The 72,089-nt window shown below is 46.4% G+C and overlaps 1 protein-coding gene and 1 long non-coding RNA gene across 2 annotated transcripts; one reads left to right on the forward strand and one right to left on the reverse strand.

Moving 5' to 3' along the window:
- The first annotated feature begins 22,434 nt into the window (after positions 1 to 22,434).
- LOC126516943 (replication protein A 14 kDa subunit-like) lies at positions 22,435 to 58,416 on the forward strand. Its single transcript, XM_050167023.2, has 4 exons — positions 22,435 to 22,592; positions 32,184 to 32,258; positions 41,100 to 41,211; positions 58,042 to 58,416. Exons 1-4 carry the CDS (start codon positions 22,521 to 22,523, stop codon positions 58,110 to 58,112), a joined length of 330 nt encoding a protein of 109 aa, XP_050022980.1. The 5' UTR covers positions 22,435 to 22,520; the 3' UTR covers positions 58,113 to 58,416.
- LOC129381317 (uncharacterized) lies at positions 26,009 to 29,213 on the reverse strand. The gene is made up of 3 exons (XR_008609521.2): positions 28,683 to 29,213; positions 27,757 to 27,868; positions 26,009 to 27,545 (listed from the first exon to the last, which is right to left on the reverse strand). It is a non-coding gene; the product is annotated as an uncharacterized lncRNA (long non-coding RNA).
- Positions 58,417 to 72,089: the final 13,673 nt, after the last annotated feature.

Genomic DNA, 72,089 nt, shown 5'->3' on the forward strand with positions numbered 1-72,089 from the left:
AATGCGCGGTACACGGGCAGCAGGAGAAACGACAAAACAAATGCGTAAAAGCAGGAAAATAATAACAAAAGTGTTAGAGATAACGAAGTGTTTCCTTGAACCCGTTGCCTGTTGAGAGGGCTAGAGAGATACTTTAGCACCTAAAGTATACTCAAAAGTATCTCTAACGTTGCTTCGCTACATCCTCCTTTACAGGCAGGACGTCATGGCCACATTCTGGTACTTCGACGGACGTGCGTGTACGACATGGGACTACCCGCGCGGCAACTGCCCGCAGAGTCATCGTGGCGTCTACGAGACCTTCCGCGAATGCTCCAGGCAGTGCGAAGGAAGAAAGGGGGAGGTCCAGGCGGACTCGGCCCGCTGCGGAGTTCCAGAGCCCGGCGCATGTGGCCTAAAACACTTGAAATACCCCTTCTTCGCCGACATGCACGCCGAAGGTAGCGCGCGGTGTGCGAACGTGTCGCGCGCGTCTCTGTTGGCCCGGCGGTGCCTGGTGGGATCCAATCAGTTCCACTCGCTCGAGGCTTGTCAGGGCACGTGCTTGGACTGAGCCGTGTTGACCCACCCTGATTCGAGCTCATTGGGCGATGCAGGTTTGGGCTGTTCAATAAAGCAGCGAGAAAGCACAACAGAAGGGCGGAATCCTTCGGTTCCGATGTCGTGCCTTTCAGTTTGCATGAGCACTGTTGCGTACTCCAGGGTAGCGTATCGTACTGCTGCCGAGTAGTAGCGGCGCCTGCCTAAAGAAGCTCGACTGACGTTACTTATTGGGTAGCGTGGCGTTGTCGGCGGGCTGCAGGCATCCAGTAGACCATGGCGACCAAGCAAGGGCGAGACGATTTCTAGTGCGAAACTTCCACGGTTTATTCAAAGGTAGATGAAAGAAAATGAGAAGAGCATGAAGTGATGAAAAGTACATTTCGGAGCCCCTTAAATAGGCTCTCTACAATCGTGGGCGGTATCTTGCTTCCGTCGACGTCACGTGACCGGAACAGAAAGAGGGCCCCTCCTCCTCTGATTATACCGAGCCTGCTGCAAGGAGGTCGTCACGCCTCCTGGAATTGTAGACGCCTGTCCGTCTCTTCTGCGCGTTGCGGGTTCGTGGAAGTTCTCCTGTAGTTTGTTCGAGAAAAGGGTCTCTCTAAACTCGTACACACACACACAAAAGAGGCCTGTACACTGCGGGGCTTCCACCAGACCGGCAGACACTCGAAATGGTCATGGCGAATTAGGAAGTCACGCTTTCTTAGGAAGTTCTTTCTGCACGTGGTGCGGGACGCCAACCATCGCAGGAGAAGTCACCCCTCATTTCGACGAAGATGGTCGCATGAAATTCCTTTCTGCACGTGGTGCCAGACGCCAACCCTAACAGCACGCGATACTGCGTATCGTCTTTTTTTGTTTTTGTTTTTTTACGGCTGCTTACGCAGAGGCCAATTTTCACGCGAGCTTATGCGTCGTTTCCGTTCGGGCGGAAAGCGATATAATATCCATTAGTATTTCCAGTGTGTATCATAGCCAGATATGGAGGCTTGATCTAGGCGGCCAATACCAAAGGGAATCCTAGTCGTATACTTCAAGGGCGCATAGACACACAATCATGTAATTACTTGTCTGTTGACCATTGTCCTTGTCGAGCATTTCGCATATGCCATTTTTACGCCATCTGCTATTACACTACCCCCGTTCATGTACCGGAATACAGAAAAGAGAATGTCATGAGAGACACGATCGGATGCTTCTGCCAGGTCTAACTGAATCATTGCTATGTGATCTCCAAGTACATCAGAACACTCCTAAAGACTTTGCGCAACACGTACGTTTGTTGTAATGGTGCGGCCTTTATTGGCTCAACTTTGGTGTTGCACAGCGAGAATTGTAATTGCACTTTGGAATCTTTTGGCCCACAGACAACCACAGCACCGCGCGGGGGTGCTGCAGCGTCAATCGCAGACGCCACCCACAGCAATGATTTTGAAACTATCCGGTGCGTAGCGGCGGTCCTGCTCCGTTTCGTTACACTGGGCTAACACGATTTAAACTTTACGGAGACATGTGCTTCGTTTCGAAAGACATGTACACCGTCTAATCCAACGCGAACGATTAATTTCGTCGTTCAAACTTCCCGAAAGCACAGCTCGATCATTTTCCATCACGCCGACCGCGAGGATCACGTCACTCAAAAAAAAAAAAGAAGGAAGAAATGCTCGCGCGAAGCCAGAGTTTTACAAAATATACCGACGCACTCTGAGACGACGCGACCATAGCATTTAGCAGGGTGTGGTGCCGCGACAGGGCAGCGACGCAGGCGTTCGCTGTACGACTGACACCAGCAACCGTTATCTCTTGCGCTGCGATAACGGTTGCCCTGGCGCCTTTTAAGCGGCAGCACACCCGGCTAAATGCTACGTCTGTTTGTACGCGGAACATTCGGCAGAACTGCAATCGCGGCGCGCAAGCGGGCATGTCACGTGTTTCTTCTTTTTTTTTTTTGCGTGCACCTGCAGTAAGTCGGGAAAACATTTATAATTAAATTATGGCGTTTTACGTGCCGAAACCACTTTCTGATTGAGGCACGCCGTAGCGGAGGACTCCGGAAATTTCGACCACCTGGGTTTCTTTAACGTGCCTCTAAATCTAAGTACACGGGTGTTTTCGCGATTCGCTCCCATCGAAATGCGGCCGCCGTGGCCGGGATTCCATCCAGCGACCTCCTGCTTAGCAGCGGAACACCATAGGCCTTGAGCAACCATGGCTGGTGGCTTCAGATACGGAGGCCCACTTCATGAAGGAGCGTATTAAACGTGAGTTCACATTAGGACACGTCAGTCCCACCTCACTGCACCAAAAGTCTCCGAATTTGACACCATTGTCGTCCCTAAGTGACTAGACCCATCATGCGCCTCTTTCTTCCCTCTTTCTTTCCCCTTTCCCCTTACCCCAACGCAGAGTAGCTGGCTAGAGGAATATACCTCAGACCGACCTCTCTGCATTTGGTACCATTAAACCTCTCTCTCTCTCTCTCTCTCTCTCTAGACTAGGGAATCTGATGACTGTATAGCGGCCAGTCACAATTGACGAATCGGTCGCAATGTCCCGCCCATGATATCGCACCATTCGGCCGAACTGCGCCTCCGATGTTGTACCTTCACTCCCGCATATTCAGCAACCTTGGCATCTGAGGTCGAAGCCGTTCCCACGGTAGCATCCGACGTTGGCCTTTTTCATCAATTAGTTCAGGTTTCCAGGTTCAGGTAGAGGTGTCTTTTCTTGACCCGTCAACAGTCGGCGTCAACGCTTCGTTCACTTCTGGATATGCGCTGATGAATGAGTGGGTTTGCCTCATGGTAAACGTCAAATTATTGCCCTCGGCCGTGTTGAGGCGTGTTGAGGGGTGGCCTTTAGCTTGTCCATCCCAATAGGCTATTCGAGCGGAGGTACAATGCAGCGAGGCTTTGTTGTTGAACGTAGACAACCAGATAGAGAAAACCGGCTGGCCTCGGAGAATACTTCGCATTAAAAGAACATCGCGAGCGCGCAACGGCGGTGCCACAGTGCGCGAAGCAGCTAGCAAAGTACACTGACTCTGTGGCTAGCAGACATGCTAGCAGACCTTTTCGCGGAGCAGTTTGTTCGAGATAAACGAAATGGCGCTTTCCGCGGTGCTGTTATTAGACATTGCAGGAGCGTATGACAACGTAGACCGCAACATTGTGTGGGATATTCTGGAAGGGGAAGGCTTAGGTGACGATTGTCTACAGCTTTTGAGAGAGATTTACCTAGAAAATACCGTTTGCGTTGAATGAGAAGCGATGTGAAGCGAGGAGAAAGTTGATATCAGCAAGGGACTGAGGCAGAGGTGCCCTTTATCCCCACTGCTGTTTATGATGTACATGGTGAAGATGGAGAGGGCACTGGAAGGAAGTAATATCGGGTTTAATTTCTCGTACAAACAGGCGGGTACATTAGTAGAGCAGCAGCTTCCAGGTTTATTTTATGCGGACGACATCTTGTTGCTAGCTAGCAAGCAAAGTGATTTGCAATGCCTGGCTAATAACTGTGGACAGGAAGGCAAGAATTTAGGTTTGAAATTGAGTGCTAGAAAATCAGGTGTTATGTTATTCAATGAAAACAGTCAACAGACAGGGGCAATACAGGGCCAGGAAATACCTCGGGTAAGAGAGTATAAATAACTTGGTATATGGATAAACGAAGGCAATAGATATATCGAAACACAGTAAAAAACAAGCTATAAAGGGGAAGAGAAATGCAGCCATAATGAAGCACAGAGCGCTATGGGGATACAATAGGTACGAGGTGGTCCGGGGTATGGGAAAGGTGTAATAGTTCCAGGAGTAACTTTCGGAAATGCGGTTGTTTGCTTTAAATCAGGGGTACAGTCAAGACTCGATGGGAACCAAAGGTCAGTGGGACGTCTCGCATTGGGCGCTCACGGGAAGACTACAACTGAAGCTGTGCAGGGTGATATGGGTGATATTTGCTGGACTAGTTTTGAAGTGAGGGAAGCTTACAGTAAAATTGATTATGAAGAACGACTGAGGAATATGGAAGAATTTAAATGGGCTGGGAGAGTGTTGAGGTATCTGTACAGGAAAAACATTGATTCACAGTGGAGTAAAAGAACTAGAAAGCTCACCAGCAAGTATGCGGCCTGTAGGGTGGGCAACACAGCAACAAAGAACGTCAAGCGGAAAGTCAGAGAGGCTGAAATAATCTGATCGGTGGCGGCAATGGAAAAGAAACCGGCCATGAGTAACTACTTAAGAGGAAAAAACTAAATCAGGAAAGAAACAATTTATAACTCAAAGGGAAGCTCAGTACTTTTCGAAGCGAGATCGGCATGCCTTAGAACACGCACCTATAAAGCTAGATATAAGAAGGAAGAAGCATGTGCTTGCTGTGGTGAAGCTAGGCAAACGCTGGAGCATGTTTTATTAGAATGTGAAAACATCAGCCCAGCGGTCGATTTAGGCACCACTGGCCTCCTTGAAACCCTTGGGTTCAGCGAGAGCAGGGAAAAAGTAAATGTGTCCGCAATAGAGATTAGTAAGAGGCGATTGGAAGAGTGGTGAAATAAAAGTAGGGAAACGACAGAAAACGGAGACGTACAAAAGCAACGTTTGCAATAGGTGGTCAGAAAATTTGGTTGTGGGAGTTCATATTGATTTTATTCTTTTTTTTTCTTGTTTTACCTAGGTAGGACATTAGGCAGTATAATAGCAAGAGCTTGGTGGCGCAACCCACCATCCCGTTCCAAAGGGGACGCTCATAACATCCATCCATTGGCTCCCGACCGACACTTGTGGCGGATGGACGGGTTCTTCCAGGGGTCAGTGACGGCGACAAATCATGTGTTTTTGTGCATGCTTTGAGATTGCTTATGTTTTTAGCCTTTAAATAATAATGGGGCAGTTTCCTTTCTTATCTCTTTCTTTTTGCGTGCACGCGGGGTGTTTCGTGAATATTTGGTTTTGCAGGATAGTCTTAGCGTCCTTCCGCTCCACGTGCTTCAACATATGCAACCGGGTGGGACGTTAAGCCTTTATAGCCTTTAAATAGTAGCTTGGAAGTGGCAAGACTAACAGCTATTAGTGGTTTTACTGGGCGTTCTTTTGTACCGGGAATATCGCTTTGGTAGGAAAGTGAGAGCGTGGCCGCGTGGTTGAACACATGCGAGAACCTGACATACCTTAAGTCTGTGCGGCATTGATTGCCTTTATTACATTGGTGAGAGTTACTTTGCGGCATTTTAGGTATTTAGATACTGTGCGTATCGGTTTTTGCTAGAAGGCACGTGCTCTACATTATTATAATATTATAGCATTATAGCATTTGCATTAGAAAAAGCCGTGCAATACATGGCAGAAAAGCGGGGGTCCCTCAAGGCAGAGTGTGCGGGGGGTCCCTCAAGGCAGATGAGAGGATGAATGAGAATGGAGAGGGAATCGAGTCAATCGGCACCCACTGTGATGTCGATGCTAGGCTGAAGAAAGTGGAGGCTTTCATGGATGAGCTGGTCAAACAGGTCGAAGAGCTCAAAATGAGCTAAATATGGAGCATGATGCACGGAAGGTAGTGGAAAAAAGACTTCAAGCAGCCGAAGATACGCTGAACAGGGCCGCCATTGTGAACAAGAATGGTCGTGACAATGGAACGCAGTCCCCCGGCGTACAATAGAGGGGGTGCCAACAAAACACGTAGAATACGTGCAACATGGTGAGGGGTAGCTGGAAAGAGTTGCTCCTACCTTGAGGCCGCTATGCAAAAGAAACAGGAGCGCAGGGTCAGTGCCCCTTGTCAAGTCCGAATCATGCGGTAAAGGACAAAGGGAAGCAGGGAGAGCAAGGAGAAAGTGAAATGATGATTATCGCCGACGACTCAAACCTGGCTAGGAGCTCCGAAGCAATTCTGGAGAGGGTGAAAGGCGATAAAAGAATGGAGGTAGGGACATTTCCAGGGCGGACACTGGGTTCTGTCATGGAGCGAGCAAAAGCAAAGCTCGCGGAAAATACCCACGTGCGCAATTTTGTCAGAGTAGCAGGTGAGATAAGTGACGTCCTAAACAGGAAAGAGACAGGACTAACCCAGCGCTTGGCGAAGGGTGTAAACGACTTGCGCGAGCTGTCCCCTCAGGTACAGATCGTGGTGTGCACGGTGCCGAAGGTGCCCTTACGTGACAGTCACGTACAAAGAGCCGTAGTGGCTGCTAATCAGGCGATATGGAAAATGAGCCAATACAAATGTTTCGAGGTTGTCGAAGTAAACAGGGAAGTGAGAAAGTGTGGTGGTTTTGAACGAGACAGGATCCCCTTCAATCACAGGCTTGGACGAGAAGTGGGCTGGCTTCTTACTGGTCGCTCTGTTGCTTTTTTAGAGGGCCCATGGGTGCTCCGGAGGCCAGAACAGGGGGTAATGAAGAAGGACCCCTAGGGGAGCCTAAGAATAGCATCGCCATCAATAACAGAAAAAGGAGGAAAACAAGAAAGAGAGCTCGCCATGCAATAAGCTACATCAACATGCAGGCCGGCAGAAGAAAGGAAAAGTGGACAGATATTGAGGAGCAGTTAAATAGAGAACAAATAGGGGTGTATGCGGTTACAGAAACGCACCTTAGAGACTCGGAAGAGCCGCCAGTGATTGTGCATTATGTTTGGGAAGGCCGCAACAGAACTAAGTCGGAAAGGAAGGGAGGGGGAGTCGGAATGCTTATCCATCAGGGAGCCAAATACAATAACTTAAGCCATTCGTACGTAAATATAGACACAATGAAGCGTATAACGGGCCATTCAGTTTTGCCGAGTTGAGAGCTGCCTTGATCTCATGCAAGAGCACTGCACCGGGGCCTGACCGAGTCATGTATGACATTATCAAAAACTTACACACTGACACACAAGTTACCTTACTCGCACTTTTCAACACTATCTGAGCTGCCGGATACCTTCGACACACATGGAAAGAAGCGATTGTGGTCCCTGTTGTCCCTTCCATGACGGCAAGTTATCGCCCGATAGCTCTCACAAGCTGCCTGTGTAAGCTTTTTGAAACAATGATTAATCGCAGACCCATACATTTCCTTTAACTCGACAATATACTTTATCCCTATCAATGTGGCTTCAGAGAAGGGCGATCGACAAATGATCATCTTGTGCGCATTGAAAGATATATCCACGATGCATTTGTACATAATCAGTTTTCTTATAGATATTCCTCGGTATGGAGAAGGCATATGACACAACATGGCGTTACAGGATCTTGCGAGACTTGTCGGGAATGGCCATCTGTGGAAATATGCTGAACATAATTGAAAGCTATTTGTTGAATCGTATCTTCCGCATGAAAATCGGCAGCGTATTGCCGCGACCTTTTACACACGACACTGGTGTACTCCAGGGAGGCGTGCTTAGTTGCAAGCTCTTTGTCGTGAAGATGAAAACGCTTCGTGCTTCATTACCGCCTGTCATTTTTTATTCCCGTCTACGTGCACGACATTCGAATCGGATTCAAATCCTGTAACCTCTCCGTATGCGAGAGACGGGTACAGCGGGGCTTGAACAAGGTGTCTATGTGGGCAGACAAAAAAGGGTTTAAAATCAACCCCCACAAAAGTTCTTGTGTTCTTTTTACAGGAACGAGAGGCCTGGTTCCAGATCCTTGTGTGGAACTGTGTGGACAACAAATACGTATTAACAAAGAACATAAATTTCTAGGTATTATACTTGACTCTAGGCTTACTTTCACTCCACTCATTAAATACCTTAAAGAAAAATGTATAAGGACAATGAACTTACTTAAAATTCTATCCCACACAACATGGAGTAGCGACAGGAAGTGCCTGATGAATGTTTATAAGAGCCTAATTCGATCACGATTGGATTATGGTGCCGTCGTATATAACTCTGCCGCTCCGAGCGCACTAAAGTTGCTAGATTGTGTCCACCATCTAGGTATCCGCGTATACCCACATCCAAAACTGAACAGGGCTCAAGCAGTCTCACTGCGCTTATTGCAAACGGGTACATATCCCACACCGTACACCAATAATAAGATATATCCAGAGAGGGAGATTAAGATGGACTGCAATGATTGTAATGGCATCATTGGAATCAGACATATGCTGGCGGGGTGTCCCGCGGCTCTCCCCAACCTCGTTGAAGAATGGACACAGTGGGAGAAAAGGATTCAAAGCCCATTGTTTCAGGACCAACTAAGGGCAGTCCAGAGGGCCCATGATGTCGCTGAAAGGCTTGGCCTGACAGTGCCAACGTGGGAGCGGCCCGCCTTGGCTTGAGAAGTCGAGCCTCCGGACCTCATCACAATAAATGTTTTCACACACACACACACACACACACACACTGGCGCTTTCAGGACAAGCGCTATTGAAAGCTTATATGCAGAATCACATGAATGGTCACTCCATCTGCAGAGAACTTACATCAGCCTCACATATTTTCTAAAAATACACTCTAACCACGAATATCCATGTTTTAATACCATTAACGATATGACGTGTGCTAGACGTTTCCACAATCGTCCCTTTGTAAGGCAGCCTTTCTCGCTGCGTGTGAAGGAGCTTAGCGATAAAATTTATGTCCCACTCCTCGAGCTTCGCTTAATGCATCCGACCAAGCTGTTACCACCTTGGGAGTGGCAGGTGGTAGAGTGTGACATATCCTTGCTAGAAGTTACAAAGCACGCACCAGAGATCGAAATCCGAATGCATTTCCTAGAACTCCAGCACAAGCACTCCTGTACAGATTTCTACACAGACGCTTCGAAGTCGAATGCAGGGGTGTCCTATGCAGCCATCGGCTCATCCTTCTCAAAATCCGATGTACTACATCCGGAAACAAGTATCTTTACGGCCGAGGCCTACGCAATATTGTCGGCTGTGAAGCATATAAGAAAATCGAAACTTCAAAAAGCAGCGATATATACAAACTCCCTAAGCGTCGTGAAGGCCTTCATGTGACTATATACGCGCTAAAATGCAGTATGTAATTAACTCTATTCCGTATTGTGTAAAGCGTAAATATCTAACCAGCATATCATTATATGCTGGGTGCCTAGCCTTAGGGGCATCGAGGGTAACGTACTGGTGGACGAAATGGCCAGGTCAATCGCATCGCAAGCTGTTAACCCTACCGCTGATGTGCCTGTCAGAGATCTTTCTTACGAATCACAGATCTTTCTTAAGATCTTTCTTTCTTACAGGCCTTTCTTACGAAAGCAACTGCTAAACCATTGGCAACGCATGTGGGACGCGGACACAAATAATAAGCTCCATGTGATAAAGCCACAGTTAGGATTCTGGCCCTCTGCAACAAAATCACGTCGAACAGATATCCTATTCTGTCGTCTCAGAATAGGACACGCATTTCGTACCCATAATTTTCTACTCACCGGAGATAACCCTCCAACCTGTGGTAGATGCGGGGAGAGGCTGACCGTCCTCCACGTCCTCCTGGGGTGTCGGGAAGCCGAAGCATACCGACAGCACATTCCTCTTCATCCTGTAATGTTGCTCGGTCCAGAACCGCTTTTTAATACAAACACAGTCCTAGGTTTCCTCAGAGATGTTGTCTTACATGTTACTAGTCCCATACATTCGTAGCGCTTCCTCTCTTCAGAGGATGCCGCTGTGATAGTCGTGCTAGTCGTGATAGTCGTGTGATGCCGCTGTGATAGTCGTCATAGACATGCCTCCAGGCCCTTGTGTTTCAAGGGCTCTGGTGAGGCAGTTGTGCTGTAGGTAATATTTGCGTCTCACATGTTATCTATATCATATCATTTTCCGCCATGCAGTGTAAGGCTCATAGTACTCGTCATTAGTCATCGCCATAATCTTATTGCACGTAGCTTCTACGCAGTTTACAGCGACTATTTTTAGGCCCCTTGACAGCCACGTCGCATCACCTTCACAGAACTCATCATTCCACCGCAAAATCATTAACACTGTCATGGCGCTCTTTGGCCATACCTGGCCCTTGCGCCACTAAACCACACATATTCATTCAAAAGAGTAAATTAAAAATGTCAAGAGCATCTTTGGTTATCAGGTACAATGAGTGGGAAAAAAAACTTAGCTGGGCGTTACGTATTTGTGGACCGGAAATAATTGCACAGAGAAGAACCAAGAGTTAGTGGAATGCATAAGGGCTGATATTGAGGGTTTCGGAAATGATGTCGAAATTATCCTATTAGGTGACATGAATGCCCATATACAGGATCTAGATGACTATACTGACAACAACGGGAAGTCAATACTAGATCTTTGTGAAGAACATAACCTTGTTATCGTGAATACAGGACTTACAAGTGTGCAGGGCAGATCACGTGGGAAGTGGGAAACCGGCAGTCGACCATTTACTACTGTCTGATGACAGAAGGAATTCATGATAAGTTGAGAGAAATGGTCATGATGGTTGAGAGAAATCTCGGCACGCAGTTGCTGCTTGCGCATGGCTTCGCGAGCCTGTTCTTGTGCCCGGGCTGCGGCATCGGTACGGAGTCTACGAGCTCATCCCCTGTTCTGCTCGCGGCCTTGCTGACCGAAAGCTGCCTGCTCATCAGGAGTACGTATGACGCGTGACCTACCCATTTCGGAGCCGGAGAGAAACTGTTGCGCGCGCGCTAGCCTGCGATGGAGAGCAACGACGTCACTACTGGCGCAGCCAATTGCGTACCTCTCTTTCTCTTTTTCTTCGCGCGTGTCCATGTGGTTGCGCCAGATGAGTTTTCGGCGTGCAGGCGACAGATGGACGGATGGACGGACGGGCGGACGGACTGACGGAGGAATCGGCTTGCATATGCACCTTGGCTGTAAAAAAATAATAACAGCAAAGGGGAAAAGAAATGCGGCCATAATGAAACACAGAGCGTTATGAGGATACAATAGGTACGAGATGCTCCGGGGTATGCGAAAAGAATGGTTCCAGAACTTATATTTCGAAATGCAGTTGTTTCCTTGAAGTTACAGGTACAATCAGGACTCGATGGCAAGCAAAGGTCAGTGGAACGCCTTGCATTGGGCACTCATGCGAAGACTACAAATGAATCTGTGCAGGGTGGTATGGGCTGGGCAAGAAGAAGAAGAAGTATTTTAATGATTGGAAAATGTAAAGAGGTCGGCAGAGGGCTGGGCAAGTTTTGAAGTGAGGGAAGCTCAGAGTAAAATTGATTTGAAAGAGCGATCAAGGAATATGAAAGAAAGTAAATTGGTTACGAGAGTGTTAAGATATTTGTACAGTATAAACATTGACTCACAGTGGAGGAAAAGAACTAGGAAGCTTACCAGCAAGTATGTGACCGGTATGGTAAGCAACATGGCAACAAAGAATGTCAAGCACAAAGTCAAAGAGGCAAGACAATCTCTTGGATGGCGGCAATGGAAAAGAAACCTGCTATGAGTAACTAACCTAAGACTAAAAAAAAACGAAATCATGAAAGAAACAATTTATGATAACTCAAAGGGAAGCTCCTTACTTTTCAAAGGGAGATCATGATGCCTTTGAACGCGTAGTTATAAAGTGAGTTACACCAAGGAAGAAGAACCGTGTGCTTGCTGCGCTAAAGCTAGAGAAACGATGGAACATGTTTTATTAGAATTGAAGATATATGCCCAGCAGTCGATTGAGGCACCTCTGTCCTCCTTGGAGCCCTTGGGTTCAGGGTAGCAGGTGGAAAGTAAACATGTCCGCAGTAAAGATTAGTAGGAGTCGATTGTAAGATTGGCTGAAGTAAAGGAGGCAAACGACAAACAACAGAGGCTTAAAGAAACAAAGTTCCCAGTAGGGGTTCAGAAAGTTTGGGGATGGGAATTCTTCGTGTTTATTTTTTCTTTTTTTTAACATAGGTAGGACATTAGGCAATATAATGGCAAGAGCTTGGTGGCGCAACCAATCGCCCCGTTCCAAAGGGGGCGTTCGTAGCATCAATCCATCCATCCGCACGTGGCCTCAGCGAGAGCGCACGAATACGAAACCATTACCGCTGCTATCTTGCTTCTGTACAATCAGCTGTCAGAAATGCAACTGAGTTTTTGCTAACACACTGTGCTCCGATCGCGCTGCAATTTGTGGAGCGATGGATTGAAGACGTGTGCAGTAGTTGGCTGCGAAAATAGTGACTGGCATGTTAAGGAATGGAATTAATCTGCGTAACCAAGCTCACGGACCGCTGCTACTCAAGGACAACCTGTGTTGCCGGCCCATCGCGTTGGACGACTTTCCCCGAGAATAAAAGACTTCACTCATCGACCAGTGTTGTATCGCTAACCTCCCAAGAAAGAACTTCAACCCCGGAACGTCGGCAAGAGTGAATGTGTACCGCTCGTTAGATAAATGACAAAGGAAGTAGCGCCGCTTCCTGTCATAGCACGTTACGCGCAGAGTATCTAAACACATCCACCCGAACTGGCACGCAAACTTACGCCCACTCTGTCGCCAACGTATCCCGAGTAAAGCAATGAGTACACATTTGAATATATGCGGACTTTATACGCACAATAAATGATGGACTACACCGACAACCCACTAATGATCGAAGCTGAATGTTTCGTGACGGTCCACATGAGTAAGCGAGTTACTAGTGATAATACATCTTTGCTATAAGGTATTACAATGCACAGAACAGCTACAATTTGCCTTGTGCGCAGTAAGGACAAATCTATCGTAACTGAGCACACCCGGGAGCGATTAGGTAGAAAATAATCATGTAGTGCCCGCACCGAGGGACTTTACCGAGTCACAAATGTGACAAGCCACTGCTTCAAATTATTTGCCAAATAAAGAACGAAGAGCAAAAGGCGCTGATCCTGATTCAATGTATCAGCGGAAAGGTTGGATGGCTTGGAACACATATTTAGCCCCGCTTTTAGATGAAGTACCATATACGCTACTCGCGCCGTTTGGCCATAGCTTAATCAGCTCCGAAAGCGCTTTTACATGTTCTCTGAAGCTGTGGCCAAAGCTGCGTGTCGTCCACCCAGTCACCATCTACGATATCCATCGAAACAGACGTTTGATAAACCGCACCGGCGTCATACACATCCATTGTAAAAGCGGAGGCAACGGAGGCAGCTGAGGCAAGCAATGAACGCGTCACCACGTGCTCAAACATGGCAACGCCCACGGGATCGCCGCGAAAAGCTAGTAGACCTGTGCGTCGCCGCCGCTGCCGCCGTTTTTTTTTTTTTTATTTGAACGAGTAATCTGAAGAACGACATAATCTGAACGTAAAAACGTCACTCCACCGGAAGTTGTCGTTTCTCCTTCTCCACGAAAAGCCTCACTCTTTCTCTCTCAGTGGCGCTGTTCGTCACAAATATGCTCCACCACTTACTGGCAAATTCGTTATTCGGAAGACCCCATGTTGGACATCAACGTGTAATTGATTCGTCTAATATTTTTAAGGAGCGAATTAGCTTATTCAGGATATCATCCAAACGGAAAGCCGTCAGGATCAGGGATGTCTAGAAACACTTTGGAGACCTCGTCTGCGTGAGGGACGGTAAACAAAGAACGATTGGACACCAGCAGTTCTACGCCCTATGTCTGGAGGCTGCGCTAGGCACAAGAAGGAGGAGACACCATTCCGGAAGTAAGTACCATGTTTCCCACTTTGCCCGTTTCAATGCTTCGCAACGTGCAGATTGGTGGCGTGCCATTGTGCATGCTAGAGAAGGTCCGGTCTCTTCTAGATTGTTTGCATCCGTACCGCACACTGCTGCTGGGGAGTGACGGATAAGTAAATTCTATTACGCTATAGTGGTTTTGGTAAAAATAGTTTACATGTGAGCAAAACAACAACGCCGATCGATTGTTTATGCTAAACCTTGGGGCGCTGGTGGTTTACGAAATCCCCCTGTCTTGTGGAAAGTCCTATGTAGTACAAACAGGCCGCTGCATCAATGACCAAATGAGGGAGCACGCTAATAACCTGAAGAAGGACTTCACTCAGCCTCTTTCAGCGCACTGTAAAGCCTGCTCTTGCAAGCCGGTATTTTATGACGTGGAGATCCTGGACAGAAGTAAAGATAAAACGGCATGTGAGCTATTAGAAGCGTCTTACATAAAATAAAAATGTAGTGCCTGCGTAAGCCAGACCTCTGTTCTGTACAACGCGGAGCTTACTTTCTTTGGATCTATACGCACCAAGTGATCTTGCCAGTCCTGATAATCGCCCTCGGTAGTGGTAGGTGCGCCTGTGTGTTGGGAACGGTATATACACTCTTCTCGCTGTCTTTCAAATAAAGTTGTTAGTAGCGCCTGTGACGTGTTCTGTGTCTCTTCTTTGTAATTCTGTCTTCGCGTTACGTTATGTCAATAGTGTGCTTTGTTCAGCCTTTATAACAAGACAACGAAACGACCGCTATCGTCACAGTCAATTCTACGCCAACTCCTAGACGGCAAGCATCTATTATATCCTTCGAAATTAGCACGCCGCTTTCCCAAGTCACATCAAAATTTCCTGCACAATTTTGGGACTCACAGCTTGACTGATCTGGTTTCGAAGATCTCTCTAGCACCACCTTGTACAGCTTTGACGTCTTCTTCTTCTTTTTTTCTTGGTGGCTTTGAAAGATACGACGGTAGGGTGGGGAAAACGTTGGACACACTCACTTCCACAGGACTCCACTAATTACTGCTAGCGATTTCTACTTCTTGGCAGCTGACAATGCGGGTGTACGACTTCAAGGTGTCCTCGGCATGAAAATGCACAACGCGCACTTGCGATTTCTCTGACAGGCTTTTGTCCACAGGGAATGGCGCGAACCCACGCAGAGCAGAGAGCCGTATCACATGGAGCCCAGAGAGGTACACAATGCGCTTTTTTTTTTTTTTTTCACGGCGCGACGGCGCATGCGCCCTGCCCTAGCGGATTAGTCGCAAAACGTTTTGGAAGGGACGCGCGCGTGGCTGCGCGGCCAGATATCGGGGGAAAGTACCCCGAAAAAAAAGAAAAGCGCCTGGACGCGAGCTGTTGCAAACGCTCGTGCCATGCAGCGCGTTGAAACTCTACTGGTAGCTCAACGTCGGTGCGGTGCCGAAAACGTGCGTACGACTGCAACTCCACTTTGAAACAGAAAAGGGCCAGCGCTTGGTCCGGTCTGCACCGTGAACCACGTAGTTGCCGCCTTGCAGTGACGGCTGTGAAATTTATCGATAAACCCCTGCGTTACACTTGGGCGACACTTCAAAAACACGTTGCTGACGCAGCCTTCTTGCAGCGTCGGCCTACTGTTGCTAGTGGTGGCAGCGCGTGCCTGACTTCATGTACTGTTCTAAGGGGTGGTACCATTGGGTCGATACGAGCCGACAAGACGCTGACGCCGACAATTGGCCGACTATTCAGCACTGTGTCACTGAGACCATTTGATCGTAATAGGCCGACAACGACGCAACCGACGGGTGCGAGTTGTGATATAGCGCGACAGGCTTTCGTCTGGACGGCATCGACAAAATCAGCGTGCCGACTGTGATAGCTTGACCGAACCCTACGTGATCAGCCGTCGAACCGACAGCGCGACAGCTGCAGCTCATTCACTTGTAGATATAATTATTCGCGCTCAAAATGTGTCGACATGCCTTCGAAGTTGACATGCACGAGCTTCAGTCATCTCAAGCCGTGCACGTGAAGTATGAGTCAAGGTTGATCCTGTTTAGCGAAGTTTGGGTTAGGCCTGACCCCGTCGAGTTCGTGCACCCGCTACGGATGGAGCTGGACTTAAAAAATAAGCAGTCAGGACGAAGGAAACCACGCTTATATTTAGGTTACGGATCTATAGCAATTTGATAACTACTACTCATTTCGCACGGCACGTACACAATAAGCGGAAAGCGGCGACACAGCGCTGTGCCAACACCTTGTACATTGGTCACCGTTCCCGAACGCTGCCGGTCGCATTCCCGTAGATGGTGGGTCTGTGTGTGTTGACATTTCTTAATTCCAAAGAAGCATTGTTTACCTCTGCGTCAAACAGGAAAGAAGAGACAGTGTATTCGATACAGCAGCATAAACTCGCTCATTTGCCAATGGTGTCAGTGATGGCATCCGCCTTTTCGCGAGAGAACTACATGGCCTATAAGTGGCGACTTATGCCGAGCACAGTTGTCTCTAATAATACTTTATAGCACGCGCAAACTGTAAGTATGATGAAGTTAAACAAAAGCGAGAATCAGTATAGTAACAGCCCATAATATTTATGTGTCTGGATCACAGTTGCAGTTGTTTAAGGGACTCGGCCGCTTATACTGACTCGTCTGTATGTTTCGCTACGTTTTGAGATTATTTCACATCAGCGATGCGCCGTTTCTACGACAACGGAAGCTAACAGCGATCTGAAGCTGTAGAGGTAAACAAATGCAACGACTTGGCAAATCTCACGTGGAAGGCTACGCTCGAAGGCTTCTTGAATATGCGAAGTGTTTATTGAATGTGTATTTGCAACCGCAGACATCAGCGACAGCAAACTCAAGGCAGCTGCATCGGCAGACGGAACTCAGCGTGCCTTTATCGGCCGCGCTGTTACCACAACAGCGCACTCGGGCCTGTTCACCCACTATACTCGACGGGTGAACGACATGCTGCCCCGGAGAAACCATTAATAATTATTCGCGATCCAGGAACCGCACAACCGACGCACACTCAACATGGGCGCAGGTACACAAATCAACCGGCGAAATCCCCGACACCCTTCCAAAACGTTTCCAGCGGCGTGCGTCAGAGGGCAGCACAGGAACATGAAAGAGGCGGATTAAAAACGTCGGCATTGCCGACATCCAAACATCTAGGCTCGATCAAAAATAGCAAGCAGCGCGCGTACGTCTTTTGCCTGTGGACTGCGAAAATCCACGCCACACAACGCACTATCGCTCTCGTTTGAGCACGCCTGATGAAATTTGCTGGAGCCTGGTGCGTCAACAACGCTGCGCAAAACCGCCGACTTTGAAATCTGAAGCAGGTTCTATAAGCGATGGCCGTAGCCACGGGTTGTGTTTATAAATTCACGCTCCAGCGAGTGTCGGCTCTCTCTTGGTAACAACGACGCATCTCGAACGGTGTGCATTTGGTTAGTGTCGCTGACTGAAAGTACGCTCTACCGAAAGCAACGAACGAGAGCGCCGAAAGCTATTTGAGAGTCGGTAACATCTCTTGAACAGTACCTATTTTGCCTAGGTTGCCATAGGTACGATAAGTGATGATATACACCTGGGCGCAAAAGTTTACGGACCACGGGATCTCAGAAAATATTCAATACTCGAGCAGCATATAGCAGTAGCCAGTAAACTTGCTGTAATAATGTTGTTAGCATATTCTAGTCGAGGCCCGAAATGCAAATACTCGGCGGCATTGTGACGTTGCAGAGATATTCAGCTTTTTCTCATATTTCATGGTCCGTAATATTTCGTGGCCGGGGGTACAAGTCCACGTTCCAGGTTTCTGAAAGGCCAATCTTGAAGGCTATGCTTTTGCTGGTTGCGTGCAGTAGAACACGTCGGGTTTCGCATACTATCCATTGTCTTGTTTTTAAAACATTTAATAAAATGCTTTCAGTTATCAAAAATAATCATTCATGTTACAATCTAAGTGTCGTACCGTTATCACGACATGCATACTATGGTGTACTGGAATAGGGTAGTGTGTCGTCCGGTGGCGAAAACGTGGCTCTTTTTTCGATGACTGCCGGGAGTGCTGGAGCCCGCCGGTCTACTGCAGCGCCATCTGTCGCTGCAGCCTGAAGTGATTGTGGCAAGAGTAAAAACAATGGTGCAACACAGGGCCTCCAGGATTATCAGTTATGGTGGTCGCGGAGGTCATGGTACGTGCAGATTTACGTACGGAGCTCGCTGACTGCTTGTTGTGGTTTTTCCTGCCGCGTTTACACATTCTTTATGTGCACAGGAAGCGCTGCATTTCTAAATATTTGTGTATGTGCGTGCGCATTTGTTTGTTTGTTTTCTTCAATGAAACATGCAACCGCCTTTCTGGCTGATGCAGCATGAAAGGAATCCCATGCAACCCACCAGGCACAGTGCAGGTGCTCCTTCCGGACTTCTTATCGTCGTATGTATCGAAATACTAAAAACATATGCGTGCTTACTGAACGGAACGAGTAGACTTTATATAGTGTTTGTTTGTGTTTTCTCCAACCAAAACGCTGAGCCATTGGCGTCTTGCGCTGTAGTTTAAGGTATAGTAGCGGCGCCTGGTGGCGGCGCGCGAAACGTTATCTGGGTAGTACCGGCTTGGGTAGTATTCAGCCCTGGCTGTGGCAAAGCACGTGTCTAGCCCGAGTTTTGCGTCGACTCGCGCGTTTTTCTGCCCTGTTGCGAGTGCGAAAAGGCTCGTCACTTCTCATAGACGACGCCGACCACGCTGCGACCTAGCCGCAGCCTATAGTTTAACGAAAACGGACTCTCCGTGAGACGTAATGCTGGAAGCAGAAGGAATCGGCGACGCCGATCCGGAGAGGCCTAGCTCAGCCTAGAAAAAATGTAACCATCGTTACTTCTGCGTCGTGGGCTGCCATGAACAAGAAGGCCTGAATCCCAACATCAGATTCTACCGTTTTCCTTCAAGGTCTCACGAAGCGTAGCGTCGGGCGCTCTGGATAGCTGCAGTTGGTCGCGCTGGGTAAGCGAAACTTCGCGCCATGCTGACTGCTTCACCTGTCTTGAAGCTTGCTTGATTATCTGCGTTCTAAAATTGGGTCTTCTGCGCCTACAGTCCCGACGGCAAACCGACATGGCAGCAGGCATGGCTGGTGATTCACGATTCGAGACCCGGCCACAACAACAATTAACAATTCGACTGGTGTGAAGTGGTGAAGTGACCAGGTGTGTGCAAATGACCACGAATGATTGGGCTGATTCGGTGACAATTCACTACCCCACTACTAGCAGCACAGGTTAGAGAGTTAAATGGGCTCATCCTTGACCTCAAGCCAGCACGTTGAGGCAGCGCAGCAAGGTAGTATTAATTGCAGCACATCAATGTATGAGCGCTGTCATTAAAAGCTACATCAAACGAGCAGCGCACGAGCTCGCGCTGCAGCGCGATTCGCACGTAAGTGACTGCGAGCTCACATGCATTACATCAGTTATTTATCAGTTGCTAAAGGAACAGATGGCCGCTACAACAGTGCAGGCATAACTACTTGTCTAGCTACATGCAGTCAAGAAAGATTGCAGGAGGCCCGCCGTTTCGCGGCATGTCGAAAGACCGCTGCCGCCGCAAAGACCGCTGCCGTCGCGGCGCGTACGGTCGTGCGCTCGAGCAGTTCCGTACACATGGGTGTCTGCTTATCGCTGCTGTCAATTCATTTATAGCAAGCATTTCCTCGCGTTTGTGCGCCTGAGTCTAGCAGCACGCAAACCTTACCTGAAGTTCAACTTCGTACGCGACTCGCTTCACTTGCGATTGACACCGCGCTAAAATTTCGCCGCTTATTTCTTGAACGGCGTACACGTATTCGGCGTTTCATAATTTATTGCCTTTACGCTGCGTGCCACCCCTGAAAAAATCTTCGGCTCCCGATATTCGCTGCAAGCCGTGGTACAACAAAACCGAAAGTGGCGGGTCCATATTGTAAACGTGCTTTCCGAAGCAGACGACCGAGCTTAGTACTACCCAGTTCAGGACAGAAGGCGCTTTTTAGCACAATTTTCGCAGCGCCCCCTGGGCAGTGCAAGAGCCCCATTTTCTGAGCAGACGATGCAGACTGCATGATCTGTGGTCGGAAACGTGCAAGCAAATGCGGCGTTATTGATATCTCTCAACAGTTTGTATTATTTATTTTTTGCAAATTATAAGAATTTCAGTTGTGTTTTGAGACAGTTTTAGTTCATAAACGCAGAACGTTTTGCACAATGTGTTTAAATTCCGCGCGCTAAGCACGCTGGTCGACCGCAGCGCCCTGCTGGTGGCGTCATCGCATAAGTGTCCCCCAGTTCTCCCATTGTTTTTGCGTACAGACGGCACACTCCTCCATTCCATACACCATATGCATACTCAAAAGTGACGCACACCGGTTGAAAGAGCGTTGAGCCATAGAGTTTCTCACTACATTACCTAGAGGGAAATCTGGCGCTGCTGCGCTGTGGCACGGCTGCTGGATAAAAAAAGAAAGGTGCGGCCTTTCTTTTTATCGCGTGCATCGAAAACGCTGTCATCCGCCGCGGCGCTACCAGTCAGTGTCTGTTGTCCGGGATCGTCATAGAAAATGCGTCAGGAACGCGCTTCGAACGCCGTCGCCCGTGGAAACCGACGCGTCCCGTCCCCGAGAGCTAGCGCCGTTCGGCCCAGCCATACGGCCGAGAATGCAACTACGGCTGAGACATTCGCTCCCATTGCAGCCCGCCTGACGTGACCGGCCGCACGTTTTTTTTTTTTTTTTTTTTTTTTTTTTATTTAGCGGCCGTGGCTGTGGTATGCATGGGAATGCCGGCATATTGTGACTTCGGATTGGCATCGTTCTCGGAGAGATAGGACACCTTGAACATACAGTTTCTTACAAAAATTACTAGAGGGAACTCTGGCGCTTCAGTCGTTGTCCTACCATGGGAATGATGGGAAGTACATGGATTTGTCTGATCTTAGTGCCTGTAGATTCAGACGTTCTTGTGGCTTTGTATATTACGCTATATAAATCTTATTGTCGTATATTTCAGCGCATTCTATATTCTTCGAAGTGCAGAAGACGCCAGGAACGCGTACAATTGCTATTAATTGCAGCGATTGAGCTTGTCCAGGTGGCCAAATCGAAACGCGCCAAGTGTCTCGAGGCACTGGTATGCCCGCGATAAATTCATAAGGGCGTTCATTCGCGTGTCGATACATCTTTCCGTGGCTTAATGGCTTCAATATCAGGCTTCCGTGCTGGAGTCCCTGTGTTCGAATCCTGCCGTCGGGCAATTTTAATGATGTTTATTTAATTAGTTATTACGCAATACACTGTTGAAAATGACGAGTTTACAAAAGTCACAAAACCGTTTGAAGCCAAAAGGACAAAGTTTAGGCAAATCCATGTACTTCCAATAATTTTCATGCTGGGACAACCGTTCTCGTTGCAGCTCCCGTAGACACTAGCGCCAGAGTTCCCTCCAGTAATTATTGTAGGAACCTCTATGACCTTAAAGACGCACTTGGCAAGCACCATTCTGTCTGTCACAATGATTGATTTTCTACTAAAACAGCACGTGAGAAGCTGTTTTGGCTTTATTATTACGCCAAAACATGTTTTGTTTGACTATGAGAACTTGTTATTGCGTGTACGAATACATGTTACGTAAAAAGTATCAGCGGGCCGCTAAAGTTGGAGGACAGACGGCAAGGTTCGCGCTCGCTTTGAAACAGTTTGTCGTCAGTTCTTGTTTTTGTTCGCTTGGTTATGCATTGTAGGTGAGTAAAGATGTAATATGTGTGAATGGAGACGTTTTATGAAGATTTTACTTTGAGAACGCGTTATTTGTGTAGTCATATCCACGTTTTAGACGAAGCCTCTTACAACACGAGCGTCGCAGACACATATACCGTCATTCCCATGACGGCACGGTGCCCCCTTAAGAAACTGCCATAGACGGTGGCACCAGATTACCCTCCAGGTGTTATAGTGAGAAACACTATGGGTTGAGCTAATGGTCAACGTCACATTTAGAAAACGCGGGAGTGTGCGGCCGTTACGTTATTGGTCCATCACAAATTTCATTTCCTTACGTTAACTTATTTTATCAAAATTCTTAATATTTTCAATACACTATTAAATTACAGTTCTATCGTCCCACACTCCACTATTCAAATCTAGTTTCGCTTTTCTTCTAAGCATACGGAAAACCGCCTACTTCTTGGCCAATCCCCCGTAGTGGGTATGCGCCACTCTTGAGGATACAAGACAAGACAAGACAAGACAAGACCTGCATCTGCAACATCGACTCGCACCCCTCCGGCAGCTGTGCACGCTTGAATTCCGTCGAAACTTGACAGTTACAAAGTGCGACATGCGCGTTAACGCCAAGCACCTCGCTGATTACCAGAACGAGATGGTATGCCTTGTCGGCAGGTTCCTCCAGGTACCGTCTTTCTTTTCGTCGTTTTGAAGTAAGCCGATTGTTTGGAACGATTGGTGCATGACACCGCTAGTCACCAAGACATATAAAATGCTACGATTACTAGAGTGCGTTTGGTTGAGCGTGTTTAGCGAACGTGTTTAGCGTGTTTAGCTTCCGCTCAGCGAAGCGGAAGCGTGAATGCGCTTGCGCCGTCTGCTTAGCCGTAAGCGAGCCAGCGGAGCAAGGAACACGGTCCGCTGCCTGAAGCTGCCTGAGCCATTGAGCAAGGAAACTGAGGAGAGGCCCTACCCCCTAACGTTACTAGACTAGCTTCAGTTGTAAAACTCCCCGCCCGCGCGCTTACAGCCGCTGTCGCCACTTCTGTGACAGCCGCCAGAGGGCAACGCTGTTCCATCGGGCTCCACTGCAGACGCCTCGTCACAGCCTTGAGCTCGTGCAGACGGACAGTTTGCGCGTGTTTCACGCTCGCTAGCGTTCTCCCTTGTCCGAATTAGTGATACTACGAGAAAGCGGTATCCACCTACAGCAATAAGATTTATCGTGCCAGTTCGTTAATACTGAAAGAAGGGTAAACTGCACGAAAGGAAGAAACGCATACAGCGAAGCGCAGAAGCTGCGTTTCTAAATGTCGTGTATTTCTTCCTGTCGTCTTCACGTTTCGCGCAGTTTAGGCTCACGAGCCTGAATATCTGGCGAATGTGCGTGATTGTAGGATGATCTTCATCCCCACCGAAGCATCTCACCACGCCAAAGAAGCGCTACAAAAAGAATGATGAGGTCGGTCTTTGTACACACAAGCCACAAAAAAAAAAAAGAGAGAGAGAAAGAGAAAGAAAGAAAGAAGTCGGATTTTTCGTTCCGCGAAGATGCTTAATAAGCGAAGCTGAAACGTGCGGCCCCTGTGTTTATCACTGGGTTAATCCCTAGTTTTCATAAAAATATTTCTCAGTCATGAGGTTAAACACACAATCGGCTGCGACGGAGAGAACGACGTCTGACGGTATGCCCGCAGTCCGCAGTTGTCGCTTGCGTTCGATGTCTCGAGTTTGCTCGGCGGCGTGGTTAGCAGCCTTCGCCTGCGATTTGCCGCTTGTGATTCTTCGAAATTAAATTTCTTCAAAATTAAATCTTTCCGTTACGTAAGACCGTGAGTGCCTCATACTCCCGTAAGCAATGGCTCATACCCCCGTAAACGCGTCCTCCTCCTTTACGACGACAGAAGTGAAGTGAAATTCTACGCTGGAAAGATGAACGGCCACGCAGCCAGCTGTGGAAGACGACGACGAACGCGGGAGCAGTGGCACGAGCGCGATCCGTTGATTTCGCAGAAAGTTCCCGGTCGGCACGAGGAATCGCTCTGTTTCACGCCGAGCGAAGCGTCGCATTGCTGGGAGCACAGAAAAAGTGGTGTGCCGAACTGTTGATATCGTTCCGATAGCGGCCTATGCAGCCAGGTACGCAGCACGTCGGCTGCGTCTGCTGATATCCTTAAGAAACTCGGCGAAGGCTACAGTTCCACGGATGAAATTCTTTGCTGAAATTCGCTGTCAACAACGAAGCACAGAATACACCAATGCTGCACCGCGTGCTTTGTCGGGCCCGCCCGCGTAGCCGGCTAGTGAGGAAGTGAACATAGAATAAAGAACAACTTTAGAGAAGGGAAACTGTACCTTCTACAGTGGTTCGAAAATAAGAAGCGGCAGCGCATGGAACTTAGCGGGGGGCCCGACAGATGGCGATACTTAATCAGGAAGCGGAAATATTTTTTATTAGTATAATATTCAATATGGCCGCTTTATACAGGTGCCGTACGCTGGGTACGCGCCGTGCTCGCCTCGCTGGCTTTGCGGCATGCCTCAGCTGCCGCGTTTTAATGGCCAGGAGACTAAGAGCCTCTACTGACGCCCATACAAACAAGCCACAAGTGAGTGAACAGGACGTGCGACTTTATTGGCAGAAGAAAAAGCAGTGCACCTTCTCATACAAGATCAGAAATAAAATTTGCATGTCGAGATGCGCTGAAACAATCAACGCGAGCTCGTAAACTGCTCACTTTCGTCGCCGCACATGGCGATCTGGTAACGAGCGACAATCAGTAGCGCAAGCAAATTGGGCAGTGCACCACCTGTTTTCATTAACAGTCGCCGTAACTTACATTGCGAAGCAATCGGGTGACGCAAGGCATCTGCTGCCGCAACCAACACAGCGACATGGACTAAACGGCATTTTAGCGTTCCCGCCTTTCCAACCTGCACGTTTCTTTTTGTTCTTTCGGGGGCCGCTAATGTGTAACTCATAGTTGGTGCCCCACATTCTTAATGTGGGCATCACCATTTTGCAGCCACTTTTGCAGGCCTTTCCACCTATGTGGCTATCAACTTTGGACCATGTAATAACGTGTGCTGTCTCCGCTCACGCCACATCACGGCCGATGAAGGCCCACAAGCATAATTTGCCGGCGGCTGCAGCAAGAAATGTCGTTGGGGAGAGCACCAATTACGGTGCATGTAAATTGGGAGTCTTTGTCGCTGTGTGGAGTGCAGGAGCAGATGGTTACCTCGGGAGGCTGTTGCCCATGCAGCTAACCAGGTCGCCACATCGAAGAAACATAACACGGCGACCATTATCAAATTAGACTCTGCATTCAATCGCCGCATAAGGTTCAGACAATACACTGTACATTGGCTAAGATCCATATGACAACAGTGGGCATTCACGCACTACAAATTGCATACAGCTTATTCAGCTATCCGACTTCAGCACAGTGCTTGCCTACGTCGCACATGGTGGTCTACTAACGAGTGACAACCAGCAGCACAAGCAGATTGGTCAGTGCCCCACCTGTTTACACTGACAGTCACCGTAACTTGTACTGCGAATCAATCGGGTGACGCAGGCACCTGCTGCCATAGCCAACACAGCAACATGAACTACCCGGCATCCTAGTGTTACCTCCTTTCCTACATGCGCGTTTCTTTTTGTTCTTTCGGTGGCCACTAATGTGTTGCTCACACTTGGTGCCCCACCTGCTCTCAATATGGATGTGGTCTGTTTTGTGGGAATCGCCATTTCGCAGCCACTTTTACAGGCCTTTCCACCCATGTGGATATCAACTTCATACACTTCAAACCATGTAATCATGTATGATAGTCTCTGTTTACGCCAAATCATGGCCAAAGAAGGCCACAAGCACGCTTTACCCACGGCTGCAGCAGGAAAGGACAAACAGGGAGCGCCAATCACACTACATGTAAACAGGGAGTTTGTGTCACTGTGTGGACTGCAGGAGCAGGTGCTTTACCTTGAGAGGCCATTGGCCAATACAACTGAACAGGCTGCCACATCCCAGAAATGTAACACGGCAACCATGACCAAGTGGGACAACATTGAAACAAGATTATGCAATCAATCACTTCAGCATACTCTAACATAACGCTCAATCTATACATTGGCACTATGCATTGGCTACGATCTACATGACAACAGTGAGCATACACGCACACGGGTTGCTTGCGGCACATTCAACCGCCCGACTGTAGGCATAGTGCTTGCCTTCGTCGCACACTGCAGTCTGGTAACAAGCAACAACCAGCAGCGCAAGCAGATTGGACAGTGTGTCCCATTGCACCGACAGTTGGCGTTGAATATGAGCAGCTTGCATTGCGAAGCAATCGGGTGACGCAAGCATCTGCTACCACAGCCAACAGCGACATGGAGTGCCCGGCATTTTAGCGTTACCGCCTTTCCAACCTGCATGTTTCTTTTTGTTCTTTTGCATGCCACTAATGTGTAACTCACACTTGGTACCCCACATTCTCTATATATGGGCATGGTTGGTTTTGTGAACATCACTATTCTGCAGTCACTTTTGCAGGCCTTTCCACACATGTGGATATCAACTTCATACACTTAGAACCATGTAATTATGTATGAGAGTCTCCGTTGACGCCAAATCATGGCCGAGGAAGACCACAAGCAAAATTTGCACACGGCAGCAGCAGGAAAGGACGGAACGGGGAGCACCAACCACGGTGTGCGTGTAAATTCGCAGTCTATGTCACTGTGAGGACTGTAGGAGCAGGTGCTTGCCTCGAGAGACTGTTTCCCAATGCAACTGACCAGGCTCCCACATATGAGAAACGTAAAACGGTGACAAGTACCAAGTCGGACAGCGCCGAAACCAGATTCTGCAATCAATCACTTCAATGTAGCTTGCACAAAAACACAGGCTGTCGAGCAAGAATAGCAATCCTGAATGAGACTAGGAATTCAATATGGGAATGAGAAAGCTTGCATTCAAGAAAGAAGCCACTCTACTTTGCAAGCATTGAAAGCCAAAAACATTAACAAAAGTTAAATGCTACATAGCACACAGTGTAAAGGTTAATGCAAGACACACGCCAATGCTGCATCAGCTATTTCAGGAGAGGAATTGCACATGGCAACATACACTAGAAAGAACTGCTACACATATGTTATGCTACTAGACAGTGACTGGCATTAAGTATGAGCAAAGAATCGGTTGACCTTTATTGTTTGTATGAGGAATAGGAATGATCTCTAACAAAAGTGTGGAATGAAAAAGCTTGCATTCATTGAAACAAAATTATACTTGGCAAGAACTGGCAAGGCCAGGAAGCTCACTAAGGAAGGGCAAGCTGACAGAACACTCTTAGCCAGCGTCATCTGTGCTTGTTCAGAGGTTGCAGGTACATCTGAAGACAAATAATTTTTGTTGTTGAGGTACCTGGATGACTCGGCCAATATCCGTGCTGGTGGAATGATGGCGTAGGCTCTTTTCACTCTTGAAACAGTCGTCCGTAGACTTGATATCTCATCCAAATAATTCTGGAATGGCTTCTTTGTTTGTGGTCTTGCGAATTCAGCTCCAGGCCCTTCCTGTTGGTGTAGATGGGGGCTCCCGTGATGACCAAGATGTACTTGGCACAGACTCTGTTGGGGCAGAACAATGGCACATGAGATACAGCAGAGATTATCCAAACTCATGTAGTGTTTTCTTTTATGTTTGAACTAATTATGCTGAACTGTAAACATGAACAAATGTTCATATCATCTGCTACAAATAACTGACATGTATCTCAAGACTAGCAAGCCAATACAGCATATATCAAGCATATTTATTTCTGAAACAGGTGTTGTTTACCTTGTAGTAGCAGCCAAAGTCCACACAATGACCTTGTTGTAGCAGGCAGCAGCTTCTGTTTAGTGCATGGAGTGTGTTGCTTTATACTGGTGCCATCCTCATTACTGCATGTCTGGAACAGAAATTTTGACTGCATCAGAAATTGAATAAGCACAATTTTGCAATATAAAATGCGTAAAGGTGCGACATATACATTGCAATGGTTTGTGACTACAGAACACATGCAAATGTACTGTTTGTTGTAGGGTGCTTAAGCAGCATGGTAAATAAATATGGTTACTCTCCGTAAAATTGATGTCTGCGTAACTACAATGCATGTCAACAGCTTAAGTATTATTAAGATCGCAAATAAGTACATTTGTGCGCTCGTTTATACACTAGAAGAGATCACACTGCTGATTTCACAAGCAAATAGATGAAAGACATGAAGCTATTAGAAATGATGCATTCTTTTTGTGCATGAACGTGATGCACCGCTTCACTACTGCAAAAATAGATGTCCTGAGGTAAGCCAAACTGAACAGCAAGAACATTTGGAACCAACAGGTACGAAATATGGGTGAATTATCATGTGTGCAACTGTTTAATACATTAAATTCAGTACTTTAGCTTCAGTTTATCAAAAGGTTATTCGGTTCTGTGAACGAAAGATGTTGCCGGCGGACTCGAAAAAAAAATATATATTGATAAGGCAACTCAGTCACTTATGGCTACGGCTACAACGAGATGAAAAATGTGACGCGCGTTCCGATATCGTTTCTCTTTCGTGAATGTGTGTATAATGATGGCCTCGCAACTGAAAGTTTATTTCAGAAACAGCAACGGAGGGTCCTGACTGCCCTTATGTAATGCAGCATCTAGTTCGTTAAGTTAACGAGACGAATAAATTACATAGCGATTGAAGCAGTGATGTTAAACGACTCAACCGGTATTGCTGTCCCCAGTTGCAGCAGGACCCGGCTCCCATTTCGATGCAGACGTGTTCCACATGGCTCACGACTGAAACCTAGCTTTCAGGCTTACACCCCAAATTAAATAACGCGAGACATCGAAGCGCAGTAAACTGGTGTTAGCACAAAATAACCAACCAATGTACGAACCAAGGAATCCGTACCTGCCGCGCACGCGAACATACCGGTAAAAATTTTAAATCCAGGCCAGAGGTCACGTGGGAGGTCGATGATGCTGAACGCTATTTTGCGTTTAAAATGACAAAAAAACAACAAAGTTGGTAATGAAAAGTACAATGTAAAATTAGGAATTATAATTTTGTAGTCTTTATCATGCAATAACAACGCTTCGTTTACTGTTGAAGAAAGTTTGTAGGTTAAAATTGCGCTTACTACGGCGCCTCTAGCGGGAGATAATGTGCTCAACGGGGAACCTTTTTAATTGGTGTACTATGCCTGTTTCTTTAGCAGCGCCGCGCGGTCGATTTTTTCGCCCTCTGTGGCCATTTGTTGAACCTGAGAGTGTGCGGGCCCTGAGCCGGGCGCGACTGCAGCGCCACGAAGGCGCGGGCGGGTGGCGGTTCCGCGCAACGGCGCCTAGTTTTAAAACTGAAGCTAGTCTAGTAACGTTGCTACCCCCTCCGCACGCTAGGAGAAAAGTGTGGAGGAAGTGACGTAGTACGTTCTCCTCTTTTTTGCTGATTTTTTATTTCTTTGCCGTAGCGGCCACGCCTGTCAGGCCACAATGGCGGCTCTGTTTTGGTTCTGGGCGCTCACACGTGTTGCTCCGTAGGTTTCGTACCGTGGCAAAGGCGCCGTGCGGGCAGGTTTGCGTTGGTCTCCGTGTTTTGTTGCGCTGCGTTATCTGGACCGTGCTCTCCCGGATGTTGCTGTGGCCAGGTGGGACAGGAGGAACTAAAGTTCGTGAAATGAACGCGCATGCAACGCTGTACGCAATGTACCGGGCCACGGCAATGGCTACGGACGAAGGAATATCTGCGGGAAATTTTGCCCTCTTTCGCGGAATCATGCTAACGTGCTAACGATTGCTTAGTATTGCTGCGGAGCGCGCGCGTCCGCGCACCACGGTTGCGCGCAGCGCGGCGTGGTTTCGCGAGAAATGTAAACAAGAGAGGAGAGCTGGCCCGACAGGCGGAGCGACGCCATGAGCAACGCGAACTTCCGGCTTCACTTTAGCTTCACCAAGAGTGACGTCAGGGCCTCTCCTTAGTTTCCTTCCTCCGTGGCCTGAGCGGAGCGTGCTGCGCGGCGCTTTGGCTAGCGTTGGTGTCAGAAAGGATTGGATGGGATGCAGAAAGCAAGCTCGCAGGCGGTCGCCTGGCGTTCCCCAAAATGGCGCTTTATTTACCATTGGATAAAATTACAAGTGCACGTCTAGATACGTCATGGACAAATAAGTACATATATATATATATATATATATATATATATATATATATATACACGTTTTGTTGTATAAAAGTGATCAATAGGTGTTTTATTTTCGTTAGTTACCATGAATTTGGCCAGAGGGCGCTGCAACTACAAAAGGCCCGCTCCGCTTCACTAAGCGTATAACTAGAGTGTTTTAGTTGAGCGTCTTTACGGTACGCTCCGCTCCGAGCTGCCCCGCTAAGCCACAGCGGAGCGGCGAGCGATTTTCACGTTTTAGTTATACGTTTGGCGTAGCGGAGCGGACGATGGATGGATGGATGTTATGAGTGTCCCCTTTGGAACGGGGCGGTAGGTTGCGCCACCAAGCTCTTGCTACTATGCTGCCTAATATCCTACCTGGGTATCTTCTTTCGTAGTTGCAGCGCCCCCTGGCTAAATTCAGGGTAACGAAAGAAAATAAAAACACTTTATGATCACTCTTATACCGTAAAACGTATATATGTATATATATATAACTTATTTCTCCATGAAGTATCTAGACGTGCGCTTGTAATGCGTTACCGGCCCATTTTATCCAATGGAAAATAAAGCGCCGTCTTGGGGAACACCACGTGTTAGCCAGCGCGCTTGCTTTCTGCATCCAATCCAATCCGTTCTGACGCCAACGCTAGCCAAAGTGCTGCGCGGCACGCTCCGCTCAGGCAGCTCCTCAGCGGACCGTGTTCCTCGCTCCGCTAACCCGCTTACGGCTAAGCGGACGGTGCATGCGCATTCGCGCTTCCGCTCCGCTTAACTGCTTAGCGGAGCGTAAACACGCTCAACTAAAACACTCTATTAAAACGCGAAAATCGCCCGCCGCTCCACTTTGGCTTAGCGGGGCCACTCAGAGCGCCTATCATTGTACCGTAAAGACGCTCAACTAAAACACTCTACTACGGGTGTCACACGCTGCACTTTGGATGGCGATCTATCACGATCCACATCAAATTTCTCCAACGTGATCGGTTCCTTTGCAGAAGCTGAGGAAGTGAGTCAATTGTGATCAAGAAATTCGATCCGGTTCGGGCTCGATCGCAATTATTGACAGATGTTAATGCAGCGAAAAACAGAGATAGAGATGTGGCATGGCATGCCGGCAGCATCTAACAGAAAAAAAAACGAAGAGGGAAGTGCACAAGGAGAACTAGCAATGAAATGCTGTAAAGCAGTGATGTGGGCTTGTTGGTAAGACATAGTGAGGCTTATAGCGCGTGAAAAAGACAAGGGCGAAAGTGAGACGTGACACACACAGGCGCTAACTTGCAACAATCTTTATTTCGAGCAAGGGACCCATACATATATACAACTTTTTCGCGTACATCATGCGTGCGCTGTTTGCAAAAATTACTTACAGATCATTCCGAAGCTACGATAACTCTTTGCGGGAAAGGGCAATCGATGGTTTTGACACATAGTTATCCCCAAACCTATCAATCATTTCTGCTTCTATAATTTCGCGAGTTATCCTACCTCGGGCTCTTCCCACAATGGAGCAGTCTCTGTATGCTGGAGCACACGTCGAGTGGTCACCATCCACCCCGGCAACAGTGCACCTGCAATGCCTGCAGTGAGCGTCAAGGAACCCACCCCGCTTTTCTGCTACATTATACCGGTGTTCCTTTGAACGCAGTTCTTCCCACACTTAAAGGAAAGTTGTAAACAACTGCTTCCACACATTCAACAAACGGTTCCTGGTATTTCTTTTTGCACGTGCGCTTGTGCACGTGCACGTGCGCTTTGCAAACAGCGCATGTATGATGTACGCGAAAAAGTTGTATATATATATGGGTCCCTTGCTCGAAATAAAGATTGTTGCAAGTTAGCGCCTGTGTGTGTCACGTCTCACTTTCGTCCTTGTCTTTTTCACGCGCTATAAGCCTCACGAGAACTAGCAGCTGCCTTGCTCTGTAACGCGCATCTTTATCGCCACTTTCTGTATTGCACGATCTCGCTATTACCACAAGCTAACGCATGACACACTGAGAAATGTTGCGCTCCAAAATACTGCTCATCATTTTATGTCTGCCTTGTTCTATACCGCAGTGCAAACCCAACGGCATGTCATTCAAGATGGAATCCCCAGACAAGAAGGTTGTTCAAATAAACCTCAAGGAGCCAGTGAGTTGGAATTGTTAACCTCTCTTGACAAACGTCATTTGGCTTCTATCGGCTCTAGTTGGCGCTATCAGTGAATCAAAACAGCTGCACCGGCCAGCCGCGGTAGCTCAGTGGCTATGACGTTGCACTGCCGAGCTGGATGTCGCGGGTTGGAATCCCAGGCGCATTCCGTTGAGGGCTAAATTCAAATACGCTCGTGTGCCGGTGCATGAGTGCACGTTAAAGAACCCGAGGTGGTCAAAATTAATCCGGAGTCTCCTGCTTCGGCGTTACTCTAAGTCATATCGTCGCTGTGGCACTTAAAGCTTCCGAATTATTATTTTTTTGATATCTTTATTAAGTTGCGCATAATTGTACTGCTGGAAGTCTCGGAGCATGAGGCTGCATGAGGACTTTATCGGGATCGAGGTTGTGTGAAGTGTTACAAAAGCATACCATTTAGGAAATACAAAAATCTCCAATTATGATATTAATAATCCACAAAAATTATCTTTACAATACAAAACAGCTACACGATGAGCCCTCAATGTATTAAAAACTGATAATGAAGCATAGCAATTCACTGTGAATTGAAAGTAGCACGACAAACAAGAAAGAATCCACACCCCAAGTGCTTACTCTCAACTAGACATTTAATCAGGCAAAACAAGTATTTAGACGCAAGAAGCACTGAATATGCAGATGCCAATAATGCACAAAAACCGCTCCACACGGGTTAAATTCAGCAAAAAAATGAAAAACAGAGTGCGTGAATAAAATAAATATGAGATGCAGCGCTGACACGTAAATTCAGAAAGGGACATTGCTCAGGCTGCCCCAGTTCATCACCGCCTACTGACAGCACCGTAATGCGAGATTTATGAGCTTTCTGTACAAAAATTGTTTGTTATTTCTCGTGCCAAAAGTGGTGCGTAGTATGCAATGTTTTTAAACAATGACAAACAGTTGCAGGACTTGCTTTAGGCAGCTAGATGTGATCTATAATCTGTACCTAAATGGTTCTTGTGCTCCCTTACTGCCGTATTTAAGCATCCCGTTGTCTGACCTATGTACACGTGCCTGCAATGCGTGGGAATTTGGTACGCGACGTTACTTGCAAATATAATTAATTTTCTGAGACTCCTTTTGACGCAGTCCTTATTTCACGGAGCCCGTAGCTTTTTCTTTAGTTTTTTGTGAATCGCAGCACAGACACAGGATTGCAAACACCTTTAGTTTAGCAAAAATCTTAATTGCATGTAAGCATTTGTGGCATCTTTCTTTTTTTTTGTCATGCAGCCCTCATGCCACCATAGAGCTGTACTAGTTCACCCAAATGTCAACCTTGCTGAATAGCTGTTTCTTTTTAAAGTGTTGCTATATATTGAAGCATATATAACACCGACCAAAATACTGATAGTTTTCCTTTCAAATTGTACACTGGTTGCCAGTTCTGAGATCTTTCAACGTTTATGTTTGTGTGTAATGGCAGGTCACAGCCTGGCCTTCGCTTTCCGTGTTAGATATACCGCTGTCATTACTTCACACAGCATGTAGTATCATGCGTTTTAATTGGGACGTATAAGTGCAACTGACTGCTTCCTGCCTCTTACCTTGGCTAGCCTTGTGTAAAGCTGAAATATACAGCAATCAACAGCCATGTGCAGTGCATCACTGCTGGTTGTTAGTACTATATGGTGCATTAATGAAATGTGGTATATTGAAAAAAATGTGTGTGCGTGCATGTGTGCACATTTTTCCTAGTTTGTAGATTCATTGATGCGATTGTCATCACATGGAGCATGTCTGTTTTCAAAGTAAATATATGGGCCTGTACAGCATCAACTTATGTGTCAAGTAGCCAAGTGAGAAATACGATCTCGCAGTTCAGTATGACCAACAACTAGGAAAGGACCAGCACTAAGACAAATTCAATAGCTTTTAAGGGAGCTGGTTACTGCAGTTATAATCCTGCCTATCGAACACGTCATGTGGTGCTTTTGGAGCAAGCTGTCATAAGCAGATTAGTCAAGCCATATTCAACAGACATCACGAGATCATTTGCCTGATTATTAGAAGGAAATTTCCAGAATAATAAAAATGGGTTTGAGCTCATAATGCAGACATTACCAAATCCTGACTGGGAGCTTAACACAAAAAAAGGGTAGAATCATTGCATTCTACTGCTGCTGAAATATGGGGTAGGAAGTTAGAGGTTAACAAAGAAGCTCGTGAACAAGTTAAGGACCCCACAAAGGGTGATGGAATGACAAATGTTAGGTGTAATGTAAATAGACAGGAAAAGAGCAGTGTGGATCAAAGAGCAAACAGGGATAGCCGATAGTCTGGTTGACAATACGAAAAAAAAAACGAGCTGGGCAGGTCATGTAATGTGTAGGGCAGGTAACCTGTTACAGAGTAGGTGCAAAGGGAAGGAAAGCGCAGTCAAGGAGAGCAGAAAATTAGGGGGTGTGATGAAATTATGAAATTTGCAGGTGCAAGTTGGAATCGGCTAGTGCAAGACAGGGATGATTATATACCATTGGGAGAGGCCTTTGTCCTTGCAGTGGGCATAAAAATAAGCTGATGGTGATGATGATGGTGACTCCACAGAGTGCAAAAATGTATAGTGATAGACACCTATGACACCTGTAGTGCGGTACTTTAACTAATTCCAAACTGACTATGGTGTTTGGTGTGCTGCATATTGTGCCAAGCTGTCAGTTGTCTGTGCCATGGTCAATGCTTTACGAGTCTGTAAATGCTTCACTTGGAACATGTGCTTGAGGCCTCAAAGCCAGAAGCATAACTGAAAACCTTCTGTCCACTTGACCTTTCGTTGGGCCTGGCCTGCTTAAGATGTTCAGGGATTAAGAACAGTGGCTAAGTGGGAACTTCTGCTAGAACCACGAAGGAGATTTTTTTCCCGGTGAGTGGATGCCATGTAAGGGTTGCATTGTTGCCATTAAAATCACCCTGACATGCTCTATTTATTACTGGTGCAACAACGTGTGGCACATGGGCGTGATAAGATCTTATCTGACTTGGACTTTATATGAAACACCACAGAGCGATGATGGTGGCAAAAGTTCACCTGGAACGTCCATAGAATGGCTATAAAAATAAAAGCATGATTTGTGGCACGTCTGCAGTTTGCAAAACTTTAAGCTTTGTTTACTGTCACGCTATTATAATAGTGGCAGTACTAAAAATAAATAATTCTGCAAAAGTGCTTTGTCATGTAACAAACACAGTAGGAAGGGAAACACAGTCCCACACTTGAGAAAATTGCACTTTTGCCATGTGTTCCATAAATAACACATTGGTGTGTCCATCTAAAAATACCAATGATAGTTTGTTAGACTGGTGGACTTGCACTAACTTTTTAAGGGGTTATGATGAAAGAATGGTCCCTGCTGCACCCATTGTCTTTCATCTGCACTACTTCTTCACTGTAATGCATGCCTTGGTCTGGAGGGCAATTGGTGCTCTGACATCATTCGTGCCAGATACTGTTCTTATCGACTTTCTGTGCCAATTTAAAATTTTAATTCCTACTTAAATCACGAACAGCATGCTTGATTTCATCACTGTAAATCATGGTCCTTTTATTTCTACCAACGCCTTTGGATAACTTGCTTCGGATAATCTCTGGTAAGCCAGCAGCTTTCACCTACAATGCTTACCATTTTCTATGACCTAAGAAATGGAGTACCAAATATAGGCCGCCAGCTCATGAGCCATGTCATGGGTTCAGTGCTGCTAAGAAAAAAAAGAAATGGAAGTACTGCTGCTGGGTGTTGCAAGGCAAGATCCTAGTACGGAAGAACGACAACTCCCATGTTATCCACATAATGAAAGAATAGGATATAACGCAAATATCCTAATCGAGATCTAATTGAAATGCAAATTGAAGTGCTAAAAGATGTACCTAAATACAGTTGAGAAAATCAACAACTCTTATGAATGCGATAAATTTTCATTCTTGCAGTGCAACATTCTTAGCATTAGCAGAAATATTGACAACCTACGCTTATTTCTAGCTGAACATAAATTTCACTTTGACATAATCGTTCTGATGGAGACTTGGCTTAAACCTGACAAACATGTACACGTCTCCGGTTATAACGTAGTCACTAATTCATCACATAACAAAACAAGGGGAGGAGGGGTTCTACTGTTCATCAAAGCCGACCATGAGTTTAAAGTCTGTTCTAATCAAACTACACAGGCATCGCTGGAATATGAGATGTTATTTATTGAACTTACTTTGGAATCACAATCGCCATCGTTTATCACTCACCAAGTACTTATGTCCCTTGTTTCCTTCAGTCATTAAAAAATATGGTAGATGTGATATGCAAGAAAAATAAGACAGTTGTATGTGGTGAGATTAACTTAGGTCACAATAATAATCTATATTGGACTCTAGATGAATCATATGGGTTCGTGAATCTCATTAGAGCGCCTACACATGTAACAATCACTTCTACAATGCTTATTTATCATATTCTGTACAATCTTAAATCTACAGATATTACCTCCGGTGTAGTAGAAGCAGATTTCTCGGACCATTTTCCAGTGATTTTACTTGTAACTACAAAGCGTCAACAGCCTAAACCGTGCTGTCAAACAGCTACCTTTGTGGATAGAACTTTATTTCGATAAAAGTTATCTGCGGTACATGAACACATCATGGAAGGCCTAGATGCAAACAAAATGTATGAACGTTTGAATAACACACACACATACAGTGCATAGCGCTAAGTCGAGGCCAGATAAAAAAATTCTACAAACAACCAATAAACCCTTAGATGCCTTAGAGCTATCCCGTATCAAGGATTATTGGTACAGAAAGAAAAAAGGAAATAAAGAAAACGTTTACTACAGAACTCAATACAAGTACTTCAAAAACAAATTACCACACTTACAATATTGTAGAAAGCATTACTATAATCGTGCTATCATAGCAAATCAAACGTGCCCTAAAGAACTATGGGAAATGATTTATTCGGTCATTAAATAGACCACTCGGCAATCCAGGCTTCCCACCCGCCGTGGTTGCTCAGTGGCTATGGTGTTGGGTTGCTGAGCACGAGGTCGCGGGATCGAATCCCGGCCACGGCGGCCGCATTTCGATGGGGGCGAAATGCGAAAACACCCGTGTACTTAGATTTAGGTGCACGTTAAAGAACCCCAGGTGGTCGAAATTTCCGGAGTCCTCCACTACGGCGTGCCTCATAATCAGAAAGTGGTTTTGGCACGTAAAACCCCATAATTAAAAAAAAAATCCAGGCTTCCTGACATTAACATATACGGTGACTCAAAAGAACAATTAGCAAATGAATTTAATTATTTTATATGAATATTGGTTTTAGCGTATTGTTGCTATGTACCCTATTCCTCACCTGCCTCCTGCCTTCAAGTACAGCAAACTCATTTGTTTTTTGGATATTACTCCTGAATAGGTAATGTCTACAATTCTTTCTATGCCGACCTACAAAGCCTCAGGATGTGACAGTATATCATTAAGCATAGTAAAGTCTAATCTAGATTTGTCGTGCCCTTATCTGACACCTGACACAAACTTTTAATTGTGCTTTTTACACTGAGACATATCCCAATCTTCTAAAGAGAGCTAGGGTCTCTCCCATTTTTAAGAGTGGTGATCACAACATGGTAGAAAACTGCCATCCTATTTCAATGCTGTCTACCATTAACACTGTTCGAGAAGCTTATATTCAAGTGAATAACTAAGTTCTTGCTAAAATACAATATATTTTACACCGCATCAACACGGGCTTCACCCAAACAAGTCGACCAGCACCGCACTTACTTTTGTTGTAAACTTTATTAACACTTGCCTGAATAACAGCAAAATAGTAATTGCCATATTCTTGGACATTAAAAAAAGCATTTGACACCGTCGATCATGAGGTCCCCGTAAAAAAGTTGCATTGTTATGGATTTCGAGGTAACTGTATATTTCTTTCAGTTTTGCCTAGAAGAAAAATACTAGTGTACACTTCGACAGTGTCTCGTCTGACTTCCTACCTATTACACACAGCGTTCCGCAGAGGTCCCCAGTTTTGGGTCCGATACTATTTTCTTCGTACATCAGTGACCTACCCCAAAGGTTTGGTAAAGGTGAGGCAGTAATGTATGCTGAGGATACCATAGTTTTAATCTGAGGAAAGGATATCAGTCTCTTGGAAACACTGCTAATAGAGAACTAGAAGAATTAAGAAACTGGTTTATGGACAACAAATTAACATTAAATACATCTTAAACAAAGTACTGTATATTGCCATCCACTAGAGTTAAAATACCACTAATAATTTCGACGATTGCATTGACAACATTTACAGAAGCTCAATAATATGAATATATCTGTATAAGGTTTGATTCATCCCTTCATTACAGGGCACACATACCAAATGTTTGCAGCCGGCTCAGTCATGCATGTTTTTTATGTCAGGTGCGTCAGCATTTTCCCGCATGTACACTTCGAGTGATTTGCTTTAGTGTTTTTCATAGTCATTTAACCTAGTGTTTGAGACATGGGGGCTTACCTATTCATTTTACCTAGATCCAGTGATCGAGCTGCTGAAAAGAGAGCTCCGAATTATGTCCTTCTCTGGTTATACGGAACACACAGAACCGCTATTAAAAAAAGAACTAACATTATACAATTCCTCATTGTCAGGGACTTCAAAACAGCATGATCAGTTCATGCCATACTTTCGGACAATGACCCCCTTCCAAGTACCATTTTCATCACATTACGCAGACACACGAGGACACAATTGAACAGAAATTTAACATACCCCCTGTTAGCAACTTGCACAGTAAGCACAGGTTAGCCCACATTGAAACGAATATATGGAATAACGGTCTTAAGACGATAAAAGAGAGTCCAAGATTTTCATGGTTCTTAAGCAAGCTATAATTCAAAATGAATATGTTTCAATAGCGTAATATTAACGGATTTTGCTCTTGTTGGTTTTCCTCTTGTGCTACAACAAATTTATTAATAATGTGTGAGCAACAATGTTAGCGCATTGTGTACTTACAAATCACATTACCTGTTAACCTGAGTTAAAATGGTATTCATTTGCATGGGCCCAGAACTAACAGTATTGCTAAAGGCCCAGGTGATTTTCAGCAACATTTGTAACCATATATAGAAATTGATGATGATGATCATAAAGTCTGAAGTGTGTGGGATAATTGTGGCTCTTGCAGTAAATTGTTTATATAAGAGCTTCAAAGTGTTGTACGCGTTTTACAAGCCACATAACGTGTTTACCAGCAGCTTTGGGAGAACAGAGGGTGGCACTGAGTTAACATCGTGTAGTGGTTTGTGCTGAGATACGAATACATTAGGCGCAGAAGATAGTGAAGTAATGCCACCATCGATTTCACGCTTCAACTGATACTAGCCATGGCTACGGTCTTACAGTGGTACGCATTCTCGCTGTAAATATATCTTGTGGATATCCGGCCCCATAACGCTATGGGTAGTGCTATGTAGGCACATCAGGAGAATGTCAAGGAGCAGTGATACTACATACTGACCATTGTGAAGAAATGACAAAGGTGAAAATATTGATTTAAAATAAGGGCTATGTTAAGGCTGATGTGTGTGCAATGTTTAAGTTTGTGGGTTAATGATGGCTTTTGCAATAAATTACTGATTGCACTACTCGAAAGTGATATGCAAGCATTATATATGCATGTTTTGATGATGTCTGGGAAGAACAAAATGTTACACTTGAGTTTAAATGTGGAGGAAACAGGGGCCATGTTGTTGGTCATATGTGGTCAAAGTTTGAAGACCAGATCAACTCTTTACTTGAGCTGCACATATACACACATGATATCGATGACACAACCAAAAAGCCATTAATTGACTTCATGGGGACTTTGCCCCTTTACAATGCAACAGTTACAGCATGCAAACGTAGAAACACATACAACACATTTATTAAGGCTAAGTAGTGTTATGCATTGATAAATGTGGCATACAGACATTCGTATACATTCGAACAAATCATTAAACAAACATGATAAGGCTGTACAAAAGACAAGCCAGAAAACGCTAGTTGATTTCTTCTAATCACTAGGATATTAGTGCAACTAAGGATGATTTTGTAACTTTCGAAGGTGTGGAATCTGGAAGCCAGGCTTTCAGATTTCAGATTCCTGGCATCTATAATTTGCCCTGGCATGCAGGATGTACTAAGTAGTATTAGTAAGGGTTGGATAAGGCCCATAATGACCAGTCAAACTGCCTAATATATTAAAAAACATAATTCTTTCTATAGCAGCTGGGTAATGTTGAGGCATATAGTTCTGTTACAGGTGTTAACTTTAATGAGCTAAACAGAGGCGTCATATGTAAATATGAATGTAAATGAGTGTGAAATGAATGTAAATGTGAATCTAAATAGTTTCATACGGTTAATTTGCAATAATACATACTACTTTCTTATGCAACTTCTACAGCCAAGGTATGTTTAAATATGTCATGGTACCCCATACTAAATTTCTATACATTACGTGCTAAAGAAATGAGGAACTGTCTCTAAATTAACTGCCTTTAAGCGGCTGCAAATAATGTAATTGAGTTAATATTCTGTTGGTCCTGGACAATTTACTGATAAGATTATTTGCCTGTAGATTCCATTGCATATTTTTAGCGGTGTGTAATTACGGTTATTAGAAATAATTCCACTGTTTGAAAGAATGGGCTTTGCTGGAACTTGGTCTGTGATTCTGCAAGGCTGTACAAGTCTGCTGTGCTTTTTTCACGCAACTTGTGATTGCTCTGTAGTGATGCATTGTGCTTTGTTCATGCAGATCCAAGAACCACTGGAGGGCATCATCGAAGTAATTGGTAAAGTGACTGCTAAGTTGACAATTTTCTGTGAAAGTTACGTGGTCTTTCCACCTGAATTAGCTGAAAACTTCGGTAAGTACACGCTGCTGTGAAACCTTTGTAGTCTTGCAGGGTGTAAATTGTGTGTTTTGCATACGTGTTCTGTGTTGTGACTACTCCAGAAAATTACTATGGGTCTTTGATAGCTTTCCAATATTCAAGCAAGGCTGCATATATACAGGGATTCATAATGCAGTGTCAGAACTTAGTGTGCACCCCAAGGAGCTTCAGGTTCTGTGCCTTATCACTGTACAGTCTCAGAAAAAAAGTGTGTTTGTTCAGGGTATGATAATCCCTTTTTTATGTTTTCAAATAAAAGGAATGTGTATTGTGCCCTCAAGCACAAAGTTTATCATTTTCTGTGCAATACATGGCAAAATTGACTTGTAAATTCGTGATGAGCTGCAGAAAAAAGCTGTTGAAAATCTGTGAACTTCTCTTTTGCCACACTTCTGCCACTCATCACATTTCTTCCTGCCCACTCTGAAGAAAAGTAGAAGCTTGCCAGGGTATCTGTAAACTGAAGAATGGTCTAGAGTCATCTGACTCACGTGGCACCCTCCCCTGCTCTGCTGATTTTTGCTGTGTGCCGGAGCGATTGCCTACTGTCTAAGGGTAGGCCAAGTTCATGCCAGCAAGGAAAGATGTGTTTGCCATTATGCCTGTTTATAAAGGATACATCATAACTGCACTACCGCTATCTCTTCCCCCAGAGTACAAACACTGAACATGAGTAGTAACAATCTGGGGAACCTAGAGTATCAACATTTAGTGACAACCATAGGAAGACAAACAATGGAAAGCGCACGAGAAATTATTTTAGTAAACTGGGCTGTTGAATGTAACACTGAATATTTCTCACAACTTCATGGGGCATATTTAACTCTGTGGCACTGGACAGCAGGCTACTTGATATGACTGCCTTCACTGGTAAATTGTGCCTAGCAAAAGATAAATAAGAGTGCTAGAGGGTGGAGAACTATCCTTCAAATAAGAAGCAGCTGTTATACCCAAAGTTCTGGTCACTTCTTCATTACAGTAGGCTCATAATAATTCAATCTCAGATATTTTGTACTTTTGGTTTACCCAAACAAAATTTGAATTATTGTCCGGCATGTTTCAGTGTTGCTTGTTCTCGAAAGCTGCTTAATTTAAGCAACACAATTTGGTTAACTATTGCTTTTTGCTTCTCCTTACCGGGAAATATCTGCTGCCTTTGCCATAACTAGCTGAACGTTGGCAAATCAGCTCCTAGGAAGGCTGCAAGGTTGAGAAAGGTTCATGAAAGGACAAATTGTCATCCACCTGACTCTAACACAAAGCTATAAACGAAACCCAGTATGGATTTCTCAAAAGCAAAAGCTTCAAAGTTGAAACGAAATTTGTCCTGGTCTGGGGATAGAACCAGTGACCAATGCCTTTGCAGGCCAGTTGTTCTACCGTCCAAGCTCACCAGGAGGCTAGCAGATTGCAGAGCGAGACCAAATTAATGAACAACTTGAAGCACAAAGACACTGAAAATGGCAAATCAGTTCTGTGGAAGCTTACAAGGTGGAGAAACGTTTACAGAGGGGAACGTTTTCATCTACACGACTGTATCGCAAAACCCTACACGGGTTTCCGAGAAACCCATAAGATTCTTTTTTTTTTTCTTTAGCTTTGAGCTACACTAGGGTGTATGACTATTTCCCTTTCAATGCTAGACATTTCCATTCTCATATCACTCAAACAGTCAAAACTAAAGCCGATTACTTGCTCGCACTTGTAAAAGTAGTCAAAAGCACATGCATCACCACAAGGGGGGAGGGGGAGAAGGCGCCTTGGGCGCAGCCCGCTGAGAGGCAGCTGTGCTGCAGTCACCACTCGAGCCTTTGTTTTCTCTGTGGCACTTGGCCAAATACGCTAAACGTCTGTGCATGGGGCAGCTGAATGGGCCGATGAAGAGTATGAGATGAACCAGAGAAGCGCAGACAAAGCAAGGTGCGGGGTGTAATTGTCCAGGCGCTTGCATACATGGCGCGAGATTGTAATGACGCCAGCAGCATCATATGAGAAGCGACATGCATGCGTGACTTTGAGTTGCTCTTCTTTATGTTATCGTTTTAAAAACACCGCTGATTTGGCTATGATAAACAAATGCATCGGGTGGAACAGAGATTACCAATCCAACACTCGCTTGTCATCATCATCATTATCATCATCATCATCATCATCATCATCCTGGTTACGCCCACTGCAGGGCAAAAACCTCTCCCATACTTCTCCAACTACCCCGGTCGTGTACTAATTGTGGCCATGTCGTGCCTGCAAACTTCTTAACATCATCCGCCCACCTAACTTTCTGCCGCCCCCTGCTACGCTTCTCTTCCCGTGGAATCCAGTCCGTAACCATTAATGACCATCGGTTATCTTCCCTTCTCATTACATGTCCTGCCCATGCCCATTTCTTTTCTTGATTTCAACTAAGATGTCATTAACTCGCGTTTGTTCCCTCACCCAATCTCCTTTTTTTCTTATCCCTTAACGTCACACCCATCATTCTTCTTTCCATAGCTCGTTGCGTCGTCCTCTATTTAAGTAGAACCCTTTTCGTAAGCCTCCAGGTTTCTGCCCCGTAGGTGAGTACTGGTAAGATACAGCTATTATACACTTTTCTCTTGAGGGATAATGGCAACCTGCTGTTGATGATCTGAGAATGCCTGCCAAACGCACCCCAGGCCATTCTTATTCTTCTGATTATTTCCGTCTCATGATCCGGATCCGCCGTCACTACCTGCCCTAAGTAGATGTATTCCCTTACCACTTCCAGTGCCTCGCTACCTATTGTAAATTGCTGTTCTCTTCCGAGACTGTTAAACATTACTTTAGTTTTCTGCAGATTAATTTTTAGACCCACTCTTCTGCTTTGCCTCTCCAGGTCAATTAACATGCATTGCAATTGGTCCCCTGAGTTACTAAGCAAGGCAATATCATCAGCGAATCGCAAGTTACTCAGGTATTCCCCATTAAATTTTATCCCCAATTCTTCCCAATCCAGGTCTCTGAATGCCTCCTGTCAACACGCTTTGAGTAGCAATGGAGAGATCGTATCTCCCTACCTGACGCCTTTCTTTATTGGGATTTTGTTGCTTTCTTTATGGAGGACTACGGATGCGCAGCCTTCGTAGTCCTCCCCCTCATTATGGAGGCTGCGCCAAATATCAAATATTAAGCCGAGACTGATCAACTGTTTATTTTCATTTCCAGCTCTTCCTTGTTCTCTTCTCCCTCCACTTCTTTTGTTGCATGGGACACTACAGAACTAAGAGCACAAACCTTTTTTCTGCTACCAGTGTATAGCTCTGTATATATACAGTGGCGGTGTGCACAGATGTCATAACTGCTTCTTTTTCAACACTTGGCAAGACCTGCACCCATGGACTTTTCTATGCTCTCTTAGCTTTTCAGTGAGTGAATAGAGATTAACATATCTGCCAACTCTTCCAAATTTTTCGTTATGCCAGCGAATTTGGGCTCATTTTACAATTTCATAAATCTTGCGTCATACTTTAGGAAAAGGTTTGTGAAAAAGCATCAGTGGTGTTGAGACATAGGGCATCATAAGAATTTAAAAAAGCTCAATCAAGAAAATTTGAGATGGTACTTAGGTCGCCCTATTGTGACAACACAAAGCATGCCATATTCTAGAAGGGTTCATCCTTCTAATAAGTTTATTCAGTTAAGTTCCTGAAGCAGACCAAATAGGCAAGAGAGAGAGTAAACTTTATAGAAAAGAGCATACGAGCGTAGGTAGCTCTTCCGCTGTGCAGTAGGTCCCCTCAGTCCAGGAGTCCAGCGGCCTTAGCTACCCGTCTCACTCTTTTGACCAGGTTGACCTGGTCTGTCGAGTTGGAGCTGGACAGCGCTGCCTCCCATTGCAGTGTGGCGGGGTGTGTTATGGGTGTGAGCTGTAGCGTACTTGTGCAAGCCTATACCTTGTGGTAACTTGTTGCGCATTGATCGCAGTAGGGGCATTTATAGGAATACAGTGAAAGTGTATGGCGTGGTAGAGGCTTAAATGTGGATATGTGTTTCTTTTGAGCTTTCGCCGTATTACGACTTCCTCTTGCATCAGAGTATTATGAGGCGGCAGTATATTGTTCTTCGTGAAAGACGATAGTGTTGTAGGATGTGCGTGTAGGTTAATGGTATGGGTTCGGGGTGGAACTGCTCAGCGTGGTCCTCTCGCAGCTCCCAGTGAGCATGTGCTCGGGCGTAGGCGTGTGCCCGCCGATTGCCACGTAAGGACTCATTCCCCAGAGTCCACACAATCTGTATGTATGGCGGGAGCTGGTGCGCTCCACTTAGAATGCAATGTGCGGCTCTGGACATTTTGGCCCTGGAAAAATTTCTGCATGCCGCCTGAGAGTCCGTCAGAGCTATGACATACTCCCAGTGCAGTCTCGTTGTAATGGCTAATGCTATCCTTAGTTCTTCCGCCTCTGCATCGCTCGCTCTGGAAACCGACAATGCATTTATTTCGGTCCCGTGATTGTCGAGTACGCTGGTGATGAATGCGGTGATGAATGCGGTGCTTCTTGTGGCGCTGGCTGTGTCTACGTAGAAGGCATTTGGGGAGTTCTCGTACTTCCTCGTAAGCGCCTGCTCTCGGGCATGTCACCGTCTGATGGGCAAGTTCGGCTGCACGTTCCTGGAAATCGGTGAGACGTTCATAGTTTCCTGTATTCGTGTTGGGATTTTTGTCAGTGCGCTGGACTTCCGTATGGAATATTTAAGACATTTCAAGATGCAGTGTCCCACTGTGATGCTTGTAGCCTGTCCTCCTGACTTACCAGGTGGGCCTCTTTGATTTTCCATGCATTGTTGTACACCCCTGTCCCCTCGAGGCAAAAAGTAACCGTTTTGGGTGGGAGTCCGAGCACTTGCTTATACGCATTGCTGAAATTTAAACATGGTGCCGATAACGTAATGTGGCTCACAATCGGAGCCTGCACCAGTCAGATCAGGTCCTATTCCTTAAGTCACCTCTTCCTGCTGGCAGTTTGTTGCGTCATGCACAAGATCTGCATGGTTGTGTATTGTAGCTTCTGCATAGTGTATCCACCACCCCCATCTTTTTCTAAGTGTAAGCCGAGGGTACGAAGTCTGTCCACCTTGGAGATTTCTCTAGGACCTATTCGCAGGTGGTTTTTTGGTGCCTGGGTTGTTATCGTCCTTTTGACTGTTTCTTGACTATGAGGAGCCCTGACTCCGTTGGCACGCATTGCAGTCTGCATGTCTCTGTGTATATTATTGCATCTACTACCTCCTGTAATACCTCTTGTTGTTCTCCTATGGGCCCTCTGACCGTCCATATTGTGATGTCGTCTGAATACAAGGCATGTCTAATCCCCGGTATTTTCTCGAGTTGTGCTTGGAGTTTCATCATGGCCGCACGTTGAAAAGTTTCAGGCGACAGCACTGCTCTTGTGGCATTCCTCTATTAGGTGTGTCTACTTGCTTTGACATTACATTTCCCAGCCCTATTGTGGTTGTACGATCTGTGAGGAAAGACCACATTGGCAATGGCAAAGCCACTGAAAAGTCACTGTGATCTCAAAACATTGTGTCTCTTGCCAGTCTCTCGTGCTCAAAGTTTACTGCTGCTTGTGTGCTGAATCTAAAGGTAAATAATCATTACAAATGTGCATACATATTCTACAAAATGTGTGCATTCATGGCAAACTTTGCAAAAATCTGTTCTACTGAAACCGCGCCTTCTTATGTCTGCAGGATGTTAACAAATTTTAAAGATCACAGGTTGGCAGGTATGCAATAATAAATGCCCCACCTGTATGCTTACACTAATGTGTCAAACTGCACTTAATGTTTCAGTACAAACCAAAGTGCAAATACCAACCTCTTCTCCAAAGCATTTTCTTTTTTTTAAAAGAATTTACTCAAATGTGCCCAGAATCAATCCGCTACATGTGTCTTTATTCCACTGGCAAAATAGATTCTCTTTAGCCATGAAAGTAGATCTCTCACCTTTGTCTAATGATGAGGAAAAAGAGTGGCTGAAACTGCATTCTTCTACTGAAGAGTAACAATTAGGAACTTTACACTAAACTGAGATTTTTCTAACAATTTTTTTCTACTATAACTAGCATTGCCCTTGAATGGAAATTTGAGTGAAGCTGACATGGTGAAAAATAGTTCACGAACAAAATTGGGGGAACATTACACATGTCACAGTGAACAACTTGACACAAGCGATCGAGATCAGAAATGCTAATTTCGCATGTCAACAACTCCACCTACTATACAATGTTGACTGCGTGGGTCACTGTTTCGCATGCTGATTTGATATTTATCCGCTCACTTTGTTGTGCCAGTTGCCAAGGCACACAGTTTTAAATTGTTGCCGGCACTTCAACGAGTCATTTTCTTCACTGATAGCAGGCACAGCAGTGGGACAGCACTGATCAAAAGTGAATGAAGCAGCTATGCCTTTAGCTACGCTGTCCAGCGTGAAGTTTATAGAGCACGGAAAGTGCTATAAGGTGTAATAGTACAAGTGGACCCTCGTACTATTACAAGTACGACCTGGAATCTAGACCAAGCGGAACCCGGCCCTTAATGCAAAGCAGCTTCTGAAGAGGCCTCCTCCCTACATCGACCCACTGTTGCACTGTGATCCATGTTGGTTTAATAGAGCTGTGTTTGTTGGCGATTTGACTACGGTGCCTTTTCTGCGCCGTGTCGGAGAGTTGATGGATGCCGCTGTAGCTGCTTTGCACGCTCCAGAGTAGAGGAGCGTCGTGCCCTTTACTGATTCTCGCTCAAAGTGAGCCTCGTGCAAAGCCATCTCCACAAACTTGTGGGTGTGCGAACAGTAATTTTTGAGACCGAATCGAATAGTGCCAGAAGCTAATTAAGTCGAATGTTTAATAACGTTGGGAAAAAAATGAACAGCCTTTTTTCGCAATTAATATAAAACAATGTTGACGTCCTTGTATTTGCTACATTAGCAGGTGTCATTATACTGCCCATTATGAAGTACGCTTTATCGAAAGGTCGAATGGAACATTATGCAGGCGTAACCAGGATTCTACGGAGCATATGTGGTCATGAGTTAGCAGAACGCAGGTCTAAAAGGCAGCCTTGCGAGCCCGTTAGTAACTGTAGAATAAAACGGACGTTAGGGTTGACTGCAGTGATGGCAGAGCAAAGAAAGCATTATTTCTCTATTTGTGCAAATGGTTCTACTGTAATGTAAAATAATGTTGTAATCAAGCGAATTCAGATTTTTTTTTAATTGAATTTAATTTCTGGGGTTTTACGTCACGGAACCACTATCTGATTATGAGGCACTTCATATCGGGGGACTCCGCATTAATTTTGACCAAATCTTTAGCATGCCCCCAGTGCGCTGCACACGAGCGTTTTTTTTTTTTCTTTTGCATTTCGCTCTCAGTGAAATTCGGCTGCCGAGATTCCATCACGCGATCTCGTGCTTATCAGCGTAACACCATAGACGCTAAGCCACCACGGCGGGTTCAGATTTGATCCCAAAAGAACACAGTTGTAACGTCGATAAATAGTACCAAGCAGTACCCATTGTCGGATGTCAAGTCTGAGCGAAATCTGAGTGGAAATGATTGCGATTTGATGTTGAAAAGTCTTGCTCCAAGCTTGAGCGGCATAGTGCGCTTTGCGTAACATCCTATTTCTTATATCCAGTGTAGCAGGGGTGAAATTCCCTTTATTTCTGCTTGTTTCATGTTTGATCATGCTCACTTGGCAATATGAACTATTCGAAAACTTCGCGAAATATATTCGCATCTGCGAGTAGTGACTATTCGATTCGTTATTCGAAAGGTTTTAATATTCGCGCACCCCTACACAAACTTTGTAAAGCAACATGTGACAGCTGCGGCTCTTCATCTAGGAACTTGTGTTTTAGTGAAGCCACAGTATGTGCGTACGCTTCAGCTATATTGGATACCCTTAGTAAAATTATGTTCTTATGCACACCTCTCCCTCTCGTGTGGAGACGATGAACCTCTTCCGCCTGCTCGCTACAGCTAAAGTCAGCCGGCCTGGCTGTGTTTGTTCCAAAGCCTAAGGTACAAGACCGAACACTTCAATTTCTCTTCATAAATTATTATATTTACAACGATACTATTTACAGCAGAGGCATATTGCAGCACACTGAAGTTACGACACTAGACCGAAGCCGCGGCGCGTTCCCACATTGATCTCTCCGACCTGTCAGTCATGTTTCCCTATGCGACAAGCGAATTACGGGCCCACCAGAGTAGGGCAGGCAAGTCAAGCCTGACACAACAACCCACTTTTAAATCAACCAAGAATGTCCCTCGCCTGAGTGTGCTGTCTTGGTCGTTTTGTATCTGCCCGCGCGAGGCACGTGAAGGGCTTAAAATGCCATGTAAGGGCGTGGAGGGTATGGAGTGAGCACTGGTGCCCATTCTTACTTCTTTTTTTTTTTTTTTTTTGACTCGGGGCCCAGTGGTACAAAGCAGATCTTACACCTTTTATGCTATGTACAACACGTCGCTTCACTTCCGCAGTACTCTCGATGCACATCGCAACCTACATGGCCCTTCCTGCTGCCGCTGCAGCACTGCCACAGCTCCGTCCCAACACTTGTTCCTCTGGCCCACACCATACCGGTCCTTTTCTGTGATGTGTGTTAGCATCATTTCTTAGCTAAATCTGGTTCATTAAAACACACATTATTCATTTGGGCATCGTTCCTCTGAGTTGATTGGACACATTTAGGTCAGAGTACTTTTCGTCTGTGCCACGAAATTTTGTTCATCATTCCCATTGTTTGACCCTGTAGCAAAGTACACAACCCTGGTACGTAATGTGAGTGAGCTTTTTGGGAGTAAAGATGCCTCAGGCGGGTGACATATTCTCGCACTTCGTGTGTCACACTTTTTCTCTGTACAGTTCTTGTGTATTGCGCTCATTTTCGGTAAATTTTAAATGTCCATATCGCAACACCATAACAATGCCTTACAGGCTGAGGCATTTCATCCATTTCTCATTAGTGAGGGTCTGAACTCTTTAGACAGCTCTCATTCTAATTTTCTTTCACTGATTTCAGTATAGTAGACGATTTCATACTGCAATATCGTAGCGGGGAAGAGAACGATGAAGGTGCCTCGAGAGAAGAAGGACGAAGACTGTGACTGCTGCTTGGGCGCCATTTTCATCTCCTGTACATACACACCCGTTTGCATCTGTGCACCTACCTCTTTACTGTATCTGGTGGAGCTGCGGAGTACAAGCACGGAGATTCGCAGCGGACGTCACCGACCTACCGCCATAATGGCCGACGAAGCGACAACGTCTCAGCAGTCTGTGCCTACGGTCATCCTCTCCCATCCATGAGAACCGGGAACATTTTGGGGCACGGATGGTTCTGACATGCAGGACTGGCGTGATATGTGCGGGTGATCTACGACCACAGCAAGTGGAATCAGACGGTGATGCTAGCGAACCTCATACTCTATCTTCGAGGAACCGCGCACAAAGGGTATGAGAGTATGAGACGAACGAAGTTGACATAACTAGCTGGCACGTCTGTAAAGAGAAACTGCGAGACCTGTTCGGCCGACCTGTCGATCGTTAGTTGGTAGCGAAAAGGGAGCTTGGATGCCGCGCTCAGACGTCAACAGAATCTTATGTTGCCTACATAAAAGATGTGCTAGCCCTCTGCCGCAAGGCCCACAACATGACAGAGGCAGACAAATCTGGCCACATCTTCAAAGGCATAGCAGATGATGCCTTCAACCTTCTCATATGCAGGAACTGTGTGACGGTGGATGCAGTTATCTGTGTCGGCGCTTTGAACAAGCGAAGAGTCACCGAGTCGCGCGAACGTTCGACAGACTTCCCAATACCACCGCGACATCTTCGTGCGAAGACCCACCACGGTTAACGCAGGTGCCGGAGTCGCAAGACATAACACACATTATTTGCTGCGAGCTGGAGGTTATGTCTCCCGCTCCAGTGCGGTCTGACCTACGGGACAGCCTGCCCTCCATCACACTGATACAACCGGTTGGTCATGAGGAGATACCAAATTTTGGGCTTCCATATCTCTGCCCGGTTCGCTCGTCCAACACTTATCAGGTTCCTCCGGCTGCTCGTTCCAAGAGGCAAAGCTATCTCCCGCCACGTCGCAACCCGGTTGATTGGCGAACAGAGGATGATAAGCCCATATGTTTTTATTGTTCCCGAATTGAACATATCGCCCGTCACTGCCGCAGCCGCTGGTCGTCGTCTCATCGATGGCCATCCCAGAGCTACTACCGTCAAGCACCAGGTCCTCGTACTTTCTCGCCTTAGTAAGATCTTGGTGAGGGATGGTTGGTTCATATTTAGAACTGAGGTTGAACAGCGCGAATAAAACAAGGACATGCGGAAACAAATACCACAGACAAGCGCTGACTGCCTACTGGAAGTTTATTTGAATTCTCCAGCCATTTTCTACCTTTTTCGCATAGGCATGCGTACACCAGTCGCAAGAACATATGCAATTCAGCAGCATCATAATCTTTCATCCAAAAAAGCTATTTCTTTTCCCGACAAGGCAAGAGGGAGCGCTTACACATTTACCTCCTTTCTTTCTAATGCAATGAGCCCCCATTATTACCCTTTTTCTCTTACATTTTCCTTTCCCTATGAATTTGATTTTTTTCAAGTATGGGAGTGCAGACTTGACTTGTTACAAGGTCCTACTAAATGACCCCCATAGCCATTCTTTAGGTTACTGCTGCGCTGACGAGCTCTTTCATTGAAACACTGTCCCGTTTGACCTATATAAGTTTTTCCACAGCTCAGCGGTATCTGATAGATAACGTTGCGCCTGCAGTCAGTGGACTGATATTTATGATTTGTGGTGCACAGAGGCTTCTCGCACGTTTTCATACGATTACAAATCGAGGAAAGCTTGCACGGGTCACTGAAAAGCAAGTTAACAATATTTTTATTAGATCTGGGATATCCGCCGCATACATGCTTCTCCAAAAAAAAAACAGATTAATATTGAGAAACTGAATGCGGTTGTCAATTGGCAATTCATCGGGAGGACGTAAGTTCACGTATGAATTGCCAATTAACAACCGCATTCAGTTTCTGAATATTAATCTCTGTTTTTCTCTGGACGAGCATATATTCTGATATTATTCCAGATCTAAGAAAACCTTGCTGTGCTACGACAGCGCACATTTTAAGTTGGTTAAAAGAGGCATAGCAACCACGTGCATTAAGGCAGCACTAAGTAAGTCGTGGGAGCATGAGTGCGAGCAATGTTTTTTAAATCAGATAGCGCGATTGCAGAACGCAGGCTTTCCCAGTTTTGTCATCACTTCAGAATGGGAAGCCACCTTGCAGAAAGAAAAAAAGAATAAGTTCTGAGCCATCGCAGAAAGAAAAGAATAAAGACAAGAGATCAGCGCACGTGGTGCCACACTTGCACAAGTTGTCACACAATATAAAGAAAGTTTCCAATACACGTAATGTTAACTTGCTTTTCAGTGCCCCGTGCAAGCTTTCCTCGATATGTAATCGTATGAAAACGCGCGAAAGGCCCCTGTGCACCACAAATCATAAATCTCGTTTTACTGACTGCAGGCGCAGCATTATCTATCAGTGACCGCTGAGCTATGTAAAAACTTATATAGGTCAAACAGGACAGTGTTTCACTGAAAGAGCTCGTCAGCACAGCAGTAACCTAAAGAATGGCTATGGGGGTCATTTAGTAGGACCTTGTAACAAGTCAAGTCTGCACTCCCATACTTGAAAAAAATCAAATTCATAGGGAAAGGAAAATGTAAGAGAAAAAGGGTAATAATGGGGGCTCATTGCATTAGAAAGAAAGGAGGTAAATGTGTAAGCGCTCCCTCTTGCCTTGTCGGGAAAAGAAATAGCTTTTTTGGATGAAAGATTATGATGCTGCTGAATTGCATATGTTCTTGCGACTGGTGTACGCATGCCTATGCGAAAAAGGTAGAAAATGGCTGGAGAATTCAAATAAACTTCCAGTAGGCAGTCAGCGCTTGTCTGTGGTATTTGTTTCCTCGTGTTCTTGTTTTATTCGCGCTGTTCAACCTCAGTTCCCGCATTACACGCCGCTATAGAACCGTGACGCCGACAGCGCTCCGCCGAGACCTAGCCGCTCCCCGTCTCTGCAAGGTCGACGGTCCCGTTCGCCTCTCGTTCGCTGCTCATTGTCCCAATCTGCAACCGATCGCTACACTTCAGGAAACTATAGGTGGAGCAACTGCCGGAGGTGACCCCGCAACTACGACCCGGCCTACAAATCCTCTTTTGCCCCTGCATACACGTGGAAGCCTAATGGACACTAAGGTACATGGTGTTCCCGTCGCATCTCATGTCGACACAGGAGCGCAGCTGTCAGTTATGAGTGCCGCTCTTCGCCGAAGACTCAGGAAAGTTCTGACACCAGCGGTGACCTGTACAGTACCAGTCGCCAACGGCAGCACTTCACCTATCATCGGATTGTGTACGGTACGTGTGACCATTGAAGACCATTACACTATTGTTTTATTTATTGTCCTCGAGCAGTGCCTGCATGTCCTCATTCTCGGCCTTGACTTTCAAAACACTCCGCCCAAATTGACTTTTCCTCTGGTATTGTACATTTGGATATGCCGTTTCCTACTGACGCCACTTCTAGTATATACAGCACATCGCTTATATTCTGCCGAGATCACCCGTCTGTCTCTACAGCCCGCTACCAATGGCCTCGCGACCACTTTTCCTCCCGTTCCTGATGGCGAGTACGTCGTATCCTCCATCACTGACGGGGTTCTCTGGTTCACTACGGCGCTCCCGAACACTATCATCCGAATACTCAAGAATTGTACTTGCCTACCCATCCTCAATTTTGCATTTTCAACCCACGTTCTACCTCAAGACATTGCCTTGCCGCATATCACGCCAATAAAAGAATTTCAGATTTCTTCCTTGACCCCTGAAGCAGCCCTCCCCACCACAAGGGGGCCCCTGCCGTCCGCTCTTTCTTCTTGTTTGCCGACTGAGGACATTTGTAAAATGATTGCTCCTGATCTTCCTTCTGAGCAAACAAAAGCTCTTCGTCGCCTTCTCTCTTCTTATAGAGATATTTTTGAGCTGGATAACCGCCCTCTCGGACGGACATTATCACCCATTGCATCAACACCGGTTATGCCAGCCTCATTCATAAGCGACCTTATCGCGTCTCCGCAACGGAGCGGGCCATCGTACAGAAAGAGGTCAACAAGGTGATGGACAAAAACATTATTGAGCCTTCGAGCAGTCCGTCGGCATCCCGGGTTGTCTTGGTAGAGAAAAAGGATAACTCTTCGCAGTTCTACATTGACTACCGTCACCTGAACAAGATAACAAAAAAAAAATATGTGTACCCACTGCCTCGCATAGATGATGCCCTCGATTGTCTTCACGGATCACAATATTTTTCGTCAATTGACTTCCGTTCGGGCTATTGGCAAATTGGCGTAGATGAGATGGACCGTAAGAAGACCGCCTTAATTGCACCAGACGGTCTTTACCAATTCGAAGTCATGCCCTTTGGTTTATGCAATGCCTCAGCTGCATTCGAGTGCATGATGGACTCTCTTCTGCGCGGCCTGAAGTGGTCAACATGTCTTTGCTATCTCGACGATGTGATTGTGTTTTCGCCGACCTTTAAGAGTCACCTTCAGCGCCTCGATACTGTCCTCTGTGTCTTTCCCGGTGCTGAGCATCAGCTGAACTCATCGAAGTGCCATTTTGGTCGCTGCGAAATTATTGTGTTCGGACATCTCGTAAACGCTACGGGAATACAACCTGACCCGGAGAATGTTCGCGCTATGCGCAATTTTCCTGTTCCATGTTCAGCAAAAGATGTCGAAGGTTTCCTACAACTTTGGACATCTTTTACTTGGATTGGACAATACTTGGATTATTGGGCAAAATACGAACATAATCCCCCAGGATTATGTTCGCATTTCCCCCGCTTTGTTAAAGGATTTGCCGATATCGCTCGTCCGCTCACCAACCTTCTCAAAAAGGACGCGCCTTTTATTGCGAAGCAATGCTACTTAGGGTCGCACTTCAGCCCGTTCCGTGGCGAGGCGGTGGTAGGCACCATTGACCTTTAGCGTGACGTCACACCACGTGACCTAGAGTGACGTCACACCAGCTGTGTAAAAACGGGGGCCCATCTCACGCCGTCGCGAGGCGAGGCGGTAGCCACCAACGGCGGCCTAACTCCCGCTCCTCTCACCAGCGATGACTTCTCTCGACGGATGACTTCCTCTTAGATGATTCACTGTAAGCCGTAACACTAGCATAACCCAAGACTACCACCAGCCATACCAGCTGATCCGAGAATAACACACTATTGCTTCGCAATCACCAGGCTTAACCAAGCTAAGCCACGGCCGTGTTTTTTTTTCTTGGGTACCACAGCAAGACCAAGCCTTTGCTACCCTTATTTAGCGGCTAACTCCGATTCTGTCTCATTTTGACCCCTCGGCTCCCACTAAAGTCCGCACAGACGCGAGTGGCCATGGCATCGGCACCGTACTCGGCCATCGTCAACAGGGTCAAGACTGCGTCATCGCTTACGCCAACCGCCTTCTTTCTGCGCCGGAACGAAATTACTCAATCATTGAACGTGTGTGCTTAGCGCTCGTTTGCGCGGTCGCGAAATTTCGACCATACGTGTTCGGTCGCAGTTTCTGCGTCCTAACTGATCACCACGCCTATTCGTGGCTCTCCTCTTTGAATGACCCAACAGGACGCCTTGTTCGTTGGGCGTTACGTCTGCAAGAATACACCTTCTCCAACGTGTCTCATCAGGATGTCTCCATCAGGATGTCTGCATCAAGACACCGACTGCCTGTCCCGCCATCCTGTGGATCCACCGGACGTCGCAGGTGCTCACTCGAACATTTCCATTCTGTCCATCTCCGACTTGCTCCATATCGGTAACGAACAACGCCGCGATCATGTTTTGCAATCGCACCGTAATGGACCGCCTAACCTCTGCGTCCAGTGACCCTTCCCTCCGGATGTTCACCCTGCACGATGGGACTTTATATCGTCTCAGCGTCCACCCTGATGGTCCCGAGCTCCTGCTAGTCGTTCCAAGGCACCTCTGACTCACCGTTTTCCCACAGCTACACAACGCTCCTACCGCTACACCTGGGTGTCACTCGACCGCGTGAGACGCCGCTTCTTCTGGCCCAGCATTTATCGCTCTGTGCGCCGTTATGCCGCTGCTTACGATCTGTGTCAGCGCCGGAAGACGCCTGCATTACCTCTGGCCGGTTTCCTTCAACCTATTGACGTCCCCACGGAGTCACTCTTCCCTGTGGGGCTTGACCTGCTTGGCCCTTTTTCCTATTTCTACCAGAGGAAACAAGTGGACTGCAGTGGCAACAAATTATGCAACAAGATATGCCATCACGCGAGCAATTCCAGCCAGCTGTGCGATAGATGTCGCCGACTTTCTGCTCCACGTTGTAATCCTACGCCACGGCGCCGCTCGCCAGTTACGATCGTGGCCATTACTTGTCGAAGGTCGTCGATCATCTCCTCCGTTCCGGTGCTACCGAGCACAAAGTCACTACCGCGTACCACCCTCACACGAATGGCCTCACTGAACGCATCAACCGCAGGCTAACTGAAATGCTTGCCATGTACGTTTCCGACGATCACCGTGACTGCAACGTCGCTCTGCCATACGTCGCCTTTGCTTATAATTCGCGTCGTCATGACGCTGCAGGATTTTCACCGTTCTACCTTTTGTTTGTGCGCTACCCTGCATTAACCGTGGACACGTTACTTTTCTACAAATTACAGACCCCAACCACTTACGCCCGGGATGCTACTGCCCTGGCCGCCTAGACCCGACCAATAGCTCGCGTGATCGCCTTACTGCCTCGCGAGGTTCCCAAAAGTGCCGTTACGACCGTCAGCGCCGAGAAGCCCATTTTTCCCCTGGTGGTCTTGTGCTTTTCTGGACACCTTCGCGTCGTATGGGATCGTCCGAAAAACTTCTATCGCGTTACTCGCGCCCGTACAAGAACTTGCGCCAACTCTGACGTGGCGCACAAAATTGCACATGCAGGCGCGTCTTCAGTGCCTCCCGGCATAAGCAAGGATGTTTTTCACGTTGCTAGATTCAAGGCCTAAGTATGATGTTGCGGGGAAGAGAACGATGAAGGTGTCTCGAGATAGGAAGGACGAAGACTGTGGCTGCTGCTTGGGCGCCATTTCTATCTCCTGTAAATACACACCTGTTTGCATCTATGCACCTGCCTCTTTCCTGTATCAATATATTGAAGTACGGTGGTTCAGAAAAAAAAGTTAAATAGTACCAGAAAATAAACAGCAAGATCTGAAGCCTATGTATAATAAATGAAACGTACGTGACAGTGATGCAACTTGGTGGTGTCAAACAGTGCCATCGAAAAATGAATGGTGCATTCATTGATGTGTGTGCTCATATTTCGTAACACTTCATTTTTTTAAATTTTCTTGTCATTGGTCTCACTGAGTGATGAATCCAGGTAACAGTAGCAGTGTTCGGGCCAATGGCAAAGCGCGAAAGCAAGCAAAATGAAACTAATCATTACAAAAGGCTGCCTGTGCATGGTGTTGCTTAGGTTGGTGATAAAATTACTTCAACATGTTTCGTAAATCAACAGTAATGGCTCCTGAAGGGTGTCAAGTTCATATGAGTGAATAAAGGCATTTAACAAGGGTGGCTCTTGTAAATGACATTGCCATTTATTGTGGCACTTGCCCTCAATTGTGGTCTGCTTCTATTTCCAGACATGGACGCTTACAACGATTTTGTTGCGACTCTGAAGAATTTCAAGGATAATTACCCAGCTACGCCCTAGGCAGCAGCATCCATCCTCTGGCATTGTATTTTTACATTTCTACATATTTTGAACGTGCAGAAGCACCTGTTTGCCCTTTGTACTATAACGTTTCTATTGCGTTCTCACCACTGTTGCAAATTAAACTTGTGCTTTTTGTTTTTTGAGCTGAAAAAAAAACAAAGAAGTAAAGCACCTCTTGGGCCTTTGTACCATTACTTATCTATTGCGTTGTCACCACTGTTTTAAAGATTTGTGCTTTTGTGTTTCGAGCTGAAAAAACCAAAAACGTAAAACGAGGAACCCAATAAAGTCTGTACATATATCCATTAAATATTCTGGTACCTTTTGTTTTACCTTTTTCTGTCTTAAGATATCAACTGGAGTAAATCCTCCAGTGGAAAATATGTAGTTTTAGAGGGGTCATTCAACATTTATAGAAGGCCACATTTTTTTGCTCCGGACCTATTCTCAGCATATCAAAAAGAGCAGACTGAATTAGAAATATGGCATACAAACGTAAGTTATTGGATGCAGAAACCTAAAAATGCAAGCAAAATACCACCAACTTGCAATTTTTGCAGCTCTGAATCCCACGCAGGAAAGAAAAATGCTGTACTCGGTCTCACCAACTCTCTGCACTGGAGTGGAAGCAACGTAGTGTGCCGTGGCAACCGGAGCTGCCCAAGAATATACCGGGTGTTTCAGCGAACACTTTCAAAAAAATTTTAAGGTTGCCTATGGCAGATAGCATAATTATAGTTCATGAGCTGGTCAACTCGAAGAGGCTGACATTAATTGCACAAACATTTAAGAGCATAATCGACTAATTAACACAAATTCACTAACTTTTAACTAATTACCTTATAGCTCAAATTGCAATTTGCAAATTCTAGCCATGAAGTTCGCAAGGAGCGAATTCTCAGGATGACACCAGTTTCGAGATATTAGTTCCCGAACTTAGCGGCGAAGTGCACTGGCGTTCCACTTACTTTCTTGAAGGGTCCCTCACCTGGCCGCATAGCAAATTTCGGTTATACGTTGGAAGTTGCTGCGTGCCCTCTGGGGAGCGTTCTGCCGCAAAATTTTTTTCAAATTGGTTCATTGCTAGCCGAGATAGAAATATTTCAGTGCCGGGAACCCATGATTTCAGGAGTCGAGCGCCACTGCCAGGAGAGACACTCTCTCCACTTGGCCCCTCTAGCCTCCGCAAGCGAAATTCCTTCCCTGCGTACTCCCGTACCGAAGCTCGAGGATCGCGGGATGCATACGTCATGGGCCCGGCCTTCATTTTTTTTTTTTTTTTGCCTTGCTTTTTTGCTACGCGGGGCACTTCCGCTGACGGTGTCGCGCGCGAGCTGTTGCGTTTGTCTCGTTTCGCGCACTGTGCGGTTTCGCGCGCTGTGCACGAGAACCCCTGACTAGCGGTATAAGCATAGAGAAAGAAAAAGACTAAGAGCGGACACTCCGAGAAATCCGGTCTCAGGAACTACGTCACGGTTACGTAACGAACTAGTGCTCTCACCAAACGCCAGAGGACGCAGGCGCAAAAAAAAAGAAAATGTAATGAATTTCGCTCAGTCGTTTTACAAAATCTTAATTATACGCCCAAATTTGGCGTGTTTCTCATACATAAAAACAGAATTTATCCAAGACACCTTCTGTGCTTTTTGTTCTTCATCCGTACTGCCATCAACACCAATCAGCATTCGTCCATCGAGAAGAAATCATCGATTCGTGTACCAGCGGCGTGCCAGCGGGAAGGTTTCGTGAACGTCGGCTGTGGCGGTGTTTTCTTGTGTGAGACAGGTGAGTCACGTTTTCAAGCGAAGCTTGGAGTAACTGACTTGTGAGGGCGACGAGGTTCGCTAAAAAAAACAGTTTGTGGCTCTATATGAGGCGGCTAGACGCGAACAACGCGAAAGGCATGCCCCCCTCAAGAAACGCGTAGCGAGAGGGCTGTACCATGTGCTTTCTTGCTACCCCCGCCGAGAACGGAATAATCTTTGTTGGTTGCGTTCCGTGAAAATCATCAAACAATGCGAAGCTGCCATTAACTTGCACCGGTTCACGGCTGCGCACTGCACTGCAACTCGCAGCTTGTCAGACGCCATCGAGACGCCGCGTCTCGGTTTGCGAGGGTAAACCGTTCTTGCCCAGCGCTGTTTGCGATAACCACGGTATCGGCGCTCCATTGAAACAGTTCGTGTTGGCGGACTGAAAACAATCTGCTGGACAACGCTTAAGGTCAATATCAGAAATTGCACATTTCAGGAAAATTTCGGTTTCGAGAAAATTGAATTCCTAACCCGCGTTTACATGATCGCGTGACGGTTGAAGGTCCATTCGTTGGCCCGTTCTAGAGGCTGACGAACACTGGAAAGAACATAAAGGACTCCACGCCGATTCAGACCGAAAACGGCGTTCTGGGGGCGACCGCTACCTAAATAAAGAAAATCAGGACGTTACGCACGCTGTAGCCAAGCTTTGCTTGCTCGTTTCCCCTATAGAGTATCTCCTTTAGAGTATTTATCCTTGTAAGTCCGAGTTTTATGGGTCAGAGGTCAGAATGTGTCGGTGCTTCTATATTGTGCATCGGTTCGCTATTCATTCTAAGCGGTTTCCTGGTACAGTTATGACGTGTAAATATGTTTTTGGTAATTAACGAAGCGTGCACTTATTGACGTTTTCAGACCGCGCTGATGCCATGTCGTCCGGCGGTCCAAGCTACGGCAGCTACTGCTGTGTGTCGCGGTGCTTTAACAACGGCAGAACCCAGAAGAAGCCTATCTTGCCTTGGAATAAAAACATTGCCGAAACTCTGTCTCTTTGATTGACCGCTTGTACCAAAACACAAGACAAACGCTATGGATAAAGCCGTAGTGAATTATGATTACCTCTATCTCCATCTGTTATAACTTAATCGAAATCAAAATTGCGTCACGACCTCAATTCACACCAAATATTGAAGTCGACAAACTAGGGAATCGCTAAACCAAAACGACAAATAAAAGCGTCGCCATTTGAGTGACGAAAAGTGGTCTGAAAAAGACAAGCTTCCGCTACAGCCTAACGTCGGTTACGCGGGGTAATCCAAACTTCGCGCCAGCGAAACCGAAACAGGAAGTGCAGGCCAGATGCTCTCACCAACCGCCAGGCGCGATAGGGTCGATTGGGCCGCTGGGGTATATGGGAGTGTCTACTCTTAACTTTTTTTTCTTTCTCTATGGTATAAGTCTGTGCTACAGGAATGCTGAGGCAGGCACAAGCGGATCACAGGGCATGATACCGCGCTGGAATACACTAGAAAATGGCATAGTTTGGGTGTCTGCGCGCATTACTTCACGACGTGGGAACAAGCAGACGAAACGGAAGTATGTACATCTCTCTTACAGCAATTGGCGTCAGTTCAGCGACTCGCTTCGGGGCACGTTGACTGCAAAGAAAACATGGCGCATTCTTCGAAGTATGATTGACCCGGGAGGAACAAAAACAGTCGCGAATCGCACACTTAAGCTGCTTGAAAACGAGTTTGAAGGTCGGGAAGCTGACATCATAGACAAAATTAAAGAGATATACGTAGGTACTGTACCGACCGGGCAATCCACCAAACCCGTTTACGAAGGTCAGGACCAACCGGAACTGGACGCCCCCGTAACCTTTCAAGAGGTTTACGCAGCGGCACACTCCTTCAAGAAAAACACGACCCCAGGGGTAGATCAGGTCACGAACGCAATGATTCGCAATCTAAGTGACGACACGCTAAAGAGCTTGACCAAATTCTTTAACGACACGGTCTGGACAGAGGACGGCGTCCTTCCAAAAGAACGGAAGGAAGCAAAAATTATTCTTATTCCAAAACCAGGTAAGCCTCGTAACATCAACAACCTTCGACCCATCTCCCTAACGTCGTGCGCGGGGAAACTCTTTGAAAAGGTTGTGCAGGTCCGGCTCTCGAACCACATAGAGCTAAACAACATGTTCCCCTCCAACATGTTCGGTTTCCGACCCCACGTGTCAGCGCAGGACATTTTTCTACTACTAAAGCACGAGGTCCTGCACCCCAACAAAGGGTCGGAAGATAAATTTGTACTGGCATTGGACATCAAAAAGGCCTTCGACAGCATCTCCCACCACGCTATTCTGGAGGGACTGGAAGCGGTGAACTGCGGATCGCGAATTTATAACTACGTGCGCTCGTTCCTCAGCCACCGCACGGCCACAATTGGATTAGGCTCCACGAGGTCCGACACCTTCAACTGTCCCGACAGAGGTACCCCTCAGGGAGCTATACTCTCTCCACTGCTATTCAATGTAGGGATGAGAAAGCTAGCCCTGGAGCTAGATAAGCACCCGAATCTCGGTTGTGCGATATATGCCGATGATATCACGTTCAGGGCTCACCAGGGGTCCTACGGGGACAAGCAAGAAACCTTTCAAAAGGCCATAGACGCAGTCGTGGAATACGCGAGGGCGGCGGACATGGCATGCGCACCAGAAAAATCGGAATTCATTCGGGTGCGTGCGAAGTACGCAAGAAAGAAGGACTGGGTGCCGCTCACTTTGACTCTCGACGGGGTGCCAATTCGTGAAGTGGAGACACTCAGAATATTGGGGATGTGGATACAGCAGAATGCTGGAACATCTCACACCCTACAAAAGCTAAAGGCGGTCACAGGAAACGTGGCCAGAATGATAAGGAGAGTGGCAAGAAGCAGAGACGGCCTAACTGAGGGGGAGACCATCAGCCTGGTTCACGCATTCGTAATTAGCCGACTCACATACGCCCTTCCGTATCAGGCCTTGACAAACCAAGAGATTAAACAGGCAAACGCAATAATAAGAAAAGCCTTCAAAGCCGCCCTTGGTCTTCCCGAATGCACTAGCACAGAGAGATTCGAGGGACTGGGCCTGCACAATACTTTTGACGAGTACGCAGTCGCGACGTTATATGCTCAGAAAGAAAGACTTTGTTCTTCAACTCAGGGCAGGGAAGTATTGGCGAGGTTAGGCTTTCCCCTGAGACCCCAGTATTGCGGAGAGGAAACGGCACAGATAGACCGCAATGTTCGATCGCACATCGCGGTGGCCCCAATTCCCAAAAACATGCACCCAAAGTACCATCCCGGACGACGCAGAGCAAGGGCAAAGACCCTTCACAAACGTTTCGGCATGGGACCGGGGGTGTATATACGGATGCCAGTCGAGCCAGCTCAGACACTTTCAGCATAGTCTCTACATGCAACAACAACATAGCAATGGCATCCTTCAAACCCTCCTCGGCATGCGTGGCAGAGTCTGCAGCCATCGCCTTGGCCATTCAGGACGCCGAGCGCCAAACCAATTCGGCTGTCATATTAACCGATTCACAAGCGGCCTGCCGCCTATTTTTACAAGGAACGGCACCCAAATCAATAATCAAAATTTTAGGCACTCAACTAGAGGGGCACCACACTATCGTCTGGTGTCCGGCACACGAGTGACTCGCAGGAAACGCTTGGGCAGACCGTATTGCTCGAGGTTTGAACGTCCGAGCAACGGCATGGCCTAGCGACGTCCTTCCACCGAATTCTCGTGACATCCTCCTACAGCAAAGGCAGGAGCGGAGACGTTTTGGACATCCTCACTCCGATTTAAACAGCGAACAGGAGAGGGACTGGCGTCGTATTCAGACGAATACATACCCCAACCTGCACCACCTACACAGAATACACCCCACGAGGTTCACTGACGAGTGCCCGTGGTGCACAGACACACCCACACTAAAACACATCACATGGGAGTGCCCCAGGAGGCCGCCGCACATAGACAGTCCCATATTACACCAACATCCACTAATGAGGAATAGGCAGTGGGAGGCATGGCTTGCGGACGAGGGTCGGGAGAGCCAGTTGGCTCTTCTGGACCAAGCCCAGCGAGCCGCTCGTGCCAGTGGGGCCCTGGAATAGGGACTCCAACCATCGTGCCTTATTTTACTTAGATTGAATAAAGTTTTACTCTCTCTCTCTCTCTCTCTTGCGGCGCTGCGAAGTAAAACAAAAAGACGCAGACATTTGGTTTGTGTGTTTTATTATTTCTCTAAACTTAACTTTGCTATTGAAGCAACAGATTACACAAATAACAGATGTTGCATTGAATAATTCTCGAATTCACGTGTCACTATGAGTGAGCCGCCGGTTAAGCTTGCATAAGCCCACCCGCTGAGGAGCGCCCGGGGGACGCACCACTCTCGGCTAGCCACGGACCATCCAGGCAGCGTGCGCCAGTCATCGGGACGGCCACCGTTGGATACCTGCGGTCGCGTCGGACTCACGATGTGCCCGGTGAACAATTAGCATCCATTCATGCGAAAATGCTTGGTCGGAAGCATCAAAGTGGTGCGTCTAAACGAAAGGTGAAGTTAGAAAGTAAAGAGCGTGAAAAGAACCTACGAAAGGTGACAAAGTACCTACTGAGTGCAGCTTCCGCGGAGCAGTATGATCGCTCTACCCAGAGTCCGTGTCAAACTCCCAATAGTACCGACTGTACTTCTGTGGAGGGCTTGCCACCTCCATCACCACGGTTTTCTGGCAAGAAGCAAGGTTTGACTCATCTTGGTTGTCTGGATCCTGTGAAAACGGTGCCAACCTCGGTCGTCCATATTTCTGAGCAACCGAAGCTAACCGAGCCCTGTCCTGTTCCTGAGTCAGCAACGTCTATGCTACGGCCGGGCCCCTGCTACAGAGCTCCAGGTGTTCGGTCCGCCACGCCCGATTTCTCGACTGCTGATCAACAGATGCCAAACCTCCCCGATGAGCCTCCTTCTGCTGACGAGCGCAGGAAACAACACTCCAAGAACCGACTCACTTGTTTCCTATTAGTTTAGCTTCAAATAATCATGTTCCCACTCACAAAGTGTGCCTCAATAGGACGAATGAGACGGTTTCTCGTTACGGCAACAGAGGAGTACAGACACCCCCGCAGCAAGAGGTACGTTGCTAGATTCTCTGAAGTGACCCTGCTAAGTGGCTGGGCGTTATTACTGACAGCTTTCGGAGTGTATGGCTTGAGAAAGGGCCATCGCATTTTCAAAATCGGGCAGAAAATTTTCCGTCTTCCTAAAGGCAATACAAAACTCAGAAACGTTTTATGTCACCTCATCTTTTCGTTCGAATGTCTGTAAATGGGGAGGCGTACGAGCGACACTCGTTAATGTACTCGGAGTCCAAAGGTTCCGTTTAGTGTTTCATGTGCAAACTATTTTCTATTTCAAGCAACCCCAGTGCTTTCACCACGCACGGCCTTTCTGATTTGAAAAGAGCAGAAGAAAAGGTTTGCGCACATGAAAATAGCGTGGAGCACCGGAACCACGTGGAAGAATGGCTCGCCCGCTCTAACTCCAGCAGCACAATTGACAAGGAGCTGGTTAAGCATGTTGTCACTGAGACCGCTTACTCGACAGAGGTGTTGAAGCGCGTAGTCGTAGTAGTTAAGCTTCTAGCTAAGCGCAACCTAGCGTTTAGGGACAGGGAGGAGATTTTTGGTTCACCGAGAACTGGCAGTTATATGGGGGTGCTTGAGGCCATTGCCAAGTTTGATCCCTTTCTAGAGGAGCACATCAAACGCTACGGGAACAAAAAATAAGGTCACCCATCGTATCTGTCAAAAACCATTTGTGATGAATTTATCGAGCATATGGCAAATGCTGTCAAGGAACGTCTCGTTGACGAAGAGAAACGCGCAAAATACGTCTTTTTGATAGTCGATTCGACTCCAGACCTTACACACGTTGATCGGCTGTCAGTTGTTTTACGATACTATTTAAATGGGAAAGTGTACGAACGCTTTCTTGGATTTGTTCAAATTGAATCGCATACCAGCTTGTATCTTTTCGATACCGTGATGTCCCTCTTGACGACCAATGGCATCTCAATTGATGATTGTAGGGGTCAAGCTTATGATAATGCGAGTAATATGTCAGGAAAATACAAAGGACTGCAAGCGCAAATCAAACACCTGAACGAATTGGCAGTCTACGTCCTGTGTGCTGGTCATTCACTGAACGTAGTTGGCGCGTGTCGCGTTGACAGTTGCCTTGAGGCAGTCCAATTTTTCACTGTAATTCAGAGACTGTATGTGTTCTTTGCTGCCTCACCTAAGCGATGGAGGTATCTTTTAGACAGCATGGGCGGAACTGGCCAGCAGCTTGTTTTGAAAAGTCTCTCTGAGACCAGGTGGTCAAGACACGCTGAATCATGCAAGGTAATTCTGAAAAATTTCATTGCAGTCTTGTGTTGCCTTGAAGCTATATGAAAGAACGAGGAAGAAAACGGTGGCACTTGGGACGAAGCGCTCTCTCTCTTCAAGAAAATGACAGAACTAGAGACTGAATTCATGGCGATTTTCTGGAGTGAAATCCTGGAGCGCTTTGACAAAACAAGCGTAGCACTTCAGAAACCAGGCCTGGACATTTCAACTGCTGTAGACCTGCTGAGCTTTCTAGAAGGCTTTGTTAATTCTTTGCGACCTCTCTTCCATACCTTCGAAGAGAGAGCACGCACGCTAAGTACCTATCAATGTTATCAGGATGAGGGCAAACGCATCGTTTTGGGTAAGCACCCGGACAGAAAACGCGATAGTGCGCTACAAGGTAGAAAAATGTTTGTCGTAGAGACCTATAATGTTCTACTTGACAGTCTAGGCTCTGCTTTGCGAGTGCGAAAGGCTGCCTACACTGAACTGTGCGAAAGGTTCGCATTCTTAAAATTGCTGACAGAAGTTGGGAGCGAGGCCTCTCTGGCACAGCAGGCTGAGAAGTTGCTGAAAACCTACAAAAATGATTTGGAGCCAGCATTTTCCGGTGAAATCGTTCAGTCTGCGAACTTTCTGCACAACACTGTGTGCCAGGACACGAGTCCCCTGGGAATAATTAAGTTGCTGCGCGAAAGAAAGCTTATTGATGTGTTTCCGAACCTTTCTATTGCTTTGCGAATGTACTCAAGCATACCCGGGGCAAACTGTGCGACCGAATGATCGTTTTCCAAGTTGTCGCTGATACAAAATCACCTTCGTTCGAGCCCCCTTGACGACAAGGTGAACTCGCTTGCTATCATGTCCATTGAAAGTGACCTCCTCCGCGATCTATCCTTCGAACAGACTATATCTTATTTCGCCAAAGCAAAGGCGCGAAAGATGCCATTTTAAAAGAGGACTGTTTGCGCTATACATGAATAGTTCCATTAAGTTCGTTGTGTCGCCTCCCAGCCTCCACGTTGCCAATGAAACGCTGAGCAGTGTAATTCAAGATATGCAAATCTTCGTTGTTCGTCTCTTGTTTGTTCTTCTTGTGATATTTAGCGTGCTTATAAAGAACTCTATTTTTGTTGTTTTTGATAGTGCCACGTTTATTTGGTGTCGTCCTTACTTGTCTTACCTTTAAAAAAATATTTTCAAATAATGTTTTGTAATTACAGTTGGTAATTTTCATCTGTATCCTAGTGCATTTTTATCGTGTTTGTATTGCCTTAAGTATTGTATATATCTATTGCATATTTATAGAGTAACGTTTATAACGATTACTGCAGTCGGATGCTTGAATTTTAATAGAGAATGCTTTGGATACAACCATGCGTCTCCTCACGGGATTAAACTTAGTGATGCAAACAAAGCCTAGCTTCAGAAGGATAGACATCTGAGCTGTGTTGTCTTTTCTATGTTCTTGTGCGTCTTGAGTGCACTAAACTTTTACTTAAAGCCTAGCTTTTGCTGAACATATGGGTTTGAACATATGTTCAAACACAAAGTGAACATATGTGTTTGTGATTACAACAGCACGCGTTTCAAGCAAGTTTTGTTGTTTTCCTTATAATAATAACAATAATATTAATCCCGCTGATGTCACTTCTTTCTTTTTAATTTAGTGGAATTAAAATGAAACATGGCATATTTAAAGTAGCGTAGCAGGCGACAAGGGCGGGGGGGCGGGGTCAGTATAGGGAAAGGGGGCCTTGAAGCGCATTAGGCCAAGGCCCCCATTCTTCTTAATCCGGCCCTGCCGAAGACAGTGCAATACCGGCCCGACCCGCGGTGGAGGTGAAGCAGGCGTTAAGCACTCCCCATAGGTGGACCGATCCCGAAGAGAGTGCAATGCCGAGCCGACAAGCGGCGGAGGTGCAGTCCGCCATCAAGGGGCCAACATGTACAGCTTCGCTGGTCAGTTTTTCACAGAGTGGAACGCCACTGAGTTTATTTTATCGGCGCACACACACCACGCACTGTCGCCACGATCATGTCACGCCATCATCGACCAACAGTCGTCATGCATTCGTTATCACACTATTGTGATGGATAGTGATAGTGATATCGTGATGGATCGTGATGGAGCAACGCCTCCTGTAGATGGCAGGTCCGTGTACTCTCCTTTATGACGTCATGCTGCTTGGACCGAAATTTTCATTGCCAAGCCCGGCGGGACGAAAGCGGTGACGTCAAAATCACCGCGACTTGCGCGGGAGCGACCCCATGGTAGTCGGGCAAGGTAGCATCACGTCATGGATCGAAGCGCACCTGCATTGTGATATCTTGGTGAGGCCTTAGATGGGGTCGAAATCGTTCCAAGTCGTCACACCAGCGATCTTCATCCGACACTCGTCACGACGTGTCGACCTCACGCCATCCTCATCATACAGGCTCCATGATAACCGTCGTCACGCCTTTGTCGTTATATACTAATTGCCATTTCATTGTCCTCATGCCATCATCATGGCGTGTTGTCATACGGTCGTCGTCATGCATTCGCTGTCATAACGTTGTCGTGATGTCACGGTCGTTCCATCATCTTTATTATGACTTCGACATCCGGCTCAGGTAACGCTAGAGTGGTTACGCGACTATCGTCACACAGTCATTGTTATAACATTGTCATCATACTGTCATCGTCATACCGCCTTCGTCTATCAATAGACGTCATTCCGTCTTCGTCATTCTATGGCAAAAGTGCTGTCATTCAATTATAATGATGCCGCCGTTGCCAGGCTATGGTCATCATTGCTTCGTCATCAGACAGTCGCTATGATGCATCAGTCATCATACCGTGATCGTTATACCGCCTTTGTCGTTCCGTTGACGTCATTCCTTCTTCGTAATTCTATCGTAATCATTCTGATATCATTCAACTGTCATTATACCGCCGTTGTCATTCCATCGTCGTCATTGCGTCGTAGGCAATCCGTCGCCATCGTGCGTTCGTTGACATACCGTCTTTGTCATGCATTTGTCGTCGTGACATCGTCGTCATTACAGCTTCGTCATGAGGTGGTCGTCCTATCCTCGTCGCCACGCCATCGTTGTCATCCCATGGTCCTTAGGTCGCAGACACGCTGTCGCCATTATACCTTTGCCATCATTTAAGAATCTTCGTCTCATTGGCGCCATGCCGTCATCGTCATACCGCCTTAGTCGTTTTATCAACGTCATTCCTTCTTCGTAATTGTATTGTAATCATGCTGATATCATTCAATTGTAATTATACCGCCCTTCTCATGCCATCGTCGTCACTGCGTCGTAGGCAATCCGTCGCCATCATGCATTCGTTGACATACCGTCTTTGTCAAGCATTCGTCGCCATGCCATCGTCGTCATCCCATTGTCCTTAGGTCGCCGACGTCACGCTGTCGTCATTATACCTTTGCCATCATTTAAGAACCTTCGTCTCATTGGTGCCATGCTGTCATTGTCATACCGCCTTGGTGGTTCTACAGACGTAATTCCCTGTGTGATATTACATCGTCATCACTGCTTCGGCGGCACACAGTGGTCGTCATGCTGCCATGCTTATGGGCAACCTTGGCAAGCGAGTTCCAAAGTGGGACGATACCGAAGTATGTGGAATAAAGCAGAACCAATAGAAGTCTCAGAATAGTCACTACAGGTTTTAAATAAACGTGATTTCAGAAATATGGTGTGTCGCTACATTGCTCGAATGCTTAACGCAATAACAACGACAGTGAAATAAGTTCTGCCACAATTCTTTTCTGAGCGTTTTACTCGCTGGTGCTTTGTACCTGATTATAAAACAGCGCTAGGAACGCAGACAGAGGAAAGAAACAACAGGACGATGCGCTGACTCTCAACTGTTGAGAGTTAGAGCACCTTCCTGTTGTTCCTTTGTCCCCGTCCCTGTCACTGTTTTAACTGTTCTATAGGGATGTTACTTCGCCAATTGACACTGTTTTCCCCACCTTTGGAATAATGTGTAAGCCTTATTAAAATAATATTCGGTTACAAGCGCGCGAAGTTTGCCATGAGACGCCTTGTGTAGAGGAAGATTTTAGAAAAGTCTGAAACGGTTGCTTTTATGTTGTTAGACTTGTTCGTGGAGAATCAAATACAGTCGCCGAATAGAGTTAAAATGTCATTTCACGGTGCGTACTCTCCCGTCTACATGGTAATTAGAAATTAAAGAAAGAATACTTCAAGATGTATCCCATTCACACCCCTACACATTTGTCTACGCGACTTGTTTTTGCCATTTCTGTGCAGTCGTGTCAAGGAAGAGGCCACGAGAGGAAGAGGCTTCGGGTAAATTGAACGTTATGCTTGTCTTAAGTGCCTCCATTTTGCTTGTGAGGGAAATTTATCGCTACAGATCACCGCAATTTTTTGAAGGTTCTAGCATGTTTGACGGGACGATTGATGTGCGGCGTTTCCGTGGCAACCGCGAAATAATTTTCGTCCCTTTCTAGTAGTGCTTGAACCCGCCATGGTGGCTTAGCGGCTACGGTGCTGCGCTGCTAACATCGCGACATCAAATCACGGCCGCGGCTGCCGCATTTGGACGGGGGTGAAGTGCAAAAACACTCGTGGCCCCGTGCATTTGGGGCACGTCGATTAACTTTACGTGGTCAAAATTAATCCCGAGTCTCCCACTGCGGCGTGCCTCAAATTCAGATCGTGGTTTTGGCACGTAAAACCCTAGAATTTAATTGAAGTTTGAATAATGCTTGGAGCCAATAATTAACTTGTACATGTGAACTTCAGAATAGTGGCTAGCCAGGTTTGTTGGTAGGAACACATTATTTAGCAAACATCGCGATTAACGGGACACAGAAAAGAGACACACGACGCAGGCGCTGACTTCCAACAAGTATGTTCATTGTGCAAGCTCAATATGTATAGGCACCGTAGTAATAGTAAGAACACACCCGCCGTGGTTGCTCAGTGTCTATGATGTTAGGCTGCTGAGCACGAGGTCGCGGGATCGAATCCCGGCCACGGCGGCCGCATTTCGATGGGGGCGAAATGCGAAAATGCCCGTGTACTTAGATTTATGTGCACGTTAAAGAACCCCAGGTGGTCGAAATTTCCGGAGTCCTCCACTACGGCGTGCCTCATAATCAGAAAATGGTTTTGGCACGTAAAACCCCATAATTTTGTTTTAATAGTAAAAACATAAATGACATGAAAACACGAAAAGAATGACTTCAGATTGCAGGATGGCGGAGATTGGTTAATTTGCTGATACGCGATTTCCTGGTCTAATAACTGGATGGAAGGTGAACTGATGCGTGAGGGACCACGTTGGGTGATGGTGAATGCTTCGATAATTTGGCGCGTGCGCTGGTCTACGTGCTTTTGGATGACAGTGACTTTTCTAAAATAGGAGATTCATCTACACGACCTGCATGGCAGAGCAAGATTGCTGCTGTAATTTTGTTTTATGTTGGCGTCGGAGAGAGGCGTCGAAACCTTTCGTAGTGTGCGGCACAGTGCGGCGGAAATTACGGATACGGCGGCTCCTGTATGTACAAGTGCCAGGACGGCGATTCCTTCGACAGGCAGTTCAATTACGTTGGCTCGAGAGGGACGAGGACTTGGGCATTGCGACGTGGACGCAGTTCGTTCCTCGGGATCTGCGGCCATCAGTTTTCCTGCTCGGACGGTGCCGCATCGGAGAAAGCGAGCGACGACGTGGAGATGGTGAGCGACTCGGACTCAGACCTTACCCCCACCAGTGGCGCA

The sequence above is a fragment of the Dermacentor andersoni genome, chromosome 1 (assembly GCF_023375885.2).
Source record: "Dermacentor andersoni chromosome 1, qqDerAnde1_hic_scaffold, whole genome shotgun sequence".
Lineage (NCBI taxonomy): Eukaryota > Metazoa > Arthropoda > Arachnida > Ixodida > Ixodidae > Dermacentor > Dermacentor andersoni.

Bases quoted from the DNA above. Each gene is read 5' to 3' on its own strand.
- LOC126516943 (XM_050167023.2), top strand. From the start codon at position 22,521: ATGCGCGTTAACGCCAAGCACCTCGCTGATTACCAGAACGAGATGGTA. The intron at 32,259-41,099 runs GTGAGTTGGAAT...TTGTTCATGCAG, and splicing joins AAATAAACCTCAAGGAGCCA to ATCCAAGAACCACTGGAGGG. The intron at 41,212-58,041 runs GTAAGTACACGC...TTCTATTTCCAG, and splicing joins TGAATTAGCTGAAAACTTCG to ACATGGACGCTTACAACGAT.